The sequence below is a fragment of the Netta rufina genome (genome assembly GCF_964035555.1).
Source record: "Netta rufina genome assembly, chromosome: 1".
Classification (NCBI taxonomy): domain Eukaryota; kingdom Metazoa; phylum Chordata; class Aves; order Anseriformes; family Anatidae; genus Netta; species Netta rufina.
In genome coordinates, this window is record NC_140123.1 from 60,414,438 (window position 1) to 60,486,526 (window position 72,089).

At 38.7% G+C, this 72,089-nt stretch overlaps 3 protein-coding genes across 4 annotated transcripts; 2 read left to right on the plus strand and 1 right to left on the minus strand.

Moving 5' to 3' along the window:
- Positions 1 to 23,530: 23,530 nt before the first annotated feature.
- On the minus strand, positions 23,531 to 27,472 carry LIG4 (DNA ligase 4). Its single transcript, XM_084286446.1, has 2 exons — positions 27,348 to 27,472; positions 23,531 to 27,026 (listed from the first exon to the last, which is right to left on the minus strand). Exon 2 carries the CDS (start codon positions 27,008 to 27,010, stop codon positions 24,281 to 24,283), a length of 2,730 nt encoding a protein of 909 aa, XP_084142572.1. The 5' UTR covers positions 27,011 to 27,026; positions 27,348 to 27,472; the 3' UTR covers positions 23,531 to 24,280.
- Positions 27,473 to 27,666: 194 nt separating this feature from the next.
- ABHD13 (abhydrolase domain containing 13) lies at positions 27,667 to 37,548 on the plus strand. 2 transcript variants are annotated; one of them, XM_084297055.1, is made up of 3 exons: positions 27,667 to 27,757; positions 29,373 to 29,408; positions 35,071 to 37,548. In XM_084297055.1, exon 3 carries the CDS (start codon positions 35,106 to 35,108, stop codon positions 36,117 to 36,119), a length of 1,014 nt encoding a protein of 337 aa, XP_084153181.1. In that variant the 5' UTR covers positions 27,667 to 27,757; positions 29,373 to 29,408; positions 35,071 to 35,105; the 3' UTR covers positions 36,120 to 37,548. The 2 variants fall into 2 exon arrangements, with proteins under 2 accessions (XP_084153181.1, XP_084153182.1); XM_084297056.1 differs by having other exon boundaries at positions 29,377 to 29,408.
- Positions 37,549 to 47,631: 10,083 nt separating this feature from the next.
- On the plus strand, positions 47,632 to 60,173 carry TNFSF13B (TNF superfamily member 13b). The gene is made up of 6 exons (XM_084295141.1): positions 47,632 to 47,973; positions 48,061 to 48,166; positions 56,380 to 56,436; positions 56,789 to 56,901; positions 56,997 to 57,147; positions 58,855 to 60,173. Exons 1-6 carry the CDS (start codon positions 47,647 to 47,649, stop codon positions 58,965 to 58,967), a joined length of 867 nt encoding a protein of 288 aa, XP_084151267.1. The 5' UTR covers positions 47,632 to 47,646; the 3' UTR covers positions 58,968 to 60,173.
- The last annotated feature ends 11,916 nt before the right edge of the window (positions 60,174 to 72,089 follow it).

The window sequence follows — 72,089 nt, forward strand, 5'->3', positions numbered from 1 at the left end:
GATCCTTCCAACCCAAACCATTCTATGATACCTCCCACAACATAGTATACATACCAGAAACATTGGTAGCAAGTATGGGAGAATGTAAATTAATTAAGTAATTAACAAATAAATAAAAAGGCTGAGAACAACAAAGGAAAACTTTATAAAATTTTAATATAAGCCTGAAAGAGAAACATGAAATGCAAGCATGAATGACTGACTAATATAAACATAGTAAAATAATATAAACATAGTAAAAACTAGGCTTCTTTATACAGGGATTCTAAAAAGTGCAGTTTTCTTATGGATTTTTTTTTCCATTTGTTGCTTTCTATACTTATTAAAAAACTGGTGATACTGTCACTCTAAAAACATCTTTGTTACTGATGTCACATAGCAAAGATTTCACGTCTTCAAAAATATCAGGGTCCAATACTCTCTAGCCAGGTTATTTTAGGTACTCCACACAAGGAAGGTTTACTCTTACCATAAAATTTATTTGTAACTATTTGGCATTACAGTGGATTTTGATTTAGCAGAGCGATGCCACAATATACTGAAATCACATCACAAACATAACAAAATTGCAACATACAGTTGAGCCACAATACAAACATGATTCCCACTACTGGTCTCTATGTTTGCCATCGTTGGCTTGCCATCACTGGCTAGGTTGAAGCCAGATAGAGCTACATAGATAGATACAACAGATAGAGCTGCTGTTGCTCTCTTCACAGTTAATTTTGTTGGTTGCTCAGTTTTTATACTCTGTGTTAGGCTAAGTCGCATATAAGTCCGTTTCTCCATGATGGTCTGGCTGGCTCAGGAAGATATTCCCACCTTTTTGATTAATTCAATGAAGGCAATTTATACAACCAGTAGATCCACTCAACTGACATAGCCATTTATCCAGACTTTAAAAGACAGATAAAAAAGTAGCATTGCTCGTATGTGAACTGCATAAATGGGCAACACCATTCCGATACTGAATCTTAAGAGGTTTGGACTGGGCTTGGAGGAAAGAATGTGCAAGTACCATTTCCTTGGGAGTGATCTATGTATGCCTTCCCAGTACAGGAGAGCAGCCTGCAAGACACCTGTGTTATCATCATTACCATCACTCAAGTTTATCTTTGCTCTACTTCAACTTCTGAATCTAAAAGGCTCTTCAGTTCAAGTCTGGAGTGAAAATTCCTCTGTAAGTTGTGGTATTTCTGTGGCTCACTGTCTGTAAAACTACTGGCTACAGTGCATTTTGCTCAGCACCAGGATGCATCTAGGCTCAGTTCATCAGTAACTTTGCCCTATTCAAATATGTTTCAAATGGTTCCAATCTTAACACGCCCAGTCACTGGTGTTATTTTTACAAGACGGGTCTTAACATGGAAAACACACATCATAACAGCAAATCCAAACAAGTAGCTGTGATCTAGAGGTCCTAGATACATCTGCTTGTCTTTAACAGTTTTATGGGCTTAAGTCCTCAGAAGCAAAGGAAGCCTTCTTAATATGCCAAACAGATACTCTGAGATGGAAAACCAGCTTCTTAAATCAACCTTATTAATGTTCACGTGGAATATTGAGTACTGTATCCCATGGGAGCAAGTGAAAGCAATTCCACAGGATTTGTTGCTTATCACTTCCCAAATAGAGTTTAAGATTTGCAGTTGATTTATTAAGACACAACTGTAATGGGAGAACCTGTCCCAAGGCAAAGCTTTTCTATATACCTTATTGATAGAGCTGTGGTCAGCAAAGATATGTAAGCTGAAGCCCTCTGCTGAAAAAATAAATTATTCAGACCCCAGCAAGTTAATTTCCCTTCAGTTTAGTACTTACTTTATTATTATTATTATTATTATTATTATTATTTATTTATTTATTTATTTATTTATGTATTTTAACAAACATATTGAATGAGTGGCACCCAGGACAGGCTGCACTTTACACTTATTAACTGCATTTTCTGGGGTAGAATGGACTGATAAGAATGGTTATTTGGTAGTTTGGTGTGGAATTTGGTATGCACTTCCATGATTATTTGTTTTTCAAGTTGAGGAGAAACTGCTATTGCATTTGTTATAAAATTAATTAAAGATCAAAAATGTGCTAAAACTTGTGGAGATCAGTTCCACCCCCAACTTGTTTTTCTTGTACTGTAGTGCTATATCTTCACCCACTTGATACCCACTGTTGGGAATGCCCTTTTGAAAGTGGGGATCTATTTTGAGTGAACAGCCATGGTTACAAAAGCAGACCCTAAATTTTGCATTCAGCACATCAACATGGTCTTACTTCAATAGAAGAGATGCACAGTGACCCTTCTCCTGGAATACCACACAGTTTTGTGGATTAAATACTTTTGGGAGAAAAAAAAAAAAAAATGAGAGAGAGAGAGAGGGAGAAAAAAAAAAAAAAAAGGACCATAGATATTCAAAAGCTGTCAAACTGAGGAGAGCCTGTATCTTACACTACTCATTTGCATATTCATGCTGCAACTGCATTAATTCTGCCAAAAAAAAGAGTTTTACTCTCCCCATTTAGACAAAGATTCATCTTTATGAAAGGGGGGAGCTTACTGTGAATTTCTGTATCAGGGACCTAATGCTTAGTATAAGAATTACGGAACTGTTTCACAGAAATGCTTGGGTCTTTACATAGTGAAGAAAAAGTGTCTTGCACAGACATCTGAATGCACTTCTCTCTCTCTACCCCAGCTTTGAAAGCCTAGACACGTCACCTTGACTTAGCTTGTTTAAGCCCTATCTTTAGTATATTGTCACACCTATTTTGGGGGCCCAAAATAGATTCTGGTCTTTAACATTTTTCTTTAGACTTTTTTTTTTTTTTCCCCCAGGCAGAAAAAATAAATAAATGAATAAAAAGCAAGTTCTTGTCTCTGTTGGAGTTAAAATCTTCATTACCCATCTGAACTCCTACAATCTCTTTGAGTCTCTACAGGCTATTTTTTTCCTCTTCTGCTTAATATCTCTAACATTTTCTTATACTCCCTGCTTTTAATTTTGAGGCACTTGGTGCTAAGAGATAAGTATGTGGCAAATGTAATTATCCAGCAGGGTATTAGTCACTTGTTACTGCCACCTACCTGCCTTTGTCATACCAGAGTGTTTTGGCTGGGAAAGGAGAGCTTGCAAAGCCTTTCACCTTCCTTACAATTTTATTTTTATTTTTTTCAGAATAAATAGCTGTGTGGAAGCTAGACAGAAAAATCAGAAGTTTAAACCTTAAACCTGAGATTCATCAGTCTTGTAAATCAACAGATCTGATTCTCAGAACCTAATCCATGCATTAGCTCTATTGCTGGCATCACTGTGTTGATTTTTTAAACTGAAAAGAACAAATACAATTCTCTATTTTGTTCTTAAGCTTCTACCATTTCCTTCAGGCGTAATAACCACCTGGAACTAGACACATCTGTCAGAAAGTCATCCAGTTTGATGTCAAAGCTTTTAAAAAAAAAAAAAAAAAAAAGTATATTGGAATATAAGCTTATTTATGTTTGCTGTTTACTTTTAAAATATTTTTGCATGAATTTGCCTCACTTCAGTTTGCAGTCTTTGTAGTTCTTTAGTACACTTGTTATCATACTGTTATAGGTGAAACTCACTTTAAGTGAGCAGGAAATACATCTGAGGACAGCTAGCTCTCTCCATCCAGGATAAAGGAGTGGATTGGGACAGATGTGGAAGCAAGCGGGCGATCTAACCCAGGTGATAAGGATGTTAGGTAACACTGACCAGAGGTGTCCAAACAACTCTGTGAGGACTCAGTTCACAATAATGAGTGAATCATTGGCTCAACTTAAAATTACTCCCACAGAGGCTTCCTTGCATCAGGCTTCTGGTTCAACACAGGTTTGCTAGTTCAGATGCAACACTGGGTCTGTGTTGGCTACATCCATTTTATTCATTTTTCACTAGAAAATCATTTTACCAACACTGCAGGAAAGTGATTTTGAAGAATTTCCCTTGGATCTCTGTGACCCTATCCTCCCTCCTGCTGCCTCAGCCATGCTGAATCTGAGCTGGTTTTGTGCAGAATCATTCTGGTGGCTCCATGTCACTCTCCCCAGAGCTGCCAGTAATGGGAATGAGTGTTGGGAGGTATGGGCATGCAGCAGTTCAGGAGCTCCTGAATGACATTACATTTACTGACTCAGGGTCCAAACTGTGCAAAAATGACTATTTCTGGACACATACAACCACATTCACATGGCACCACACTTGAATTTAGAAGCCCAGCTCACAGAACTTGGCTCTACACAGAGTTAGCTCACTGTCTTTGCAACGATTAATGGAGTGATTAATCAGCAACCGGATAAACCACCCACAGATCATTCACAGATGATTATAGTTTCTTGTATCTAACTGAGCTCCTGGATTGAATTTTTTTTTGTAATGCACAAGCCAAGAGTGTTTCAGCTAAATATCTAGTGGGTATTTGCAATCAAGATGCCACAACACTGCTTGATACAAATGTTAAGTTTTGCTCAAGGGAATATGGGAATGATGGGGTTATTTTAGGTCAATACAAAATGAAATCTATCAGAGTAACAGCCCAGATTCAGACAAAGCTGGTACTGAAATTCTTAAGATGTCACTCAGTGAAGGGAAGTCTTGCTCTTTTTACAAACCCATCTCACTGAGGTTTTCTTTGCCTTGGTTTGTCTTGGTTTTATAAATTAGCCCTTAAGGTAGCAGAAGACAAAAATGCTCCTCCACATGGCAATGGGTATCTAGGCTGCCAGCTGCAGAAACACATTGTCTAAGGAAAAATGTTTCATTTGTACAAAACCAGAGACATAAGGACAGAAATGGCTTTTAAAGAAACTTTGCTCTCAGGTGCTGCTGCAACTCTTAGTATTTGAAACAATGACATTAACTCAGACAAAGGTCCTGTGGGTCCTATCTATGACATGTTTGAGCTGTTAGCAGAACTGGTAGCCAAAATATTACTCTGAGAATAATCAGAATCTTAAATGCTTTTGTGACAAGAAAAATTACCTTCTCAAATTAACTGCTGTTTTGTGTATCTGTAAACGAATACACAGACTTGAAGAAGATGGCTCAGTTAAAGGCCATGCTGAGTTAAATTAATATCATGAGGGGAACAACCTTTAGACATATTGTATTAATGCAGTAAATGAGGGCAAAAGGCCTTTAGAGACTGAAGGCTAACCTACAAAAATTCACAAAAGGACTCAGGTTCCTAGCTGTGTCTTTGAGCTGCTTGACAACTATCTTTATTGCTTTATGACTCTTGTAAGCATTTCAAATGCCATGGTAACTATAATTTTATGGGTAAATGTACCCTAAATATCTGCTGCCAGCTTCACCCTGAACTAGCTGCAGCCTGGAAGCAAGTAAACATCTCACTAATTCCTGTTACTCATTAATCATATGTCCTCTTATCTCACTTCTGGACTTCAAATCCAGAAGATGCTGTCAGAATTCCCCCACCCAACAGAAAATACAGAGGAGCTGGGCCAGGGATGCTGCTTCTGATCACAGCATCTCACTCCACACGTGGGAAACCCATGTAAATATGGGTTCAAAAGTGGGTTCAACAAAAGAAGTGGATATTGCAGTCCCTATTTTTCACATTAGATCCCCATGACAGGAATCCAGTGTCCTCTGGAGATTTACTCAGGGAAAATCAGGGAAAGAAAGATCTGAATCAGACCTCATGCGAAGCAGAGGACTGTCTAAAGTTGTCAGATTCTTAGTGAGATAATGGAGACATGTTGAGTATACCCTGAAACACCGCAGGAACAAATTATTTCTACCAAGGATCCAGGCATTTTCCTTTTCAAGGAGCCTCATCTTGTCAGCAGTATGCATGATGCATACATACATAGTGGTTCAGGGATATAAGTGTAGGAACACCTAGTCCCTAGACCCAATAATTTTTGGATCAGACCCAGCTGAGCTTTGGGCAGGTGTATGCACAGCTCCACATGTGTAGAAAGAGCACCCGTGCATCTGGTGGACTCTGTGTCAGAGATCCCAGAGATTTGGCTCACCCCAGTATCAGGGAGCAACTAAAAGAGGATTATCAGAATTACAGCTTTGGCTTTACCAGACTAAATTTCATTTAAATCTTGTTATAAAGTGTTTTATATGAGTCTTTTATAAAATAATGTGGGATTAATGGATGAAAACCACACTGTAAGAGTTAAGGTATTTGAGTTAATTTTGGTACCATGTTTATGGCTTGTCTATAACTGTCCAAACGTTAGACCTGTGTTCATATAGCACAAGAGCAGGAAGCTTTAAAAATAAAAGTAATAAATACTCAATTTTTGAATCTACAAGTTTCCAACACATTTATAGCATTTTCTTGCCCATTCTACTCATGTTCTTATTAAGTAAGCAACAGTCTTTCTTGGAAGCAAATATTTTATTCTAATAGCACATACCACCACCTGCTGTAAGAAACTGAAATTGCCTTTGCAATTCCAGGGCTTTTAAACCTGAATAAAGCAGCCTGCCTTATGTTTTAAATAGAGCTAGATTGTTGATATCTCTCTCTGATACTAATTGAATTATCTATTCATCCAAATATTTTCTGATATGATTGATATATAGTATATATTTATATGTAATATCAGAAGCTTGTCCCTAAAATGCATGGAAATTTAGGAAATGTTTCTATTCTGGGTACTTTAATACCTTTTCCTCTCACCATCTAGGCAGTCCCACACGGCAGGATTAAGATATTATTTCCCTCCCAACTCCATGCAGCTATCCCATTTGCCAAAAACATCAAAAGGCTTGATCGCCCTAGTGCAACCTACCACTCAGGCCATTGTGCACTTTTCTACCATTTATCCATGCTAAAGATAGGAACACTTTGTTTAATTTAAAGTGCTATTAGTAACAACAGCAATAAGAGTACAAGATTATTCCTTTTCCTTGCTGCTTATGTAGTTTTTATGATCACCTCTCTTGTCCCTCTACTTTTTCTTTGTTTTACCAAATGACCTCACCAAAGTTTCTCTCTAATCCTTTTCTCCCTTCATCCAGGTCTACATTTAAGGCAGCCTCTAGACACTTTTTTCTTGGCACTTTCAGGTGTCACTTCAAAAGCCTCTTCAAAACTGAATCTTTTTTTTTTTTTTTTTTTTTTTTCTTTCCTAGTATGTCTTCTCTGCTTTCCTTTCTTTCCCCCCCAATATATTTATAATCTCCAAATCTTTCACTCATAACCATTATCTCGCTAGACTTGATTGATTTCCTTGCATGTTAACAACTCTCAGAGCTCCCTTTTTCTACCTGTTACAATGTCAAAACATTTTGCCATATGTTCTTGTGTTGCCTTTACAAGCCCTATTGCATCCTTACTCAGAGCAGAGCTTCCTGAATCTTTTCTGAGCATCACCATTAGCAGCAGTAATGCCAGTAGGTGTGTTCCCTGAAAGCAGTGGAACACACTTCAATTGTGACTTGTACATGTGCCTCCTGGGATCCACTGAACCAGGAAATCCAGAGCTCTTTCCTTCCACCTGTTGGTGAAGAGGGGAAAAAAAAAAAAAAAAAAAGGCAATTTCAGTTGGAGTTGGTTTTACTTGAATATCCTCATTATTCATGATCCCTTCAGTGTCACATCATCAGCCATGATAACTACTCCTTGAGTCTGAATTAACTTAGTAAACTGAAGTAAGGTAAGAATCAAGAAAAAAATATTGGGAGGGAGAGAGGAAGGAAGGGAAGGGAAGGGAAGGGAAGGGAAGGGAAGGGAAGGGAAGGGAAGGGAAGGGAAGGGAAGGGAAGGGAAGGGAAGGGAAGGGAAGGGAAGGGAAGGGAAGGGAAGGGAAGGGAAGGGAAGGGAAGGGAAGGGAAGGGAAGGGAAAAAGATTACTGGTCCAGAAATTCAATCAGGTGATGGATGTTAAGTAAACTTCATTTCTGTTTTAGTGATCACCTCTGTCTTACTGTAAAAAATCCCTGCTTCTCTGGAGAGATGCCATGCCTCTTTAAGTATCTAGGCCATTTCCTGTCATCTTGTTGTTGCTTAACAGCTATAATGTTTGTTCAGACATGTCTCATCGTGAAATATTTTCCTTTTCTTTCTGCTTCTTATTGTAGGCAACATAAATTATGAAGCATTTTTATGTAGGTGTCTCATAAATTAAATATTTTAATAATCAGAGCAACCTGCTCTATATATTGGTACATGCATTTGTTACTGCCTCAGTGGCAGTACATCTTTTAGAGCAAGTACACCTTATTTCATTGTCAGACAAATACATTAGTCAAGAGAATCTCTCTTAGTAACATTTTTTTTCTGTCCAAACGTTGTTATTTTTCCTTTTATTTTGCTTTGAGTTAGTCAAAACAGAGTAGAGAAGAGATTACCTATGTCTCAGCTTTAGTGCTGCTGTTTCTGTTCTGCTGAACCCTGCAGGATGTTTCCAGAAATACTATCTGACAAGGAAATTGTTTCCAGACTGCTTTGTGCTTTCACCTGCCAGAATCTCTCAACCAAATCCACCAAAAATTGACTATGCTCTAGACTAAATAAAACAGTTTGATTGCAACTAGTGTAAACTAGTACTGAAGTCAAAGGCTGTATGATGGTTGAGTTTCATGTATTGAAAGCTTGGCCTAAATGTTACTTGTGTGTAAAGATGTCTGGAATAATTTCTGCACATCTTATGAGAAAACTAAATTTTAAATTTAAATCCAAGCCTACACATGCTTAAATACATGCCCTTTAAAAATGAATTTAAGAATACATGAATCAGTAGAACAGCTTCCATGCTTTAAAATTAACTATATGCTTAAGCAGTTGGCAGGATGAAAGCAATAAAAATGTTACAAGCCAAAGCATTGAACTCCTTTGCATTTTTTTGATAGCCTCTGATCTTTCATCTGTTACAAGGATGGCACATGAATGAAATCATTTGCTGTTGCTGCACTAGACTTAGGGTTTTTGCATGTGTTGATTTTACTTAGCATTAATGGCAAATGCATTTTCAACAATGAAACAGCAATGTATCTTCAGGCTCTTTCAAATGCAGGAAAAGAAAAAAAAAAGTCAATTATTATTGTAGATGAAATACTACTTCACTGACAATACCATCAGAATAAAAGAGATGCTCTTCTCAAATGAAGCATTTTGATACAAACTAATTTTCAGCATTTTGATACAAACTAATGTCATTCCTACTTTGAAAGAAATACTTCTGCAGATGTACTAAACCATTGAGAAGATGAGTATCTAGATGTTTGTCTCTCTCTTTTTTTTTCTCCTTTTTTTAAAATGTCATTTCTATAAGCACCATTATTTGGTTTTCTCTATGACAGTAAGGTTAATTTATTTTTTAACTGTTAATTTATACCACAAATATTCTGCAATTCTTTCTACAGATTAGTAGCTCATGTGGCTCATCTCCCTTCTTGAGTACATACAAAAGGAAACTCTGAATAGCTCTAATTCTTCTCTAGGTATGCATAAAGGCATAAGGAAACAAAATTATACACAAGTGCATATAGAAAAAGGTTTACTTTTCCTCTTAGTTTCTAAGGAGGCATGACCAATAAGTAAGAACATGGATACACTTGAAAGCTCACCTGTCTCCAGGGCTTAGACACAAAACTCCAGGCTACTCAGATACATTTTTTTCCATTTAGTTAAAATACACTGCTGAGACCTTTTCTGTAGGAGGACAACTGTTTTATATGTGTGTGTGTGCGTGTATATGCACAAAGTTAATATGAATGTATAAAGCTATACATATATCTGTACAAACCTAATATATTAAACTGTCAATGAAAACATGGCTGTGATGTTTTGGGATGTAAAAGCTGTAAACTTGAATCCATTTGTGAAGGATTGTTTACTCATTCTGTTTTAAGCTCATGCAGGATAAAATCTGTGTACACCTCTTGAAGCAAGGTCAGCAATGCAGCACTCCTCTATAGCTTCCACAGAAAAGGCAGAATGCCCACAGTAACCTGCAGCCTTGAACCTGCTTGCCTGGGTTTCCTGGCACAAGTCAGCCTGTAGCCCCTTCACCACAGGATGTTCAGCATAAGTCACCCACATCCTGCATGAAATGACAACCAGCATCATTTTAAAGAAACGGTGAATTTCAATGCATGTTAGGCTGAATCCACACCAGTAGGCATGCTTTGAAGTGCTGACTGGATTGAGTACCTGCAGAGAGACAGATAGATAAATTGTGGATTATCATCAGCCTTCATCACCAACAACACAGAGTTGCTCAGTGCTGTGGAAACTGAGATGTTGCTCTACATACCCAGTAGCAGGAGAGAAAATGTTTTTTAAGATAAGGTACCAAAGAATGTATAAAGGTTTAGTAGCAATTCAACAGGACTCCCAGGATTTTGGTGCTAATTAGAAGTCCCTGAACTCTGCCTAAGGTGAACGTTTAATGGCTAAATCCCATTTTGCAGCTTTAACAAAATGAGGATAACGATGTGCTCATATGTTAAAGGACTTAGATGGGTGATCTAAGGAGCAAATCATTACATTTTCTGTATTATTAAAACTACTACTAATTACAAGTTAAAGGCCAGCTGGTAAAAGCTGATGGGTGTTTTTCAAACATAGATTTTCTGATTAAATGTTTAATTCCTGTAATATTGTAGTTCATACACTGGCCTTGTTCACTGATGCACTTGGGAATACTGACTGATGACTCAAGAACTGTGGATTCAATACTCCATTCATTCAATATTTACAAACTCCAGGTAATCAATTTCTAAAACATAAAAAGCAGCAGCTTTGTTTTATTCTTTGTGCTCAGGAAGTTAAAGTTACATTGCTCTGGTTGAGTTTACGCAATTATATGTTAGTTGAATTTTTAACCTACACATGTATTCCCTAAACTGATTTATCAGAAGACTTCAAATGTCAACTCAGTATTCATAAGAAACCTTTTGTCTGCATTAAAAGCTGGTTGCTGTCAGTGATATTGGGTTACAGAGAACAAGAACAACCATCCAAAAAAAAAAAAAAACAAAAACCAAAAAAAAACATAGTCATTGCTTGATTTGATTGTTATTCATTTTTAAGTACTTTCATTCCCCTCTGATTGCTTTAGAATTTGTCTGCTTTATAAGTGTCTTTAAAAGGAGACATTGATGTTTTATGCTGTCTTAAGTGCTAACAATCATCACTGTTGATGAACATGGACTCATTAATGTCTAAATCATTTACAACACAAGGATGTTTCTTTGTCTCTTGAGTTTGCTTTTCCTGGGACAATTAATTTTTATATAAGCTACTGCATCTGCTTCCAATATCAAGCATGAATTTTAGTTTATCCTTTGGATCATAAAAAATAAGTTTTTCACAGACGACATTTTTAAATCAGTAGAAGAGTTTTCAGAACTCCCCTTCTATCCACAGAAATACACATATTTATTTTTGTTTTTTATTTCTTAAATTTATGACCTATAAATCTCTTAACTATTCCTTAAGCTGTTGTTATTCATGTAAATAGCATTATACTGTGATCCATGGAGAAAACAGATATACCTCTTCAGCACGGAATTATTAAAACTGACATGACATGAGACCTTACCAAACCATTTTCTTGAGGAAAATGTATGCTCTGAATCTGCATTACCAAAAAAAAAAAAAAAAAAAAAAAAAAAAAACTATAAAATTAACAGTTTTCCTATAGGTTTGGATGGTACAACTTTCCATCATCCAGCAGAATGCCCAGTAACTTCTGTGAAGCACTGAAACACCTCATGATACAAAACAAAATTGAATCACATGATTTTGAAGTGAAAGTCTGTTATTGACCAAACACTTTATATGCTGTAGGAATGGTGATCATTTGGTTTATGGAACTAAAAGCACCAATCTGGAACGGTTTTCAGTCTACCGGTCCATTTACCTTATCTTTGTCTTTCTGTTCTTCTGTTGCTTTCCAAGTTGGAACTACTTTATGATATGAGTACGCTCTCCTTTTATTTTTTGTAGGATTTTGATTCATTGAATACTCATTATAAAAAAAAAAAAAAAAAAAAAAAAAAACCAAAAAAACAACTGTAATAGCATTGCTAGCCAAAGAAACTTGTCTTCTTACTGCTGTGACTTGGGTTGAACGATGTTATGTGATGAGAATACAGTGGGGGACTCATTCCAGTATCTGGAAGGTTTTTATAATTTCTTCTTTCAAAGATGGATTCACACAGCCTCTCCCTCAAAGAGGCCGTTAATGGCTTCTCCCTCTTCTTCTCAGTCACCTACTTCATTAGAGCCAGGGAAGAAGAGTGGGCAGAGAGAGGAATATCCCTGTTCCTTTGGGAAATTTAGTTAGAATAGGCTCTTTGGTTCACAAGTTATTAGATATGAATAAACACAAACACCATCATTTACACTTCGATTGCTCAATGCCCATTCTTTTAGGAAAACATAAATGTGAGGTGAGGCAGAGGGATCAAGCAGATATACTGATTTCTGCATGAAGAGGTCCGACTCTCAAAAAGTTGCATTTCTCTTCAGTTTGGCTCTAATTTTCCCACATTATGATTAACATAGAAGTTTCCAAGTGAGAGAAGAAAGAAAAGATGCAAGACCCTGGGAAGCTGATATCACTATACACAGCACTTGATGCACGTAGCTTTTCTCTGAATCTATTCCAAAAATGAGGACGCCTTTCAAGTTCAATTAAAAATATGTATGTTTTATGAGTGTAGCCCATTTTTAATCTCCCCCTTTCAGCTTTTCCTCCCTCCTTGAAGGGTTCTGTTGTATGCATTTCAAGAATCTACGACATAGCTCCAGTAGGGAAACTTGGCTCACACTTCTGAGCAAATTGCTAATTTGTGAGAAAGAGCTGTAAGAAAGTCTGCAGAATGGAGCCTTGTGAGATAAGAAAGGTGAAAATGTAGATGCAGGTAGGATTGTTGAAACTGAGACTGTTAGCAGCTGGAGGAATCAAGAGGAAAAGCACCAAGATGCAAAAGGAAAAAAAAAAAAATCGTAAAGGATGAATAGAGAGGTGAAATTTAACAGTGCAGGAAGAGCTAAGATCCAGGGAGCAGCAGACGCAACCTCTGTGGCCTGATGAAGCTGGGAATCCTCTTGGCTCGGCCTCATTCCTGGCTCCCCTCTGGTTAGCAAAATCTCTCGGTGTCACATAGGAAAGGGAAAAGACTGAGAGCACTAGCATTTCACCTCTTTCTTTAAGAAAATCCTTCATATGTGCCAATTAACAAATAATTGCTATGCACTTTAAAGGTGTGTATGTGATGCTGATGTAGTCTCCTTGTAAATGGATAAAGTTGTCCAGGACAAAAGCAATTGGTTGTAGAGCTTGGGGGAGAAAGTTTTGAGGTGTGTTTCATGGTTGCCTACAGAAAAGTATATGTGTAAAATGATCTCTGCTATCCATTGTATGGCCCAGACTTTGAAATACGGCTGTATGTGTTCCCCTCTCAAATTGGACTGCAGTACCTTCTAACATTTTGTGTTCAGTCAGAAGCAGTACAGTAGTTGACAAGTAAACTGTTTTCTCAGACAGAATCTCTGAGCTGATGCTTAGGAAATTTATGCATGTCTTCAACCAGAACAAGAGCTGTGATGTCTGAACTCTCTCTTCTCTACCTGAGAACTTCTCTGGAAGTAGTCTTCACTGCATCATCAGCAGACCCCTCACTAGAACCTGTGGGCCAGTGGCTAGGGCATTTATCTGGATTACCGTCTCCATTCCCATCATGATTTCTCATTTTATATACAGACTGGGTTCACATGTAAAATGAATAAATAGATTTGATAGCAGGGACTGAAACTTGCCACAGCAAGTACTTCAGCTCCAAATCCAGTTTATAAAGCCATTTTAAAAGCAAAATCTGGACCTTGACCAGTGCTTTTCAAAGGGTAGTTTAAGTGCACTTAACTTCAGGAAGAATCTATGCTGTGTGAGTCCTATCTGAGATATATAAATTTGGGGGAGGGGTGGGGGGGAAGGGTTAAGATTTCTCTGCACAACAGCATTTTTCTCAGTTCTCAACAGAATTCCACTCAGATTATGGGGTTTCTAGAAAAAGACCTCTTTTGGTACAACAGTACATTTGTCAGAGTACCTACTCAGGCAGTAAGAAGCCACCAGATACCAGACTGTAAACACAGCGGGTAAGTATATAGGAGGGAAGAATATACTGGATGAAAGCTCTCTGAACTGATCTCCCAAAGCTTGGATCCATACTGGGTTGTAGAAGTCATGAAGCGGGAGATGTCAAGAGCCAAAGGGAATTAGATTTCACTTTGCTAGGTTCTTTGGGACAGATCAAAAGTGGGTTTCTGCTTCTGGCTTCCTGGGATCTGAGCATATGTCACAGCAGATGACCATTTTACTAGGAAGCGGCCCTTGGAAGAGGGCCCACCTTAGGAAGTGCTCACAAAGCCTTAAGTTTACAGCTCCAGTAGACAAGCTAGACACCCAAACCAGCAACGGCAAGGCACTGTGGAAATGCTTAAGTTTTCCATACAAATAATGGGAAAAAGGTATAACTGTTTTCTCTCTGCAGCTCCCCAGAGGCTGCTTAGCAACTTTAAGCATTTCTGTTAAGTAGCCTGATCACTGTTTGGAGTTAGATACATATAATGCTGAAAGGTCAACATCTAAGTTAGGAAGCTATGCTAAGGGAAATTATTTCATCCTTGGAAATAATGGTCTTGAAACCACTCAAGGTATATTCATGGCTGTAACACTGACAACCTACCCTGCAATCCTTGTACACAGAAATTATTTCACACCATTATTGCCCATACTGCTAAATGCCAGTGACTGAAGTCCTTTTCTGCATTTAACTAACTTCCAAGCTGCCCTGCCAAATATATGTTAATTAAAATAGCCTGTATCCCTCTTTTATCAGCACTTAAATCCAGACCTAGCACAGGATTCTGCAGGGTTTAACCCCACATAAAATGAGTAAGTAGGAGATAAAAGATAGAGAAAAAAATGTAATGGTTAGGCTGACTAACAAAGCCAAGACTATTTCTGCTCAATACTAATGAGTCAAGTTATCTATGCTGGCCACCTGCCTGACTATTTGGTTCCTGCCTGTTTTATATTGCTTGTGATGATCTTCAGGGAACTATTATTGTATGAACACTGCTGAATGATTTTAATCTCTACTTTTATTCTTGTTAGCTTTTAATATAATTGTAAAAGATAAATTGTGAGTTGCATGCTTTCTGATCACTAAAACCTTTGTGAGATGATAAAAGAATATTAAAATTATTTTCAGGAATTTTGGAATTTAGTCAAAGGGCAGACAGCTGTGGATGAAGGTTATGGAACAGATGAGCCAAGCTCTGCCATTTTTGTCATTCTGCTGGACATTCACACCAGGCTGTTTTTTGTTGGCTCAGCATAGTGGTCTTCATTTCTCCTCAGTCAGTGTAAGTGGTAGTTATGGTCTTTTTTCTCAGCCTCTGGGTGCTCATTCTGTTTCAGTGTTGCCTCTGATGAAAATATTCTCCAACAGTAAATATTTACAAGACTTCCCATGAGCTTAAATTCCCATAGCAGAACTTAGGGACCATGAAACACAGTTCATGGTGCTTCCCATGCTTCCTCTCTGCTCCTGAGCACAATCTGAGATTTAGAATGGATTTTTCATTGTCCCAGGGCTTCTTTCTGCTTTGCTCCTTCATCCCAGGCTTAGTTTTGGTTCTGGCCAGCGAACCTGCACTGAGCAGAGCCAGGACACAGGCCTGTAAGGCCCACAGGACACTATCTTGCTGTTGTTCATAACAGTAAATTGTAGCATAGTCTAATCTCTGGTAGTTTTGGCCTGGACCAAATAGCGTTTTCCACTGACCAAGCACAGGCTAGAAGGATTTGGTCCGAGCCACAGGTGCAGCTGTAAACATAGCCAGCCTATTGCAAGAAATGAAAAAATTAATTATCATGAGAAATGTGGCATCCCTTATCATGTGGTTTGCTGCTTAGTAACCTTCCACCTGGCATTCAGATATGAAAAAAACAGTTTCCCTGTGTTCCAGTCACTTTGTGGTTCTCTGAGGGCAGACCACAATTAGCTGGTGATTGACATTACAAACTAAGGAGCCATAATTGGGAAATACTCATTCTGTTTAGCAGGCTTCAATATGCATGAAGTGATTATACACCTTAAACCAAGTCCTGGCAAGTTTTTCTTTCTGTTAACCAAGCAAAATTGCCATGGTGCCTTTTTCTGTCTGGAAAAGAGGTCCATATGTAAGGCACATCCAGACAGCAACAGCAAGCGTGGTTAGCTTGGGGTATGAGCAAGGTGACTGTGAGGTAGTCTGTGTGCACCAATACTAAGACACCTTAATACAGATTCTTGTCATCTTGCCTTCCCATTCACTTCTGGGATCTCTAAATGTATTCCTCAGTGTTGGCAGTGGAGAGGGAAGAAAAAGAGGTGAAGGCAGAAGGGAGTGGTCAGAAACACCACATAAATCTATATATCTATATATTGGGTGTGTATATATAGAGAGAGAGGGAAGCATGTAGATAGTATGCACATTTACACATACTCTAGCAGGTTGTGGATACTTTATTCCAGGAAATAAAATAGATTTAGTAATCCCTGTCCCTGCCCTGCAGTCCCTGGAGCTCACTGATGCACTGGACCGACCAGTGAGCAGCAGCAGAAATCCTGAGCAGGGCCATGACTGAGCCACGGTCTGGCCCTGGACAGCCTCCAAGGGTTCAGCACCCAACATAACCACAGAACTGTGTAAGCCAGACCAGAATTCATAAACAAAGACAGACCTGCCACATACCATGTTCATTCATGCATTTAAAGACAAATATCATGTAGTTCTAAATGCATTTTACATGAAAAGGTAATGCACTATAAGACAAAACAGAAGTATGATTTTGGAAAGGTTGAGAATTGGCTGTGTCTACCAAAACTATAGGTCAGGAAGGCAGATCATCCAAAACATATGCAACGGAATATTTATCCTATCCCATTATTTTGTTAAGAGCCAGGGCTCTCTTCTTCACAAGGGGAGCAGAGGGGTAGGTGCTGAGCTCTGCTCTCTGGGGACAGCGACAGGACCCGAGGGACCCAGCGACAGGACCCAGCATGGAGCTGGGACAGGGGAGGGTCAGGCTGGGTGCTAGAGAAAGGTTCTGCACCCAGACAGTGGTCAGGCACTGGGACAGACTTCCCAGGGCAGTGGTCATGGCACCGAGCCTGCCGGAGTTCAAGGAGTGTTTGGACAACACTCTCAGACACATGGTCTGACCATGGTCTGTTTTATTATTATTATTTTGGTTGGTTGGTTGGTTGGTTGGTTGGTCGGTCCTTTGGGGACCCAGGAGTTGGACTTGATGATCCTTGTGGGTCCCTTCCAATTTGGATATTCTGTGATTCTTTCCAGTGGAAAGATGTTGCTTTATGTCCTCCATTTACTAAAAAATAAAATATTTGAATGTTCAGGTACTTTAATGTTACCTGTACTACAACTCAGATGTCATACGGAGTGTCTGCCAGGAATTTTCATGAGATCTCTGTACAACAGTTGGTTATAAAACACTTCATCAAACATAAGAATTTATGTATATAAAAATAAATAATAATAATAAAAAAAAAAGTGGAGGCAAAATTATTTTTTTCTTTCTCTTATAACTTTAATTTATGAAATCTGTTAATGCACATGATCTCACTTTTCTGTTCTGGTTGCTCTTACACCGCTGTCACAGTTTTACCAAGTACCTGCTATGCTTCTCTTACAGTTAAATGGAATCAACAAAATAAGCCATCCTGCTTATTTGTATTCTGTTCAAGCAACCCTGTTCAGGGGTTTTACTGTGAGATCTGTCATATTCATACTAATTTTTGCCTTACATAAGCTTTAATTTGTTGGCAGCAGCCACTGTTTAAATCTTTCTTATTACCCCAATAGCACTCAGGGATTTTAACTAAAAAAGTAATAATTCTGAGACACATTTAACTACATCTGGTATTATCATATATGAGCATGTTCGTATGAATAACTGAAGTGTAACACAGGGGTACTCAAGTTAGCTTTAGACTAACTTGATGAACAAACTGATTCTGCTCTGGCAGCACACAAGCCTGGTATTTAAAATCTATAATATGCCAGTTAGAAGAGGCTAAGGCTGGGGAGAAGCTGTGGGAGAGAAGGCAAGAAAAAAGAAACCACAAAATGTAAAATGAAGCACATGTTTGTTACTGTCTGTTTCTTCACTACAGGTATCTATGCAGACACACAATATCTATCCACCTGCCTTTGACCACACTGTTACATGTTTTGGCTTCTCAGTAGTTAACCCTACACCAGAAGATCATTAACTGCAGGTGTGAGAACCGGAGGCTGAAAACACAGGCTTGAAAGAGCAGGCTGCACCTCAATGCTGCTGGAGTAGTGCCTGCAGGGGCAACGTTTAGGACATGGGCTGTGGGAAAAGTTGCCATATGCAAGAACTTGGAGGAAACCTACCTCTTGCCTTGATCCCACCAGCCTGCAGGGTCTGACCCTGGGGTCTAGGGCTGTGCTCATGATTTTGAAGTCTTCCAGCACAAGAAAGCAACTTTTACTTAAGCACCTCTGGATCAAGGCTAGGCAACCAGATGAAAGAAGTTCAGTTACTGAACCTGTTTTCACTTTCAAAACTGATACAGCTGTGAATCACCTCAAAATGAAATAAAGCTCTTCTGTTCTCACACAGTTGGCTGTTATTTAAACATGTATACTTAATTGGCTAGTGAGTTCTTTTCCACTGTTCAGGAGATTTTAAAAAATACTTATAAAACCTTGGTGTTCATGTTCACTGTAACTCACCATCTGACTTTTAGAAACAAACTTTTATATTTTGGGTTTTGTTTTGTTGGTGGTGGGTTTTTTGTTTGTTTGTTTTGTTTCCCAGGGACTTTTTTATTGATTTTACAGTACAGAACTACATAAATTCTATGATTTTATTCTTGCTTAATATGTGGCTGGACCTCATGCTGCTGATCACAACTCTGAGGCTGGCAGTTCAGCCAGTTTTCAGCCCATTTTCCTGTTTATTTCTCTAGCCCATACTTCATCAGCTGTCTATGAGAATGTTATGGAAGACAGTGTCAAGGGCCTTCTTAAGGCTTGTATCTGAATCTATCCCAAAAGGCCAATGTGAACTTTACAAAAAGTAATAGCAATATCATATCTAAAAGAAAATAATTTCAGGATAGATAGCTCTTAATTTTCATACTTCTAGAATGTAACATGGAAAAACATTTTATCTTTACATACAAGCTCCACCTTTACCATCACGTTGGTATTATAATTCAAAATTACAGACTGTTCCCTCATTCCTATCCACTCATAGCAAAAAGCAGTACAATAAAATTTTATAGGCCCATCCACTGTACTGTGGTACAACAGCTGTTACCAGCTGCACAAGTTTTATGCTCAATTTAACCATGTTATCAGGCATTTCCCAAGTCACCTTCAAATGAACATTTTTTTCTCCTTCACAGGAAATTTTATAACTAGCAACTTCAAGTCCCTCTTCTGAAGAATTCAAATGGAAATTACCTATGAATTTGAAAGATTAAATGTCTTGGCTTGTTGGTTTGTTTTTTTTTGTTTGTTTGTTTGTTTGTTTGTTTTTGTTTGTTTGTTTTTTAATTTGTTTGTTTGTTTTCAAAAAGACTGAAACTGAACGTTATAAAAAAAAATGTGTCAATCTCACTAGCAAATTAAAGAGTTTTTTTAAATCTGTCACCATCATTAAATCGGGGTGCCATCAAAGGAATTTTATACCTAATCTGTCATTTGCCATAGCTGACAAAACTAAGAGATTTTGTCTGATCGCTTTTCACCTGAATAAATGGACCTGTGCTTTACAAAGACATTCATGCAGAATCAAGACATGCAGATGTACTATTTTAGTGAAGTGTGAGTGAAAATTGACCAACAGGTGCCACACAGGCAGGTTTTGTTTGGTTTGGTTTTAGTGTTTCTCCAAAAGGATGTATTATGGCAAAATTTTATAAGATTTCCACAATTTTCAGATTTCATCCCAGAAAGCAATCCACATCCAAACTAAATATCGGATGAATATTAGGGAAAGGGGTTCTGTGGGGGGTGAGGTACGCCTAAAGAAGAGAAGCAAGGAATCCTGGTTCCCCTTGTGCAATTCACTGTAAGATCAAGACGTGCAAGCGGACTGCTCCAGGAAGGGCAGAGTGCTGGGAGCCGAGGGGACAGCAAGGGCATGAGGCAGTGTCCTCAACAGCAAACGGCACAGTCCCACTATGTGAGTCCCATGAGAGATGAACAAAGCTGCCCAGTGGCAGTAGCCACGGTCAGCCTGTGATAGGTAAGTGTATGGTGATGAGGTGGGTGCAACATCAAGACAGCAAGTCCACTCAGTAGGTCAGGATTGCTATCAGTGAGGTATATGGTCAAGCACAGCTGGAAGACCGTGACAGCAAAGACTGCAACCAAGGACTTGAACTTAAACACAGCTTCCAAATACATGTAAATTGAGACAGGTTCCTAACAAGGCTTGTTGCACCTCTTTTCACAACTCTCCGAGCAAGGTAACACAGCTACACTACATGAGAGCTAGCCTTTTGCACAGGCAGCCATAGCCCCAGGAGGAGGTGGCTGCTCCTTCCCCTCCTATGAAGTTCTGGTACATCAGAAATCATTCTTCTGTGTGTTTGAAATCATTTTCCTTGGAAGTTATCATTGTGTGCCAAGTACCAAAATAAATTGACAATATAATTTAGCTACACAGGTTAAATACATTAATCATCCTTGTTCTTCAGAAGCAAAGAAAATAAAAATTGATTAACTCAACTAAGAGGGGATGGTTTTCATTAACTGTTTGAATAATAATGATTTTTCGTCATATTTTACGCAAAACACTCTTTATAGCTGCCTGCTTACTTAAAGCATTCATTTAGCTATCTAGTGATCATTTCATGCACTAATGCAAAGTGTATATGAAAATAGTGTCTTGTGTTGATTCACCACAGCTTGCTACCTTTTCTTTCTCCAGCAATTTACCTTCCTAAGAGCAGGAGGGAAATGGAGGAATTTGGTTCTGATATTTACTACACTTAGAGTTGCATAAACAGACCCAAAGCTGCCGCAATACTACAGCCCAGCTGTAGCACAAAGAGAAGTGTTTTTTTCATCCGTGCAGTTGAGCTTCTCCAGTGTTACTACTTCCAGTATTTCAACTGTGAAGTTACTAAGATAATACATCTTCAACAACATACAGCTTGCAATCTATGGCATGCACACTGTTAATTTCAGTGCTATTTGAAACTTTCAGGTCTTCAACAGATAACTAAACAGTTAATAGTTAATAGTATATAGTAACTATACAGTAATATAGTCTTTCACAAGACTATATTCTAAAATTTATCTGCAGATGGAATAATTATATTTCTTAAGCCCCTTAAAATAGCAGGAATGTCATTTAGTTATTTTCAGTGTACACGCACGAGCAGATGAAATGTGAAATAAAGAGGACCGAGAAAAGTTGTGTTGATGTGTAAACATCTAACAACTAGCCAAGGCTTTCTCACTTTGCCATTGGTGCAGAAACTACCCACAGAAAACAGCTTGCCCCTCCCCCCAAAAAATTGAAACAATTTTCTTCATATTTTTCACTTTTAGCTTATTCAAACACTAGTGGTTTGCTTGACAAGTCAGATACGTTCCAAGTATTCATGGAATTAGAATAATTCAGTAAATTATCCTAGGAATAAATAGATGTTGCCAGTACCACATTCCAATGCCTTCTGAATGACACTTACTTAAGATTTTAGCTTCTTACTTTTTCCTGTAATGGTGCAAGAGCTCCTGTGTGAAGGGGAAGCAATTCTATATTGACTTTCAACAGCCATGTTTACTTACATTTGCATGATAGAAGTATACAAAAGAGCAATAACAGTTTTATAGCTGGCATAATCCCTGTCTACAACACTGGCAATCATTGTTACGTCATGGATGTGGAACTGAGGAACATACTCTGAAGTGCAAGCACAGCTGAGATTTCACCAGCACTGTACAATCAATACATGCTGCATTTCCACTGATGAGGCAGAGAAATCATATGAAGGAAAAAAAAAAATAAATAAATAAATAAAAATTCCTCCCAGAGCCCCTGGCAAGATTTCTGGTACTGCGTGTAAGCTGCCCACAAGCTTTTGCTACAAAAATGCACTACACCAGTTATATGTACTGGAAAGTAGGGAAAAAAAAAAAAAAAGTTTGATGTGAGTCTGTTTTATTGAATTGCTTCATAAACTAAGAGAACAGTGGAACCTTCTCCCAGGGATTGTGAAGTTCTGGACTGTGCAGAAGTGCCTAGGCAACTGCTCACTGAAATCAGACCATCATTCATCAACATGCTGCTGCAGACAGGACAGGTACATACCAGATGTTCTGCTCCAGCAAGTCCTAAAAGTTGCTCTCTTCTTTCTCCTTTCTGTGACAGCATTTTCAAAAAGTGACAGAGAATAGGAAATATACCAAACTTTTTCCTGAAAGTGCAAGGTCTATACAGTCCTTTTTTTTCTGCTAACTCACTATTCTTTCTGAAACTCCTACACAAACATCATCATCTTAAAATAAATTTCATACTACAGTGTAAATTAGGTTTGCTTTCAAAACAAGTGGCTATTAAAAAAAATAAAAATAAAAAACAGCTTTACACAAAATGTAAATAAGCCAAGAAATCTTCACCTACAAAATCCCCATTTTTAGACAAATAAATGTTATTAAGAAAACAAGAGTATTTGCTGCAATAAAAAGTACAAGAGTACAATACTCTGTAATCAGAGGTCCTCTGAAAGTTCAAACATCAGGCAAATGTTTCAGCATTTTCACTCCAGCTTTTCCTTTTTGTTGAGTGCTGTTTTTAATGTATGTTGATTACCTAATCAGCTTTATATGCTTAAAAAAAAAATGTATATATACATATACACCTATCCAAATAGATAGAAGACTTTTTGTTACTGAAACCCTTTACTAGTCTACATCAGCTCATACATCTACCTACAAATCTTGTCTTCTATTACTCCTTAGACATTATGCCTGAAATTCTCTGCACACCTCCTGAATTACTTTTTACCTGTTTATAATATTTTGAGTAAGGGACCTCCAAATGCTTACACTAACTATAAGAGATAAGAATAAACTCCCTCTCAATTAGCCTAACATTTCCCAATTCTTTTTACAGCAATTTTGAAATGAACACAACCACAAAAAGCATTGAACAAATAGCTCAGACAGAAACTGGTTCTGTGGGATCAGCCCCAAACCAGTTCTGTTTGATACCTTGCATAACAAGAACAGATGTCTGAACTTCTCTCCCTATGCAAATTTAATTCAGTTATCTAGGTGTAAAATCAGAAACTGTTTCATGCTTTTCAAGAGTTAGTTCTCACAACAACAACAACAAAAAAAACATACCAGGCACATTTGAAAAATATATTTATTTAATAATTTAATATATATATATATATTGAAATAGATATTTGGAAACTCATCTCATTACTGAAATAGCTTATGGAACTAATTTTTGAAAGGTAAACCAAAGAGTAAAAGCCTCACTCTAATGCTTGATGATTTAACTGCAACTATAATGGGTAAAGGACATCGTTACAGTTAAGTAAACAATTTGTAGTTTAGATATATTAGTAAATATTAGTTCATTAGCACCTCAATATAAAGTTTAGGTTTCATTGTATATTTACTTATAAAAAGAAACATGAGATCAATTCAATATCCTAAAACCAATGTGCTACTGAGGCTACATGGAGCTTAAAGCTAAAAATAGTGTAAACAAGTTAAAACACTACAATGAAGGTTTATAAATTACTGACTTATGTAGAATATGTAATATACACAATATCACTTTTACAAAAACATGAAAGTGATTGCAAATCAATAAATAAACATATTAAACAGTAGAATTTCCATAAAATACTGAATCATTGGCTCCATTCTGAACCACGGAGAAAAACACTATCAGTAGTTAGGAATTCTCTTAGAAGAGATTAGATCTCTTCTGAGACCTGTACGTGAAGTAAAAGGCTTACATTATTTATCTTGTGGCTTCTTATTCCCCCTGCAGCACAGCTTAGCATCCTCTTGCTTCCACAACAGTATAACAAATCTTCTTCTAATTTCAAAACAACCATTGTTTAACCACAGGTTTAATAAGACATGAAAACACACAGGAAAATTAAGAAAACACATTATACCCAAGTCCAATCAAGTCAACAAGAATGCTTTTGCTCTAAGATTAAAAACTATTTTAAATCAAGTACTGATTTTCATTCTTTGGGACTCCTTCCTTCACCGACTCTGTTACCCACAGCTCAGATACAATCTTAAATTTTTTCCCAAATGTTCTCCTGAGTGCTTTCATCTCTCCTACCCGAGAATGATCTTCACCTATAATGACATGGGAGACACCTTCTTCAAGGCAAGAGACTACTTTTGCCCCATAAAAACGGAGCTCCAAAGCTCTAATTGATAGTCTTGTTCCGTGGATTTTGGTTCTGGGTTCACTGACAACAGCATAACAGTCCACATAAATAGTGTTTCCTCTGAATATACTGAGTTGACAGCTGTTCCATGAGTAACGTTCTTCTAACTCAGCAATCACGTCCAAGGGCATTATTTTATTATCCTTCATTCTTGAGAATACTTCCTTGAGTTGTGCAACATCTGTATCTGCTGTGTAGCTGTCTCCATAGCAATCATACTCACGAGCAAAATGTTCTTTAGTGTCAGGAGACATGTGAATCATAACGGCTGGCTGCCAAGGCACAAGCATTTTGGACTGAAAACACTGCAAAAGCCACTCTGCCTTCACCACATCGTATTTGTTGGAAGCAATGATGTTTTTCACTCTGACGTTCTCAGCTCCTGCGATGACACAGTAAGTGTCCGGTCCAGGGTTCTGTACCACACTCCCACCACATTCGGCTATTCGGCTTTCCAGTTCAGATTTGGAGTGTTTTCCTGTACCTGTCATAACACAAAATTCTACATCTTCAAACACATTTGAAACCTTGTTTACATTAGAAAGATCAGGAGCTTTGAATTGCTCGGCTATTCCGATTACCTTCTTCACCTTCGATACAGTTTTCCTTTTCTTCTCTTGCGGCTCATCATATTCGTCAATATGAAGGTGCTTGGACGCCAGCTTCCCTTCTGCTCTACTTCTGAGATCTGCGAGCATGTCCAAAGTCATGCATTCATACCATTCTTTGTCCTCTCTTATTTTCTCAATTCGGGGGAATCTCAAGGTACAGTCAGTTTTGTACATATCGCTGTTAACAATCTCAGCTGCCTTGACCTGAACGATGACGGAGTTACAAGGTTCAATGTACACTTCGGGTTTTTCAATGCCACACAAAATGTTACAGGGAGGGTCCCTCCTATGGTAGGGCTTCCAGTGTTTAGCCAGTTTCAAACCCAGATCATGCAATTCCTTCATAGTGTAGCCAGAGCCAATGCGACAAATAGAGTGGAAAACAGTAGGTTTTTCGTTTGGAGCGGGAGTCTCTGCAATCGCACACAGAAAATGAGACATCATTCCACCACGTAAGCCCTTTCCCCAGTAACCACCAACGATCAGAAGGTCGAGCTCGTCCATCAGCCCACTGACGTATTCCGGCTTGATTTTTAACCAGCCTTCCCCACGTTTGTCAGGTTTGTAGGTGGACATGGGATCTTTGACCATAATCCCTTCCTCTCTGTTATCGATTGCTTCATTTAAAGCATCAATTACTTCTTTTCTTGTTCTGGCAGTTTTTTTATGTACGACATGTATCCTGCCTGTTACTGGGGTAAATACATTGCTTAAGATCTCGTACCTTTTGCTCAGTGCTTCATGACCCAACTTCTGATCATTAACCATCAGCACATCAAAAACACAGAAGCAGGTCTGCAGATCAGAGTCCTCCACCATTCGTTTTATGTCAAATTTGTTTCCTTTCTGCATGAAGGTTTGTGTCTCCGGATTGTAAGCCATCATTTCACCATCAAGAATGCAATTTTGTATGTTGTCTTTAAATACACTATGAATAAATGGTGTTAATGAGCCATCAAGGGGGGAAGCACCAAACTGCTGAGTATAGTCAAACCCATTTCTGGAAAAATATTTATACACATCACCATCTTTGTGCATCTGTATACGTTCACCATCCAGTTTAGTTTCTATGTAGAATGTCTGGTTATTCATTTGTTTCTCAATTTGCTGGACATCGGCAATAGCAGCAAGCATCGGCTTAAAGGCAGAAAATAACGTGATAGAAACATCGCTAAGTGAGACAGTGGGATCATGCAGTTGTCTACAAACTTTTTCCAAATCTGTCGTGACATTGTGTAATTCAACAGCATCGGGATGAAAAATGGAAAATATAGTTTGCTGACTGATACCCAGTTTTAGATCCTTTATAATCATCCGGATGAGCCACTTTTGCTCAAGCGCTGTGCTCTGGGTAATTAACTGAAGAAGGCTTTTCTTTAACTGCCCCTTGTTTCTAGCAGCATTATTGTTAGCTATGGCATCTAACAGTTCGTTGACCTGTTCCACTGTCAGCCTGCCTCTTTTGGGGCTCCTAGGTTTTAAGACAAAGTATGCAATCATGGCAAAGTCTCCAGCATCCCCACGCGAACCGGCAGGCGTCCTGTAGTTTAAAAGCTTCGCAGCATCCTTCCCATCTTTGGGCAAATTGAGCAGCTCGATGTACAGCTTGGCGAGCATGGTTTCCTTAATCCCGTACGCCATCCTCTCCCTCTCCAGCTGCGGGAGAATGAGCCGCATGGCCGGATAAAACGAATCGGTGACATCCTTCTCCTTCTGGTGAAGAGCGTGGTGGAACTTTCTCCACGAGTCCAGGAAGTCCTTGAAGTACTTGGTTTTCTCCGGCCGGGTCTTGCAGGCCTGCATCCGCTCCAGAGTGGCGCACAGGTCGGCGAAGGGAACGTGCGAGGCGACCGTCTGGCGAGGGGGCGGCTGCGGGGAAGCCATCCGAGACCCTTCCTCGCTGAAACGGGAAAAAAAAAAATATATATATATATATATAAATATTAAATACAAACATAAATATATCAATATAGTCGTGGAGGAACAGCAATTTAAGGTGTTTTCCGTGAGGATTCTCCGGGTACCTGCGGTTCCTGGTTACGGCGCAACGGCCCCCTCACCTCGACGCCCCCCCCCCCCCCCCCCCCCCCCCGAGTGCCGTTGCTATGGCAACGCAACGGCCCCGCAGCGGAGCGCGGGAAGGCGGCGGCGGCGGCGGGGAGGGGGCCGTGAAATAGGGAAGAGAGAAGGAAAAGGCTCGCCACCCCCGGAGGGGACCTACGTGGGGCCGGTGAAGCGCCGGTGAAACCCGCAGCCGCAGCGGCCGCCCCTCACCCCTTTGCTCCGGAAGGGGAGGAGCGCGGCGGCGGCGGCGGCCGGGCGCTCCCCCCCCCCCCCCTTCCCACACACGCAGTGGTTCGGTCCGACGCGGAGGGGAGGGGGGAGAGGGGAGCGCGGCGGCCGCGCATGCGTAGTGAGCGCTGCCGCGGGGGCGGCGACGGCGGCGGCGGGGCCCCGGGGCGGCCGGGCCCCGTGAGGAGAGGAGAGGAGGAAGCGGAAGCGGGCAAGGCAGAGCCTGAGCCGGAAGCGGAAGCGGCGGCGGGCGGCTTCCTGCCTGGGCAGCGGCGGAGGTCGGAGCTGGGGGCCGCGCTCGCCCGGGGCTGCGGCGGCGGCCGCGGGAGGATGAGGCGGGTGCGTCCCCGGGGCGCCGCGAGCGGGGCGGGGGGGCCCTGGGGAGCCGCCGGGGGATAGGGGGGAGGTTGTGGGCCGGGAGCTGCCGGCCCGCGGTGCGGGGGACCGGGTGAGCGCCGCCCGGGCGAGGCGGGGCGTTCGCTTGGGGTAAGAAGGGGAATGGTTGCGGTAGGGGCCTTGGGGTGCAGCTGGAGGGGCTGGGGGCCGTGCTCGCTGCTCGGCTCCGGAGGTGCCCCTGGGTTGGTCTCGTTAGCGCGGTGCCGCCGGTAACTGAGGATGTGCTCGGGGGAATCGCTGGGGATCCGCGGTAGGGTGAGGGGGAGAAGCATAATGAGAGTTACGTGGGCTGCGTTTTCAGTTATGGGTGTGCACCGCTCGGTGTGGAGCTGTGGGAGTGCGTGTGGTGGGAGAGGTGGCTTCCTGGTTTCAACAAGCGGCCTGCGAGGTTCTGAGGCTGGGTTGTCCATGCTCTGTTTTTTCTGTAGGCATAGATGCTTAATTAGGGATAGCTACTTTGTTGTAACTTTTCTATAAGAGTTTTTTTCGAGATCAACAATTACCTAAAAGGAGGCTTTAGCGATGCGGGGATTGGTCCTAAGCACCAAGTGTTAAGGTGAGAAAGAGTTGGCCTTAAGTTGCATCAGGGGAGGTTTAGGTTGGGTGTCAGGAAGGATTTCTTTACTGAAAGGGTTGTGAAGTACTGGAACAGGCTGCCCCAGGAACTGGTTGAATCACCATCCCCGGAGGACTGGAGGACTTCAGAAAACGCGTAGATGACATGCTCAGTGACATGGTTTAACGGTGGGCTTGGCAGTGTTAGGTTAAAGGTTGGTGAAGATGATCATGGAAGTCTTTTCCAAGCTAAGCGATTCTAGGGTTTTAGTAGTAAGAAAGTGTAGTTTTCCTGTCCTTATTAAATATTTTGTAGGTTTTCTTTAAGACAAGTGTCTCCTGCAAATCTCACTTTTGATGGCTGAGGACTGTTGCTACTTAAGAAATTCTGATGTATGAGTAAATGTAAAATTTGTATAAACCTGATCTATGTCTAGAGAGGGTGGAATGAGGCATGCACAAATCTCTCCATTTTTTTTTTTTTTTTTTCTGTATTCTTAAAACCACCACATTGGTTTCAAAACTGTAATGAAATCTTAAGGGCTGCAGTGACTGCTAAAACTTTCTCAAAGCTATTGAAAGAGAGCAGCCTTAAACATCTGAATGCTTTTCTTAAATGTAACTTTAAGCATGCAAATACATAGACTAAAAGTTAGCTCTAAGGAGGCAGTGTAAATCTAACATAACTCGATTAGTATGTGCTATATATGTTTCATATTATATGTTATATGTGTAGTCCAGGATTCTTCAGCATGGTTCTCGAACTTCATTACCAGCTGGTATTTTCAAGTTTAACAGCTCTTTCAAGGAAGAGTTGAGCTTGACAGGAAGAGCTTGAATATGGTATGCATGGCTTCATCCTTAAAGCAGGTGCATAACTTCTAAGGGTACTGGCTGCTAGCACTTCTTAAGCTTCTGTAAAATAATTGAAGACAAACAGTGATTGCGTGTTTAATTGAAAAAGCAATTTTACTCAAAGTTCCCAAATGGAATTGTCTTTCAGGCAGAAATGAAGCACGGGAAATCATCACGTCCAAAGGTAAATTTTTTATAATGTGATTAGTGTGTGAAATTAACAGTTTTAATATTAAAATGTAGACAAAGGCTAAAAAATTCAACTAGATCTGTGGCAAATACAAGAGTAATTTCAACTGCTGTTCAAAATGAGTGGGTAATTGTTCCCATGCACATAAGTTTGAACTTAAGTTTTTATGGTCTTCAGTTGATAATGACATTTAGAATTAGCATTAGGGCGCAGCAGAATGATACTAAAACATCTTGATTGTGAACGCTTTTTTCTCAGAATTTTTGTTGTCCTGAGTGATTTATATTTAGAGTCATTGCCTTAAGTATGGGATGTGTAGCTCGTCTGACAGAGCACAGAGGTCTGTCTGTGGTGATATATCCTGATCCTGGACTGTGGGTTCAGCAGTGGAGATAGATGCAAGGATGTATGTGTGTACCAGAGATTGAGACTCAAGATTGTCAAATTTCACTTCTGCTTTGAGATGCAGCACAGTTCTGAAGCTTTATAAACAGAATTTGTCCTTAATGATCTTTAAGCAAGGTGGGTTGTTTGAGGCACAGCAGCACTCTGGCAGAGTCTTACTTTCAGTTAATTCTGAACATTGACTTCCATCTAGTTGCTGTTCTTATATGTTCAAGGTTTCTGTCATAGAACTTTATATTTCAATTCTGTCATCTCATAAATTTACAAGCATCATCAATAAACTTGGAGGAATTACTGTCGTTCACGAAGGCTAGCATCCCTAATATAGCTTTACCAAAGGGATAGGAAGAAACATGAAGGAGTTAGATGCTAGACAAAATACTTGTGATTATGCTTGTGGCTAAGAAAGCACCATCTGTGAGGGGAGAGCAGAAGACCTGGGTTTATGTAGTCTGGACAATCTGAAGGTAGGTTATGTGGAGGTTAATAAACACTGAACTAGGAGTAGTGAGTTCGTTACTCAATCTTTCTTGCTGTTAAGTATTGGGAAATATTTTCCAGTAGCTAAGAGCAAGTAGCAGCTTATGTTTAAATTTCCATTTATATAAAAGTTATCTATGGAAACATCTACCAGATAAAACACTGACTTACTGACTTACATGCCAAATTAAATAAAAAAAAAAAAAAAAGGAAAACCACCTTCCTTATACTTTTTTTGTATCCTCTGCCATGAACGGGATTATGCACTTCACTCATAAGAGAGAAGCCGCAATATATTTATTGATGAAAATAGTGATTTAGTGAAGCTAAACGAGGTCACTTCATTATTTCCTGCATACAGGACAGGGTCAGACTACAAGCTTCAGGGAAGCCCTCACGGTGATTCACGAGGTTCAGAACAGAGGCCCTTTTGCTGTCCAAACTCCAAAGAGTCTAGATACAACCAGATCCTATCCCAATCCCAGACTTAATGGTTTCTGCCTAAAGGATTATATGCACAATCAATCCTTTTTATCACTTAGCTAAGGCTGCAAAGTTTCAGCATGCTTAACAAGTTACTTGCAAAGTTTTAACTAGCTCTTAATGAGTATCTGTTGCAGGTAAGGAATCTTGATCTCAAGGAGTAACCTTGAGAACCGTCCCTGTTCAGGGGGAAGATCATGGCATGCAGTCTACTGCAGTACAGGAAGGTCAGCAGGCTCTGGGCTGTTCCCTGTTTATGGGGTAAGACGATTGACTGCTAGCCATATTTGCACACCAGCCATATGTGGTTGGTGCACGCTCCGTTAGCTCTTGGATCTATCTCCTGCAAGGCCACCTTGAGCCCAGACGTGTTCATCACGGCTGCCACCAATGGTTATCCCCCAAGAAGGCTTACAGGTGAAAAGATCAGGTTAAGGGGACAGGGCAGAGTGCACCACCACAGCCCCTAGCTTACTTTAAATAATCAGCAGTACTGTTACTATGCGTGCTGTAAAAGGGGATCATCCTTAAGAAAGAATGCTTTTTGAGGGGTTAATGTTTTATCTGGCAAATCAGAAAAGAAAACTCGTGGAGAAACCTAGTTTCTCCAGCTGAAACAGAAGGCCTGGCATTGGCCAGCTTGCTGACTTCCCTTGGTTTCAGTATCTCCATCTGTAATACAGGGATGATGTTTCATGCCATCTGTCTGCAGAGCTGTGATACTGCTAAACTTCTAATAGTTGAAGGCATTAAAAGTGAGATTATCCTTTTAAACGGTTGGCTGTTCAATATTAACTAGTCATATTTGCAGGTGACATAGAAAATAATTTTAAAAGGTCTTATTTTTGAAGAGGTAAAGGGTACCTGCTTCTTGCTATAGCTGGAACATCTTAAGGATGGCTTATGGACTTCTTCGTGTAGTCTAGGAACAGAACTAGTCATGACTAGAAAAATAAATGTGCTTTTCCAGGTCTCAGGTGCGCTGTTTCTCAGGTTGACTAGCTCAGACATTGAAGTCCAAGTATGTTCTCTTTCCTTCACTTTCTGGCATCCAACTAGTCACAAAATACAGAGATAAAAGAGAATTGCAACATAATTCAATATGGAATTTTTGCATCAGAAGATGTTATTCCATAAAGTGTTTGAAAGATAACCTTACTGAATTAAAACACAGATATCACTCCCTGTATACAAAAAGGATGTGCATATGCTTTAAATGGAAGTCTCTGTATTCTACTATTCAGGTCAGAGAAGGTGTATTTAGAAGGCTTGCTACCTTGGACTCCCCAGAAAGCATAGTTCGTAGCTTTCTTGAGAATGAAATTGTGCTCCCTTAGTCTTTTCCAGGTCTGTGTGCATGTTTGAGAAACCATAATTTTCCATGCTGGTGATCCTTTAATTGCTGTTGGAAGGAGGCAGGCAAGAACCTGGAAGAAACCTGTATCTTTGCTCTCTCACACAAAAAAGCCTTGCATCAAGGTGTGAGGTAGACGTGATTCAGGCCTGGTAGCAGATGAAACTAGTGAAGTTTCACGTAGCTGGGAAGAAAAGCCGAATGGTCAAGCAGTTGTTCATTAGTGCGGGGTAGGCAGCCTTACTGAAATATGTTAGGTGAGCGTGAAACAATTAAGCGTAAACTACACCACCCCATAACATGTTGAACACAAGCTATGTTTCTACTAAAAGCTGACTGAAATACCCTGAGTATGTGTTGGATTTGGGTTTTGTTAGAAAAGAATTGAGTTTGACCTATGAAGTCCTGAGTTTTACTTTCACTACATATTTGTAGTCTGGGTTGAGTTCTAGTTGTAGGATACATTGGCTTTTCTCTCTGGTAGAAAAGCATTTATATATACACACATAGCAGCAGTATGTCAGAGTTGTATAATACTCAGTAGTATTGCCCTAGAAAAATGGGAATCTGTGCACAAGGGAAGCTAACGTGGCTTATAAAGCCATCAGAGGATGTCTCCAAATACAATCCATAGTGTATGTGGGATAGCCATCTGCAAGACTTGTAATCATCTTACGTAAGATTTTTTTACCAGTCATTTTTAATGATGGGTCTATTTCTCTTCTGTGAACTGCTTGTTGAGAGTTTTTTGGACGTTTCATTTTGTGATGAAGTAATCGAAATTGTATAAGGGGGTAAGAGAAGTGTTTTTATTGTGTGGTTATCAATGTTAGCATTCTTAGTCTTCAGTGCGGGAAATGTTTGTCTACCTCATTAGGGAATTCTGTTGGAAGTTGAAATACCTACTTCACATCTGTCCTAAATGGTTCACAAGAATTAAATTTCTATACAGACAATATTTGTGCACACTTGGATTTGGATATTGAACATGAATTCCTCATACAAAAAAAAACAAACTTGGGATAATTGATCCCTAAACTACTTTAAATTTCAATGGTTCTATATTTTGAATAGATACACTGTATAAAAACATAATTTCACATTGATTGCATTTGGTGAATATCTGAGTCTTAAGGTGTAACAGGTTTACTTATATATTTGTAACTGTGTAAAGCAGAGATGGCAGTTTTTCGTGGTATTTTTGCTTAATTGACGTATTTGGGGAGTGCAAAGGCTGTGACTACAGAGGTGGCCTTTTATATCTTGATCCACAGAGATTTAATCTGTTATCATTGAGCACCACTCTCCTCATTTAATGGTGCACGTGTTTGTCATAAGTCTCTTCAGTTTCGGACTACATAGCAGTTGTGCTTTCACTGATCAGAGAATAATGCAGGTAGCTGACTGTTCTCAGTCAGCTGTGTGATGACAGTTTTGTTATTCAGCTTACTGATCTGTTATTCTAAAACTTGTAAGTCAGAACTAATCAAAATATAGCAAAACTTCTGTTATAAATGTAAGTACAGTGTGGGATCTTGGTGTCTCTTCTGAGTGTTTTGCGTGTCGCTCTATAATCACAGTTGATTGAGGTTTTGAAACACAGCTACTGAATGATAGCTGACCCTGTGTGCCTTGTTAGCCTTGAGTGGTTGCAGAGTGAAGTGCATAGGCTTATTGAATGTTCCTCTTGGCCTTAATCGAGCTACTTTTGTTTGTGCTCTCTGAATTATAGATTTACTTTTGAGAAGCTTGCACAAACTCATCTGTATGTTTGTTGCCTAGGTCAGTAGTGTAATAAATGGCTCAGGATTCAAGTTAGGATTAAATGAAAAAATAGGATTTATTAAAAGGATATAAAGGAATAGAGGTAAGCAAACAGAGCTGGGTGCACCGGGAGTCTCCGCTCCACCAGGATGCACACCAGTTACATCAAGCAGCTGATTTTTATGCTCCTAGATTAATACATATTCATTACTACTTCTAAAAAAATAGATTATTATAATTAGCTTCCAGGGTCCAGTCCCTCCTACGGGAGCATGCGCAGTCTCCTCTGGGGGTCTCTTCTGGGGGTCTCTAGGGGTCTTTCATGCTGAAGGCTCGTAGTCTTCCTCTCCCCCTTTGTACTTACTTGGCACCATACCGAGTTTATAGAACATTCTCTGCAGGTCTTGTCTCCCAGCCATCCTTCAGCTTCTTTTTCCTTCCTCTTAACCTCTCGGCCCCCCCTAACCAGATACCAAAGATCCGCATAGTATCCCATAACAGTCACTAGTTGTTATCAGTTGTTCTGAAACTCCCAGACATCAAACACAAACAGCTTTCTTATTTGACGCTTCACGAGTAATTAAAACATTCTTCCCCAGCCATTCACAGACACATCTATAGCAGTGTTAAGTTAATTTCGAAGAAGACAGGAAAAAAGGCTGTAACTGTTAGAAATAGAAGTCTGGAATAACATAAGCAAACAGGTTCATAAATTTAAGGAGTGTTTTCTGAAGACGTGATAAATTGACTAGAATGAGGGGGAGACTGGGACACACTGCAGCTGTGGTTCAAGAATTAAATTGCCAGTGCAGGGCCCAGAGGCAGACAGGATTCAAACAGAATTGTTCTTTATGGACACGAATTGTTAAAACATTCCTCACAGTAGGGATGACTGAGGGAAAACACTTCATGGTTACACTCAACCGATTTTTTGGAGCCACTGTTGGATATTGCCCATTTGAAATAATGCAAATGTGATTTTTGGAAAGTTTCAAAGACTTGTCTTTGCTTTTCTACCTGTTTTACAGAACTGTATGTTTTCCAAATTCCAAAGGAGTTTCACTCCAAGTTTGACGCTTATGCTTTTGTGTAATGTTGACTGTTATGTAATAAAATATCACTTCATTTTTTCCTTCCATATTTATGTCTTCTTTTTTTTTTTTTTAACAGGATTTACTCGGAGTAAAAGATTACTGACTACTACAATGGAAAAGTCATGGATGCTTTGGACCTTTGTTGAAAGATGGCTACTAGCATTGGCTTCCTGGTCTTGGGGTCTCTGCCGTATTTCTCTTTTACCTTTAATAGTAACTTTTCACTTGTATGGAGGCATTATACTACTCATACTAATATTTGTGTCAATAGCAGGTATATTATATAAATTCCAGGATGTGCTGCTTTACTTTCCTGAACAGCCCTCTTCATCACGTCTTTATGTTCCCATGCCTACTGGTATACCACATGAAAATATCTTCATCAAAACCAAAGATGGAGTTCTTCTCAATCTTATTCTGCTGAGATACACAGGGGACAATGCAGCATATTCTCCAACCATCATTTACTTTCACGGCAATGCAGGCAACATTGGCCACAGGTTGCCAAATGCTTTGTTAATGCTGGTGAACCTGAAAGTAAACTTAATCCTTGTTGATTATAGAGGGTACGGAAAAAGTGAAGGAGAAGCAAGTGAAGAAGGTTTGTACTTAGATTCTGAGGCTGTGTTAGACTATGTGATGACTCGGTCCGATCTTGATAAAACAAAAATTTTTCTCTTTGGCCGTTCCTTGGGGGGAGCAGTAGCTATTCATTTAGCTTCTGAAAATTCCCATAGGATTTCTGCCATCATGGTTGAGAACACCTTTCTTAGCATCCCACACATGGCCAGCACTTTATTTTCTTTCTTTCCAATGAGATACCTTCCTTTATGGTGCTACAAAAATAAATTTCTGTCCTACAGAAAAATATCTCAGTGCAGAATGCCTTCACTCTTCATCTCTGGGTTGTCTGACCAGTTAATTCCACCAGTCATGATGAAGCAACTTTATGAATTATCCCCAGCTCGGACTAAGAGATTGGCAATTTTTCCTGACGGAACTCATAATGACACTTGGCAGTGCCAGGGATATTTCACTGCACTTGAACAGTTCATCAAAGAAGTAATAAAGAGTCACTCCCCTGAAGAAATGGCGAAAACATCATCCAATGTAACAATAATATAACTGATACTCTTCTTTGGGGTCAGGGGAGTACCTGCACTGTACCTTGGTTTGTGAAAAGTGGTGAAAGAATGTCAATTTTTACATGTGTGTCATGTCTGTACTTGCCTAAAGAGTGAAATTAAAGTTGGAAAGGTCTGATGCTTTATTAAGAAGTTCCGGATAACTTTTACATTTGCAACATTGTAAATGAACCATTTTGTCTTTCTCATACTTTTTTGATATGTCCATATAATCCATTTGTTTGATATGTACAACAGATGCTATTAAAAGAAAAAAAAAATGCTACAAGAGTAGTACAGAACATATTAGTTTAGAACAGTGGGAGGCTTCAATGCTGTATGTGTGAGCTTTTTGGACAATCATGGTTAGCACAATGATTTGTTGTTTCTCTTAGAGTTTATTTAAAGTGTGCCATGCATGAGATAGTGTTTTATTCCTTGAAACTTTATATTATGCAAGATGGGAAGTCTTTAATGTGCTAAATAATATAAAATAACATTAATGTTAGAGTATACTTACAGGTATACTATCCTCAGTTATTACTTTTTTTAATGGTTATGCATACATATATAGTTCAAACTGCAACTGAGGAGGAAAAGACACTTTCCCTGTTCTCATTTTACTGTTTGCATTTTAGCGTTGCCCATAAAGTTGTATGTGCCTAAACGTGGCTGGTGGATTTTGCCCAGACAATTTCTTCACAGGAAATAGAAGTAACCCTCAAAAAAAAAAAAAAAGGCAGTGTAATTTAACTCTTAAAGCTCTTGTCCACCCCAAGCTCACATCATTAACTTACAGTCAAACTATTTATTGCTGTTTCTAGCCCGTGCACTTGAGGTGAGATTTCCCAGGCAGGATGGTGAGTGTGATAGAGGGAAGTATCACACAAGGTAAAAGTATCCCATTTGTGTTTGGGTTTAGGCTGGTTTAGTTATAAGTCTGTGCCCTTTGATTTATTTATGCTACTAAAAGAAACAAATAATTACCAATGATCACATGATTATAGAGTAACCTACAGAGCTGTTACAGTGAGGATAATATTTGGCAGACATAAGTTTTTTCATACTTTTATCCATCTGCTTACAAATCTTTTACAGTGAAAGTAGCCTATGTGTTAGCAGTAGAACTGAGTTTTCTTATACTGAGACTTTTGAAGGTAGCATCACACCATTTCAAACCAGCAATACTTAAATTGAGAGCTTGATTGTGACTGAATGGTGGTTTTTTTTTTGGCTTCAAAGGGACCTAATTCTGGGTAGTTATATCAAAGTTACATGGTATTAGTTCAGTTTATTGGAATGTGTTGTGTAAATCTCTTCTACAGGTTTAATTGCTTATCTGCTGCAGCTGATAATTTGCCTCTTCAAAATCCTTTTATGGGAAGGAACTGTGGAAAATCTTCCACAAAACCTGTACAATTCCCCTTCAGAATGAAATTTTTAAATTAACCTTTTTTTTTTTTTTTTTTTTTTTTTTTTTTTTTTTCAGTGATGCCCTGATTCAGAAAAGCATCTCAGCACACGCTTAAAATCTGTTTCCTTATGGGGGCAGTGGTATTTTAAGCTTGTGCTTAAGTTCTCTTGTTGAATAAAACTGCTTTCCTGAACTGGTGCTTTAATAGTTATGCCACCAATTCACAGGTTTACTTTCACTTATGTATTGTCAGAGTTGAAGGTAGGGTGATAAATCTTTTACTACAAAAACTTAAATGTGTTTTTTTTATTTTCTTTTCATAAACACAAACACACCAGAAGTTGCTGCTATCTCTGGTAAGTATCTTTCATCATCCTACTACTACGGTTTGTTTACAAACAATTGAAAAAGGTATAGGGGAAAAAAAAAAAAAAACAAAACACTTTTGGACCTGTAGACTTAAACCATGGAAGACAGAGCATAGTTTTGAATCTGAGTGAAACTGAAACCATTTCTGATGTTCAGTGGTGATATTGGGTGGGGGCAAGATATTGGTGTAGTTTGGACTAGGAAGGTTGGAGAGAGGTGTCTATATAGCAAGAAGTTGTTAATAGACATAGCATTTCCTTTCTGTGATGTATCCTAAAACAGTACTAAGTTCTTCCATCATCTCTGATCCATTGTTTCAGCTGTTTCATATTGCTTTAGAATTCAGGTGGAGGGATAAAGGAGAGACAAGGAAGGCTGAGGGCAACCATTGCTTTTTCTGAAAGCAAGTTAACAAAGCCAAAAAGTAATTACTTGTTGGAGGCTGCGTGCAGATAAATAGTTGTTTCAGAAATTGTCATAGTTTGCCATTAAACACCATTGTCTTTCATTAAATGTGGATTTCCAAAATAACAGAGGACGTTTTACCCTGCTCGGCACTAATCAAATACATTCAAGAACCTCACACAAAATCACTGCCAGTACCCTTCCAACCTTCTGTATTATGTGGCACTTCTGTACAAATAAAGTATTCACATTTGGGTCCACAGTTGGCCACACAATGTCAAATGTGTGGCCTTGGATTATGGAAATCAGGAGCTGTTCATAGCGCACTGTATCTAAACACTACTTTTGATTATCAAGCCATATCTTTTCACTATAGTGTCTGCAGGACCTAAAAATGCCTGTTTTTGCAAAGTACCAGGTATGCTCTCATCATATATGCATACTTAATGTGGTTTCTTCCAGCTTCCACGTAAGCACGTTTTTGCTTCTCCCTTAATACATTGGACACACACATTTGTGGCTGAATACCTACTCTATTTTTTCATTGCTTTGGCTGTGGAATCCACTGAAGGAAAAGAGGAAGGAAATAATTATGCAAATTTTCCAATGTTGTAAATATGATCTGAAGGAGGGAGAAGGGGGAAGAAGCTTGTTGCTGACAAGACTTGTTTTTGTTTTGTGGTCTGTGATGGCAACTTACGGTTTGCTGCTGAAAGCCATTTTCAGACTGTACATTACATCAGTAGTAACAGCTTTAAATTGCCAAAACATTATGATTGCATTGCATTTACTCCAATTAATGCTGTTATATATTTTCCCATACCAGTTCTCCATTTGTGTATAAATGTTTCCTAAGTGTTTGTCCTACGTATACATACATTTCTAGTTTGCGAAGAGGAAGTTGACGTATTTTTACAGGTTTGTAAGAAAGCCTCTTGGCTTGAATATATTCTTTAAAGGAATTGTCTCTTTTATAAGAGGAACTTGCTTAAGGATTTTTTTATTTTTTTTTTAAAGTTGGAGGGGAGGGTCAGGAGTTGAACTAGAACAGCTGTAGCTGTAGAGTCCTTGTGAGGAATCATCTAGTATGAGACCTTGTGTGCGTGGTTTTAATTAGTGGAAATACTTGAGGCTTCCTACTGACCCAAGTTTACATTCCCAGTGTTTGCTTCTGAACTGTGAAACGTAGAGCGATTAACTGTTTTCAGATGGGGAAAAAAAAAAAAAAGTTAACTGAAACAACTGCCCTCATGTCCATTTCTCAGGTAAAATTAGAAATATAGCACAAATGCATTTGGTCAGCTATGGACAATCTCTCAGTTGAAGGGCAAATGGATTAACTATTTATATCGGATATGCATATCAGCGAGTCTTAGCTAATCACTTGTGTCACGTTGGATGTTCATAGTGAAGAATGCAAGGCTGAATTGAGATTCCAAGGTATGGTCTACTAATAGCAAAGCAATGCTGGCATACCTCCATTTGTATTTCATAATTTAATTCTTGAGAAGTATATTTTTATTTTTGTTAATGACAGGTGATTTTGCTAAGGGCACTCCTGCCAAATACGAAATCAGTGCCTCCTGCATGTAGTGGGATCAGCCTGGTGTATCCAGACCACTCTGGATCCACTAACCTAATCCACTGTCAATTAAGAATAATTTACAATACCATCCTGCTTGTATAACTTAGAGTAGAATTCACAAGAGTGTAGATAGAGAAAGTATATATTCAAGTTCTAAATGACATATTTTGAATTCAGAAACACTCGCTGAATAAATGATGCAAGCTTTCTATTTGATTTTTCTTTAGTGTATAGTTGAAGGAAAAATGTCTTTTAAAGTATTCTTAAGTTTTGTAGACAAAGCATAAATGTAACTGTAATGTGCTAATTGTGGCAAAGTTTTACATTCCCATTCTAGTCTGGTTTTTACAATAAAATTAATTTTACAAAAAAACACACTTTTCTATTTTTATGTACTGACATATGCAATAAATTGATACATTAAAAGTGCTGTTAATGTCTTATTCTAGTTTGTGGAATGTGTTTGGTATGAGTACAGGGGTATTCTTGTGTGCATGGTATCTTGTCAGCCTCAAGCTATCAATTTCAGTCACTTACAAAACAAACCAGAGCACATGGAATAGACATCTGCATTGTTAGAGGTGGCATTTGTGGAAAGCTATTACAACAGGGGAAAAAAGCTGAATTAGAGCTATCCATCTCTAAGCTTTGTCATACATCCTTGATTTCACCAAGCATTGGTAAGTAAAACCGATGCTCAGTAGCTCTCCATCACTTTCTATCACCTACTGCATTTTAAAACTTTGATCTAGGGGACTGAGAGGTGGTCTGAGCAAGTAGCTTAGGAAATATTTCTAAATGTGCTACTGGTCCTCTATCAGACTTAGTTAACGCACATAGCTGCAGTGGGATACTCAGACTGAGGTGGTTTCTGCTTCCTTAAAGAGAAATGTGCGATTAATCTTACAGCACCTCTGCTGCTATCCCACATTGTTAATGTGACATACCTGGAAAATAAGGACTTACTGCTGCTTTTTCTGAAGCTGCAAAATGTGTCCTCTCCTGGTTTACTGAAAGGCTTCTAGTTCAATTTCAGACTAATACATAGGAGGTAGGGGAATTCTAGATGATCTCTTGAAGCTTCATTCAAAATACTTATTGATTTTGAGTGAAGTCAAGGTATTTCTAATCCTTAAAAAGGAGACAAAACTAGAGTAGCAACTCTACTGGTGGATTTGGGTACTTCATGTGAATAATAGCCTTCCTGAATTAAAAGCAGTTTGATGTCTTGTGAACAATGTCACTAAACATAAGCAGTGCTACTCTGAAGAGTACAAGTCAAGTAATACAAGTCATTTGCTTTTTATTATGTGAAAATTGTAAAGCAGCTGTTCTATGAAAAGCAACATACACTGTGGTCTGAACACCTCGAAAAGTTCCATGTGATGCTATATTCATTTTCTTAGTATATTATGTGTAGGCCCATATTGACGGAAGTATGGCATATGAATTTCTCAGAATTTTTAAGGACTGCCTAAATCACAGTAAAAATTTGTAAATGCATATGAACATCTAAACAAACGCTAGAAATGAAACCTAGACCAAGGGCAGCAGGCCTGCTATCCATGAAAAAGATCATAGGTAAGATCATGGGAAAACACTGAACCACTGGCTAAACAAAAATGGTTTGCCCCCAAGATATTAAATAGGCCTGAACTTTAAATCCTTTGGACCCTTTTCAGGTTCTTAACTTTTGACTTTTTACAGAGTTCTCTCTCTGTAAGTAGATAAGGAAGATAAACTGAGTATTTCTGGAATTGTGCTGAAAACATCAATGTGATTAATTTGTTATGCTTCAGCTTGAGTGGGTACAGAATAACTCTCCTCTGTCTTGAACAACAAATTTCCTTTCTCTGAAAAATAATGCAATGTAAGGGCAAGCATGTTTTTAATGCATTACAGAGCTTGGTTTTACCCATCTACTGACAGATACATCTTTATTAGTCTTCAGCAGTGAGCTGAATAATGCTGTACTGCAAGGGTATAGTTGCTGGCATAAAACCTAATTGTGTTCATTTTCCAAGTTCCAGAGAGATGTTGCTGCTAGTTTTGACAAGCAGCTAGGGAGCAGATTCTGCTGCTTGAAGATTGAAAGAAAGGAAGTTCTACAGCTGTTCTGCATTATGCTTACGTCTGGTGTGGGGTAATTATTTACAAAAATGCAAAGTAAAAGGTCAGTTAGAGTACCGTTCCCTTTCTGCCCTTGAGAAGTCAGGAACAGTGTAGCAAATAGCATTATTTCTACATAGCTGCATCTATGATTTGAAAATAATTTGGATCCCCACCCTGTACCCTCTGTTAGAGATCCACAAACTTTAGCAGTAGAAGAGCAGCCACTCCCACACGAAAGGCCATGGCTTCTTGTTTATTTTGCTGCCATACAAATGCATTTTAAGCCCATCTGTGTAAAATCTGTCAAGTTGCATAGTGTCAAAGAGGTGGAGAAATACTCCGTGTTGCTGGATAGACAAACCAGTGAGGCTGTAAGACAAGTGAGAGCTCCTTTTCCACTGTGCAGTAAGAAGGAATTGCTATAATGTCATGGGAGGGGGGTGGAGGGAGGAGGCTGGCATTAAGGTGCTGTAGTATATAAATCTCGTGTTATCTTGTTTTTTTTTGGTTTATATATTTTATTATATTTCTTGTTGGTTCTGCTGCATACTTTGAGAGACACTCAAAAGAATTGCTTTTCTTTCTTGTGCCATTTCCTATCCTCTTTCAAAGCACTGTAATATCTATGTAAATAGTAATGATGGCTGCAAGGCAGCTGTATGTTTACTTTGTGTAGTATGCATGCCAGATTTGGACTTAAATTGTCTAGATGTGTAGAAAAATAAAATCTTAGGTGAGACATAAATCAAGGATGGCATCTTTAAAAGGCATACAGACACTTGCATTGTCCTAGGCAATTTTGAGTCAAAAGGCAAAGAGAAAAGAGGATCACTTGTTTCAGAAAAATCTCGTGACTTCTTTTTCTTTTAACAAGTTAATATATCAAACAAGATTTAAACTGTATGACACATCCTCTATTTGCACTGCATTCACTAGTTTCCTAAGCTTTAAGATAATAGGTTGTAAATACCCAGCCACTGTACACAGAATCCACAGAGTGATTTTGGATGCATATGTGAGGCAGTAACTTCCCTGGGTTTGTTGCTGTGTAGTCCTGGCTAATGGCTGAAGTAAACTTTTAAGTGTCCTTGAAGGGAATGTGCACTGCTTCAGAAGGCTATCTCTGAATGCTGTGAATGCAGTTATCTGTAATAGCAGAAAACTGTCATATAGGATTTATTCTGACCTCCTCCACAAGAGTTTGTCCAACTTGTCCACCATCAGAAAAGACTTGAAATGTATTTAAGATGGATACTTTGCTTGCTCTGAGCTCCTCTATCTGCTCTGAGTGTTGTTGCATAGTACAGTAAGCTATGATGGCTTCTTTCTTTTTGTAGTAACCACAGGGACCAGTTCCATTTTGTGGCCACTTCAGAAGCATGTGAAGTTGGACTTTTGCCACTGGATATGTACTCTTAATATGACCATTGACGTTGGCCTGAATTTCTGTGTTGCAGAATCTGCAAGATGCTGCAACCTCTGTTTTAAAAACAGAACAGTTTTAAGTAAACTTTTACATTTCTTCAGTAAGCTGGGTTTTTATCCAAGTCTTCTTATTCAAATCATCTGCTTCTCTTTTGTACAATAAACTTTATTATCAGATTTTCCTCCCCCTCAAAGATGATGCTTTTGTGGTTAAAACACTGTGCTGGATTTCAGGAAATCAAGGGTTCATTTTCTGGTTCAACCACAAATTTCCTGTGTGATTGCTTACTACTCTGCTTTGGTTCCCCACAGATGTAGTGATGAAGTTTTATACATTTGCAGGTTATCAGGGCCCATCTTGATTATTTAATCAGATATTCTGCGTAACGAAAATGAAAGAATTTATCTGCTAGCAGAAATTACAAGGTTTGTTTCATCTGTAATAACTTAGAAGACTAATCAGTCTTGATTTTATTCAAGAATCCACCATTTCCCCTAGTGACCATTCTCACCGTTAATAGTTTCCAGTGGTGGTGGGTTTTGTTTGTTTGTTTGTTTGTTTTCTGTTTTTCGTATTCTTATTAGTTTGACTTTTACCTAGCTCATGCTCTTTTTCCCAAAAGTAGAAGTTTGACTCAAGTAGAATTCTTAGACCAGCCAACCCATTTCTTAATAATTTTCCTTGGTAAAATTAAGAAGGTTCCCTATCCAGTCAACCCAAGTGTTTACCATAGCTCACTATCTAGACTAAGGTGGCACTAAATGGTTGGATTTACTGTGTGCACATGGATCAGCTGTACCATGCATGCAGGATAGACCATATTTTCAGAATAACTTTATTATAAAGATTTACTTCTACTTGCTTCTAGTGTTAGATGCCCTAGACTACACTTCGGCAATTTAATGTAGCAGCATTTGATTTTCTAGGAATAGTTTGGAAAAAGCTGCTTTGAACTGAGCTTGAGGTGGTCACTTGTTGCCCTAAGGTTTTGCTGCATGCATCTGTAGCATAGTGTATATAGCCTGAGTCAAACGACTTAATATGGCACAAACTTTTGCAGAAGAGTTTTCAGGAAAGACAGGCACTAGAAACAGAGTGTTAACCACAAACTGAATACATTTTTCATGATGAGTTCTTCATCCCCTGTATAGTCATTCTGGGTTTTTGTTCTGAACCATCTTCACCAGTCCTCTCAAAGTTAAATCATGATTACCAGTGCCTTTTACTTTAGCACAATATTTTTCCCCAGTATATATCTGCAAATGCTACGCTTCTGTTTCAATGAAGAGCTATTCTTCAGTGGGAGTCAACTGCCTCTTGTGTCTCCTAATGGCAGGCCTAACCTGAGCAAGCCTTCCTTAGTCCTCTTTAGTCATACCCTAGTCTAAAGTAGAGAAGAAACTGCGCCTGTGTTAACCTTACTGATACTGCTTTAAGCGGGTTAAGGGCTGCTTTGTCATTTTGCTAATAGGAGGAGTAATAGAGACCTTATATTCTGAAAAGGCGGAGAGTCAAGCATTGAGGCATTGCCTTCACACAAATCCATATAGTAGGCTTTACAACTAGCATGTGTTGTTGTTGTTGTTTGTTTGTTTTTGTTGTTAATCGTCAGCTCTCTTACATGTTACTTTAATGTGGTTAGTAGTCTAATTTATGGAAACTTCACTTGATTGTGATAAAAAGAAATTTGTACAAGTATATTTCTAGGCACTTCATGTTGTTTTTTGTTTGTTTGTTTGTTTCCCCCATGACTGATCTCTCACTGTCATTATTTATTTTCCCACTGTGTTTCTGTTGTTGCAAAATTTGTCCAGATTACATTCTTTCAAATCACTTAAATGTTTATGAAACTAGAACAATATGAGATTGAAACCAGACCAATCCCTTTGATACTTGAATAGAAACACCTGTTGAATTAACAATTTGCCATGTGTGGGTTGTTCTGATTTTCCTCCTCTTTCCTTTGAAGTTCTCATTTGTCAGAATGATAAGCAAGACAAAGCCAGATGTCTTACAGAAGTCCTCTGTGTCACCACAATTATTTTGTCAGGTCATATACAGACCCCATTTAAAGAAGGTGTGGGGGCTGGGAACAACCTATTTCTGTAGAAGTAACTGGAGTGATTCTAATTATATGTCAGCTTTTTTTTTTTTTTTTTTTTTTTTTTAATATGATAATGACCAGAGAGACCTCAGTGGCCAATTGTTTCTCAGTATTGCTGGATAGCTAGTTATAACTTTCATTCTTTGTTTCATTTTCTTATATAGCACTTCTTTTCCGGCTGTCATATTATTTTATTTTTTATCACAGTACTAGGATGATAATGTTCTGATTACTGGTGATACTTCAAGACACCTCTGTGTAGTACTAATAACTGCTTATCACGTTCCAAAAAAAAAAAAAAAATACTTTAATGCATCTTAAATTTCCTTCAAAACACAGTCCCATTTACACCTTAAATTAACCTTGAAAACAGATGCTGCTCTTATTCCTGCATATACTGGTTTCTGTATCACTTTTCATGTAGTATGTAGGTGCCTTCTAGAGGCATGAGTTAAATACACAGTATTAAATACCATGTGTTAAAATACATGCTATATTTTTTTTCTCTCCTTTTAGGAAAAGAATGATTTGTCCATGCAGGATATTGGATAGTTGTTAGAGGTAGCAAAGGAATGAGAAGAATGCCTTGAATTGCAATGAAAGATGATAAAAATTTTAATGACCCCAATTTCTCACAGTCTTAAGAAATAAATGTGGAAGAGGCAACAGAATTGTTTGCGCTCTCTCTGTTCCTTCTTTCTCCTTCCCAATAGTATCGCCTTGTTCTGAACTAACTACTCTGACAGGTATTGTCATGAGCATGCAATTCACATGCCACTACACAGTAATTTGGACAGACCTTTAAAAGTTCTCTCTCTTGTGCAAAGATAAGTTTACTTATGCAGTAAAAATGATTAGTTTGCAGTGGGGGGTTGACCTGTTGGTTTTAGTCCTAGTTGCAATGCTTTTTATCTTTATCTTTTTTTTTTTTTCATCTGGTCCAGATCACTGAAACTCTTAATAAAAGGAGTAAAATGTTATTTTTGTGTGAGAAGACAATACAAAAAGCTTTTGAACATGTTTTGGATATTTGGTTAAAAGAAAGGAATTTCTAATGTGGCTTTTAAAATTAAAGGATTAGTAACAATTTAAAGAGATGAGCTTAGGACAGATATAAAGGATTCACCTCAAAAACTTCAGCATGTATGTTTAAAGTTTCCTTTTTGAAGTTCTCTAAATGTTATTTTCTTTCTTTACCCCTCTGTTCTTTCCCTGTTTTTCTTTCTCCTCTCTTGTCCTTTCCCATCCTCTAGTTTTCCCCTCCCTTCTAGGTTGGCTCTCCCCATTCTGTGGGTCCTCTTGTGCAGCAACACAGGTCCTTGAATTCTACAGAGAAGTTGTATTTATCAAATGAGTCTGATAAAAAGTCATCCCTTGCCAAATTCGTATGACAAATTGAACTGCAGACTCTGCCACTTCATACACTTGAGAGACCAATAATTTTTTACTCATACCTGAGAATACTCTTCACTCTTGTGTTCAGGAAACAACAAAATTTGATATTTGAATAGGCTACCCACTCTGCAGGCATATAGTCACTTTGGATATATATGCATATACATATATATATATATATATATATATATATATATATATATATATATAACATATACACATTGTATACATATATATGTATATACCTACAAGAACACACATTGCTATATGTTTATCTCTTTTAAATGGAACTGGATGATACGCTACCAGGAAACCTTACATTGTTTCTGCAATTCTAGATAAGGCTCTAAATACCAGCGGTACCAGTTGTGCATAAATTTCAAGATAATGGGAAATAGTAAAAGCAAGTTGCCACAAAAATAAATAGCTGAAAGTGAAAGGAGGAAGGCAGGTTGAGCAAGCAGTTCATGAGAAAGTATTCATTGCCAAAATGCAGCACAGAAAGAAGAAAGCTAAACGGAGACTGAATGTTAAACTTTCACTCTGTACATTAAGTTTAATGGTTGTATCAACGGCTTCATATGACAGGAAATGATCTGGGCGTTTTGTTCACTTATTCTGGATGCCCTTAGTTTCACAGAGCAACTGGTAACATGGATTGCACCTCGGAAGGGGACAGCTGAACTCTCCCTCTGGCTTTAGTGAGGAAAGAGCAGCGATGAAATCCGTGGACTGTGTGCACGTCATCCAACAGAAGGATACCGCCTCCTCTCCCTCTGCCCCCCCTGGTGCTGCTTCAGGCACCACGGGACTTTTTTCTGTCACATTCCTGTGGCTTGCAATGCTCCTGTCCTCTTGTCTTGCAGCAGTGTCTCTTTACCATGTTCTCACCCTGAAAACAGAGCTAGAAGCTCTGCGCCACGAGCTGATCTACAGGGTCCAGGCAAGGTCTCCACTAGAGCGGCGAGCCGTCTCCCCTGATGACGAGAAAGCAGGTGCCCCTGTTTCTTCCTTCCTGCAAGCCTCTGCAGCTGGTGCCAGGCAGGTAAGCTGGAGTGGTGGCTGTGGCTCGCAGGGCTCGAGCTTGCAGGGAACGAGGCTGCTCTCACCAACTGCTGCCTGTCCCCGTTAGGAGAACAAGCTTCCTGGCCCTAGCCCAGCTGAAAGTTTCCAAAAGGAAATCTCGAACGGGAGCAGAAACAGGGGGAGAAGGTCTGCCATCCACACGGAAGAAACAGGTAAATAGCACCTCGCAAAGTGGGTTGGGATGCTGCAGGTGGATGCTTTTGGGAGACTAGCAGCAGTTCTTGGCACATATCTCCTCCTGTAGGCTGATGAATGCTCCCAGAGCCTATTATGATTTTTGCAACTGAATACAATTATTATCAAATGAATGTTGTGAACTGCATTTGCTTGATGATTACCGCACTGTTTAAGGTACCAGATGTTTCTGCTATCTGCAGGTTGAATTTTGAATATTAATTCTTTATCTTGTAGCTATGTTACTTCTCAATGATGAGCTGTAGAGCTGAGTAAGGCAACTTGAAATTGTTCAGATTGGAAATTGATCAATTCTAAATCCATCATTCTCAATTCAGGGTAATGTCTAATTTGTTTCTCTCTGATAAATATTAAGGAGGGAAAACCATTATTAAAAAAAAAAAAAAAAAAAATTGTCAAGTCATTTTTCTGGGAAAACATAGTCATCCTAAAAGAGAGAAGTAGCAAGAAAGCTCCCTCACTTTAAGGAAGTAGGAGCTTTCAAAGAGAAAAGCTAGCTTGTACCTGTCTGAAGAAGCAGACTACAAGAAATTCAAAAAATTAGCATTACTTCCACATAAAACAATCTATTAATATAATTATCAAAATTAATAAAGGCATTCCTATGCAGTAAGTTTTTTTTTTACTGTAGCTTTTTAAAAAGATGCTGCAGAAAACACTATTGACTGCTATGTAAAAACACCTCTGATGTGTTTTATAATGTCAATATATTAATGGGATATACTTGTTTCCTTCAGAGATAAAATATTCAATTTCTTTTAGTTATTTTCTTTCCAAATACATTGATGTTTGATAGGATGAAATACAGCATTTAAACATAACAATATGCATGTTATAATTACACTGAGTAACTAGAAATATTCCTAAATTGCTAAATCTATTAAATCCCCTTATAGATAGTTTTAGATTGTTTTGACTGATGGGAGCTGAAATACTGAATTACTGATTAATTTAAAATGTGTTAAGTTAACAACGAGTAGATAAAGTCTAAATCAGAGATCACTTAAAATGTGCTTTTGATTAAATAATTGATGTGAAATGTTTTTCAGTTAAGCTTCAGCAAGCTAAATGAAATTTAAGTTCTATGGTATCATTCTGCTTACTTCCAAGTCTCTAAAAAGAGAATATTCATATAGGACGTGACCCAAAATACATAGGCTTAAATGAGATTTATTGTATTTCGTTAAATTTTTGGTTCAGGGTCTTGGCTAAGAGTGATTTCACAACCAGGATGTAAGACAAAATTACTTAAATTGTATTTCTTGTAGCCTGTTTCCTATAGTGGGAGTCACAGAACTTCACTGCTCTCCCCACCCCAATGTCTTCCAAATAAAATCTAGTGATCCGTTATACCTAAACCACAGCTATCACCAAAATGAGGAGGCATGTCTTTTTTATTTTATTTTTAATGGATATTATAGCATCAGTATTTTGCAAGTTATTCAGTTCCCTTCACTGTAGTTTTCAACTTTATTCTTATTGCTCTTTGAGGGTTCATGGGGCAGAGTAGGGTTTTGAGCTCCTCAGCTTTCTTCTGGCAGACTTAAGACTCTTCTCATCAGGTAGTTACCTCTGATTGTATCTATATGTATTTCTTCACCTGAACTTCTAATTAAGCTGCTTCATATTTTTTAGGCTTTTTTTAATATTTTTTTTTTGTTAAATTGTTTTGAATAGATAACAGAAAGCATAGGATAGGAACATTCATTTGAACAGGAAAACCTATATAGGCTGACCTACTACAAAAAAAAATAAATCTAACACGGCCATTGTATTTTGTATGTATATATTTTTAATATATATATATATATATATATATTATAAATCTTTTCCTTACATAAAAGGTCATCTGTTACACTGAGTTACCTTTCTACCTGCTGTAATAACAGCAAAGTAAGCTCTTTAGAGCTTAATTTTCTCAGACCAGACTTCTCTCCACTGATGACCGTGAACCTGCTAGTCAATGTTAAATTTTGTTATAGTAGAGTGATTGAAAAAAAAATAACATGTTTTTGTGCCTGGTCCTGAATTCTGTCAGTTCATTGGTCATAAACATAAAATTACTACCCCTGTGTTTTTATCTTCCTGCATCCATTGCGGAGTATTGGAATCCTGGCAGCCTCTAAAGTATCCCACAGATTCACTGCATTCAGTCCAGTATGATGGCAGATAAATTAGGGTATTGAGTGAGGTGCTTTGTTCTTGTGCTATTTCTGTTTGCTTCAACAAGCTCTCAAAGCAGAGTCTAGTCTCAGAATTAATTGTTGAGCCATAATTTCAATTCAACACATACCAGTTCCTTAGAAAGTGAATATTTGAGAATGTCACTGATATAGAATTGCTTCTCTTATGTCTCTTCAGAGAACAGAAGTAAAAGAGAACCTTTTGTTGTTGTTCATAAATAAAGTTGTGATTTTTTTTTTAACATTGATAATTAAATTCTGGTAATGGATGCCCTTGATTCTTTTCAGACCTAGCTCAACTCTTCTTGAATGTATGGAATTTTCCTTTTTAATATATTTGTAATATACATTTGCTTGATACTGTGTGCATAAAAGTGGCCACAAATTGTAATTTTAATTAAAATGACAATTGAATGAAAATAGATCTAATACAGTGCTTTCTTTCATATTTTTATAGGCTAGGCATTTTTCTATGTTCATGCGTAAAAGTATTAGTCATCAGAATTTGTACATCTCATGTCCTGAGAAAAGTTTCCAGCACAAGTGGGCTGAAGAGATGGGTTTTGAGCATCAATTGCAGAGAAAGCTGCACAGTTAACAGTCAGAAACAGAGTTCTTGATACAATGAGTAGGAGTTAATGGGTGATTTTGAAAGATGCATATTATTAATATGCAGGCAGATATAGATCATCTAACCACTTCTAGCAGGTGTCATATCAGGACACTTAAGAACAGAAATACTTTTCTTTTAATTTGTCATTCTTTTTATAAATTTTGCCTGTAGAGGAAAACTTGCTACACAACAGAAACACACCCACATGAGCGCACACACACATTACCCTGATCCCAATTATTGACTGTCTTGCCAGCGTGCTTCTCTATAAGATGTATATATCCTTCAGTCCAGGAACAAGATACAGCTTTATTACTTGAGACAGTTCAGAGTACAAATGCCAAGTTTCATTTGCACGCTCTCTAGGTGCCTTGTTCCAATCATCTCTGTGTGATCTGATTCCCATGGTTGGCTAGCAAGGTGAGCATCAGGTCTTCTGTAAGCTCAAATTTGCAAAGTTCTGGTGCGATCAAACTGGGGCACCTGTGGACATTATTTACTTCAGTATACTGAGGTTATCCATTTCAACCAGGTGTGTGTATGAAAGGCACAGAAGAGAAATTCTAAGTCCACAAAGCAGTGAAACAGGCTAACTTAGCCTGGCAATTTCTTACTAGCTGTTTCCAGGTTCTTTTGCCATGTCATTTGCATCCACAGGAAACAACTGGTGTCATGCAAGCACTAAGTAGTGAGAAGGCATCCCCTTTGCCATTACTCTTGATATATTTGATTTTTTGGCAAATTGGTACATTTGCTGATTAGAAGTGTTTTGACTCCATATGCTATTGTTTTAGATATCCATGACAGACAGACAGTATGAACTTTTATGGGTGGAACTTGACTTCAGAGATCTTTAAGTCAAGAAAGCTGACCTTTTCTTACTGGTCTAAGCAAATGCTGCATATAAAATTCCCTCACCAAATACTTCTTATTTTATTGTTTGAAGAGGAGAAATATGAGTGCTAAAAAAAAAAAAAAATCTCAAAAGAGATGTTATTCTTTTTTGTTTCTGCTGACAACAGGCTAACTCTAAAGGAAGTGAACATTTCTATGTGAAGGAGTAGAAAAAGACTTCATCCAGTGCTTACAATTTTACATGAAGAATTCCACCTACTGAACGAACGAATCAGTGTTGCATATTATACAGACCTCTGTGCAATAAAAAATACACAAAATAGGCTCTAATTAAAAAAAAAAATAAAAAATTGCTTTATGCTGCATAATAGAAGTCTATATAAACTATTCTTAATTCTTAGTAAATTATTCCTGATTATACTAATTGTAACACATTACTTCTAATTCCATTAAGATTAAAATGATGCCAGCAATACTTCAAAGATACTTGTTAGATCTGAATCGTATGTGTAACGATGACTAAGCCATTTTAATGCAGTGACTGATTTAATCCATGATTAATGCACCATAAAGACGTCTTAATTAAAAAGTGCCAAATTAGTCAGTCTATAAACCTGCACAAGCAAAAAGTAAAGGAAGATATCTTGTGGCAATAAATTAAAAAGTTAAAAGGAAGAAAAAAAAAAGCTGCAAATTGTTCAAGAACATACATATCATTTATAAATTAAATTACCTTGTGTTTAAGTGTGTTTCAGGAAATCTACAGTGTATACATCAAGACCAAAGAAGGAACCCAAGCAAGCAGGTCTCTTTTTAAGGCTCAGCAAAAGTTTGTTTGTTTCAGCAAAAGTTGAGATAGATGTCTTGGGCCACAGATACTCAGAAACCAAAATTTACCAATTTATGCACAAGTTCATAGATAACAAACTTGCGATTTTCTTTGGATGGATTACAAAGTTAGATTACAAGGTATTAAAATGATTATGCATGTTAAAACAAGGAGAAGGAGGGGGAATTTGATATTACTGATATGCAGAAGAGAACTACATGGATATGCAGAAGACAAAGTTCTTATCCTTCTGCAAAAGCTAGATGTGTTTGTTTTTGAGAGGTGTTTTTTATTGTTTTTTGTTGTTGTTTTGGGAGTTTTTGGTTGTGTTTTTTTTGAAATTGTGGTTACATTTCTCAACTGGTAAAGAACACATTCTTTCAAGTGCTAGCTGTGGTTTGTAAAGACATCTGTAATCATTAACTTCTTCAGAATTGTCTGTTCTCTTCATGGAAGAGTCTGAAATGTTCTTCTCACTCACACCCCACAGCGTGGTTTATATCAGAAGAGTAAAAAAAAAAAAAAAAAAATTCTCATCAAAGCAAAGCTATCATCTGAAGTCAAAAGAAGTCAGGGCACACATTACTGTTCTAGGTACACGTTGTTTTGTACAGCAAGTCCTCATGGTGGTGCACACTTCAGATATTTTTACATGTTTTAGAGAAGTATTTTATCAATCCTGTGTTCTGCTTACATTATTAAATATTCAAAAATCCTTTATACTACAAAGCTGATAGTCAGGTTTGATTTACAGTGAACTTAAGCATACTTGGGTAGTGCTTTTGACTTTTTCTGCTCTGTACTGATAGTAAATAGTCAAGCCGTATTTGGTAATGCATATATTCTTCATATTGCAATTCAGATTTGTGTTCTTCTTGGAATAGAATTGCTAACATTTAACAATGCTACTTAACATCTCTATTACTTTCCCTAGAAAATATACTCTGTATATCCTTTCTTTCTCTTTAATAACTAATTATGTTGTTTGCTTTGAATTTGTTTCAGTGAATTAGTTGATTTTAAGCATATGTGTTTTTCACAGGTCAAAGTGAAGTATTTGTATATAATGGAAATAGTTATTTGATGGTATTGGCTTCTGAACTTTTTTTTTTTTTTTTTTTTTTTAAGTATCTTGTGGTTAAATTCCCCAAGCAGTTTTTAGGAAATTATTTTTCCTTTTTGTGGCTTTAGGTAAAAGGGCCACTGTGCTGGTTTCTGTTCTCTGTATTGTCGTGACACTTCTGTATCCATATTTCTCCCTGAAAGGCAAACTCACTATATTCTGCGCAGCCTTAAAGACTTAATGCCTCATGACTCATGTCTGCATACATGAAAGGAAAAGACAGATTTTTGTAGAGAGTGTGTGTAGATTTGATACCACAGAATCACAGAATATCCAGAGTTGGAAGGGACCTACAGGAATCACTGAGTCCAACTCCTGGCTCCACACAGGACCACCCAAAAACGAAACTCTGTCTGAGAGCGTTGTCCAAACACTCCTTGAACTCCAGCAGCTCGGTGCTGTGACCACTGCCCTGTGGAGCCTGTCCCAGTGCCCGACCACCTTCTGGGTGCAGAACCTTTCCTTAACACCCATCCTGACTCTCCCCTGTCCCAGCTCCATGCCATTCCCTCAGGTCCTGTCGCTGTCCCCAGAGAGAAGAGAGCAGGTATTTGTAAACTGCAGCAGAACTGTGTTTTTAAAGTGTTTTTAAAATATGAAAAAGTTCTCAGATTGTACCTAGCTTGCTGATTTTAATTACTGTGTGGCAGTTCTGATGAATGATGAATAGCTTTTCAGTGCTGCTAAGAATCAAATCACAAATCCAGAGCTACAAACTGTGAATGAGGGCAGTTTCCTCTCTTGTTTGGACAGTGGAAATTTCAATGGCCACACTAGTGAGTTCCTTTAAAAGCAGGAAAAATTATACGTATTTAGATTACTGCCAATTCCATTCACCAGGAAGGTATTTTGTTCCAAATGAAAGTAAATGAATACCTTGTGAAGTAAATTGCCTGACATGCTTTTTGTTGTTGTTGTTGTTGTGCAACTCCAGAAATCACATTTTGATTTTATTTGGAAGTTTCAGAAAATGTTGTCACTTACAAGTGTGATTTTTTTTAAAAGAAATAAAAAAATCACTGTAAAGTAAAACACTGTTTTTGATTTTATGTTGGCTTGGTTTTCTATTACTTATCAAATGGCAGGGAATATAAATGCCTTTAAATTCTTGGTTTGAAAATCCATAGATTTTGGCATGTTAAAGGAAGTGTTGACTGCAGGATAGTGTTCCTGTTAATGTCAGTAGGGCTCATAGGTTCTTAATTCTTGTGACATTGAAGTATTCCCAGACTTGCATGTGAATTTTGTCCACTGTCTGTGAGCGCCACTGATGTGCTATAGAGCATCTAGCCCTCCCCTGACAGCCTCCTTGAAAGCAGAAAGGTACAGACAGGAGACCACTTTCTTCTCCAACCTTGTCAGTCTGTACACTGCACTGTGTTCATCAGGATGCTGATGAACACAGGGGTGTGCACAGGGGTACCACTGACAGGACAGAAATAAGATCTCAGAGTAGGTCACTGCCCTTTGCAGCAAGGGGGGGATCTGAATCTAGCCCATGGCATTTTTATCTGAAAAAAAAACAACAAGGCAAACAAAGAGATTCAGCAGTCCAGAGCAGAATTTTCTTCTCTTAACTTAGTATCAGTTTCTAAGTGCAGTAAATGAAGTTCAATAAATAGTACAACTGTGTTTTCCAGCCTTCAAAATGCCACTACAACCTGATGTTTTCCTGAAAACCTGCTATTTGCAAATGCAACCATCCTCTTGTCTTTTATCCTCTTCACTGACGTATGTGGTTAGCAGATTTTTTTTTTTCTTAATCTCTATTTCTCTTAGGAGCCTTTATTTTATCATATCTCAGAATATATATCACATCATATTATGTCACAGTATTTTTCTCTGATCAACGTCCTATTTTCTCGTGTCTCCAACACCTACAGTTTTGAGTAATGCTTTTTTTTTTTTTTTTTTTTTTTTTGTCAGATACTAAGGTATTTGTTATGTGTGCATTTATTTGCTACCAGTCATCTCTGTACTTTCTCTCTTAGTACAGGGTGATTGACTGCATGCATCTGAAAATATATGGAGGGTACATGCATATGGATGTTGAAAATTTGATTTTACTGTTCTTGAAAGTACCACGTAACCAGTATATATGATTAACATTTTACACAAACCATGACTGGAAACTATTTTTAGCAATATAATAAATACTGTTAGAAAAACTGGTATCTGTCATAGCTGGCAGGGTTGTTGTTTTTTTTTGTTTTTTTTTTTTTTTGGGGTGGGGGGTGTTTGAGCTTTTCGTTAAAAAATTAACAAAGCTAATTGATCTGATTCATAGCTTACTTAACTTACTGCTGCACTTTTTAAACTCAATTAGGACCAAAGATTAAAACAAACAAGTAAAATTTATATGCTGCTTAGCTGTAGCTCTCTGAGAACTATCTAGTGCATGTTGCTGTATGAATTTTGTTTTGGCATGTTTGAGTAAGATAGATTCTGTTTTCAAATAGGTGGTGAGACAAAGAATATAGTTTTGTTTTGTGTTCTTCCATTTTTTTGAAGTAGCTTCAAAAAGCTTACTCTGTTGTACAAATGACATGTATGCTTTCACTTTGCAGTGCTACAGGCCTGCTTGCAACTCATCGCTGACAGCAAAAGTGATATCCAACAGAAAGGTAGGAATATATTCCACATTTTATTGCTCACTGTTCTATGTTTTAGATCTTCTGTCTTATTTTAATTAACTTCAAAGCACTAACTGAGTTATATGGCCCAATTTTAAAATAAATAAATAAATAAAATAATGTGGTCATTGCATCTGGGCAGCTCTTGCAAATATCCTCTTTTTTGGGGGAAATACAGCTAGAGAGACTGGAAGTCTTAACTAGTAGTCAGCTTTATTCAATTTTGGCAGATGATAACTAGGGAAGTACATTTGTGTCTGTTTGTGGTGCTGTTTTTTTGTTGTTGGTGGTGGTGTTTGTTGTATTTTTCTTCTGATTACCCCAACATTCTTGTTTCTTTTAGATGATTCAAGCATTGTCCCTTGGCTTCTGAGCTTTAAACGTGGAACAGCTCTGGAAGAACATGGAAATAAAATAGTGATCAAAGAAACAGGATATTTTTTCATTTATGGCCAGGTAAGAATGCTCAATTCACTTCAGCATCTGACTTTTAAAGGATTTTTAATGTCTGCATACAATATATTTGAAGTCTGTACCTCTTCATTCTGTAGGTTTTATATACAGATACAACATTTGCTATGGGACATCTAATACAGAGGAAGAAGGCCCATGTGTTTGGTGATGATCTGAGCTTGGTGACATTATTTCGCTGCATCCAAAATATGCCACAGTCTTATCCGAATAATTCTTGCTATACTGCTGGTAAACATCTAAATTTTCCTTCTCATTGTTTGCAAATAAACTGTATTAAATGGAATCTCAAATGGTGGGTGATTAAGAATTGTAGCAGTTCTAAGGAAAATGGATTTGGTTAATTGCAAAACTACAAAACACATTCAAAAAGTATAGCTTTATATAAAGCATCAGCAGTTGAACTACATGCATCTCACTTAGATGATCTGACTCCTGTCTCTACATTAACTGTATAAAGTGCTTGGATACTTTGGTGCTTTCACAGTTAGGTGCTTGAGGCAGACAAAAGTAGTATGTACTGTCCCTGCTGAAGAACTGAGTTTAATTTAGGTGTTGGGTTCCACATTTACGTATCCCACTAAAACGTATTTAGGAGCTGTGTTCTGCTTTAATATATCATGCATGAGTTTTAGCCACACAATTTTTGTGCACTTCACTGTGGGCTTTTCAAAGATTCGATCCATTCTAGAATCATTAAGGTTGGTAAAGGTCTCCAAGACCATCTGGTCCAACCATCCAAATAATAGTTGTCATTCTAAAGTCATTTACCAGCTTAAATCTCCACTCCTAATAATGGCTAATGCAATTTTACTATCTGGTTAGATGAAAAAGTTAATTCTATAAAGAGCTCTTTTTGACTGCACAAATTAGAAACACCACAAAAAAAAGACCAATTAAAATATTTAATGCAAGTCCAGCAGGCTTAGTGCTTATATGTGTATATTTTCCTGCAGCAGCATTTAAGGAATTATTGCCCAGGCCTATCAAACCTCATTCAGTAGCTCTTACCTGTCTGTCTTTCTCCTTTGTCAGGGATGTGGGGGTTTTTGATTTTGTTATTCTCTAGCAAAATCTATGTGAATAAAATCTGTCTTTTTTTTTTTCTCTGTCTTCTATAAAAAGTGGGTTACATTCAGTAATAAGACCTGACTGTTGGCAAGTGGTGGTACTAAACAAATGGGGCTGGGAAGGAAGCTTTTCTCTTTTTTTTTTTTTTTTTTTTTTTTTTTTTTTTTTTTAAGTAGAGATTAATTTCATGTATTCCATTTTGCCACATCGTCGTTCCTGCTTCCAAAACTCCCACCCTCTGCTTTCACCTGGAAAACTGAATTTTACTGCAGTATCTCATGTTGTTGAGCACGAGTTGCTGCAGATGTTAGTTTTGTTCTCAGTTCAGTGATTGCAACTGGAAGGCAAGGTGCTTTCTGTTACCACATCAGCTGATGTGTGGCTTGCAGGAAGCAGACTTTTGTGCTCTGCAGTTGCAGTGGATCAGCTGATGTATGGTAACTTCATTTGGTTGGTAAAGCTGATGAGACCTCCTCTAGAAGTGTGGGAACTGAATGGTCTAGGACCAGCAAGGCCCAGTGCTGACCTTGACTGTCTCATCACCATAAGATGGGGGGATCTGATTGCACTGCAGTTAGGTGATTATTTTTTTTTTGCAGCGTTAGCTTAAGTGAACTTTGACACAATGAGCGAAGAATGGAATTGCTAAGGAAAGAAAGTTAGATCCAGCTCCACAGAGGATGCTAAGTGTCAGATTTCGGTAGGCTGAAATCTGTGTGATTGTACCTAAAGATAAAACAAGCACTTATCACAAGTAACAAGCCATGCTTACATTTATAAGATGATGTGTAATAACATTTTGAACACCATTAATAAAAATAATGTTTGTGAAATATTAACTTTAAAATATTCCTTTTTTTTTGCCAGGCATTGCAAAATTAGAAGAAGGGGACGAACTTCAACTTACAATACCACGAAGACGAGCCAAAATATCCTTGGATGGCGATGGTACTTTTTTTGGTGCAGTCAGACTCTTCTGAAATCCTTTGATTCTGTTGTTATGCTTAGTGCAGTTTTCTTCTTTTCCAATGCATTTGTCAGGAAAAAAAATAATGAATTTTAATAAAGCTGCCAATTCAGTCTCTCTCCCACACCACCAGCTTCTGAAACCTTTTCTTCTGTTTAATAAGTGAACCCAAAACAGGAAACACACCAGACGTACTTGTGAGATAAAAAATATCATGTGATTACCAGAAAGCCAATTTATTTTAGACAATGGGAGACTCTAAACAACAGCTGTAAAGATATGGCTTTTGGCTTTGAAGTAATTTCTTGTCCGTGAAACAAATCAAAGAAGAGTTGACCACAAAGTATAGCATGAGCAGGACCATTTTATTATCCAAAAACGGAAAACTAAAACACAAGTGCATTTTAATTTTGTTCCATCAAAAAAAAAAAAAAAAAAAATTGAAGCATAAAGGATAAGGAAGAATCATCAAACACTAGATTGCCTATCATGAAATGGTGGTGTCAGCTGGTTTCTGTTTATTTATTTTTTGTTTGTTTGTTTTTATTTGACATTGAGATTTATTTGGGAAAGAAAGTCTAAATGTACAGGACGATTAAGTAAACTCCTCAGAAGTATATAGAATAGTAGCCACTAGCTTGCTTATCCTCTGTGGACAAAAGATATATACATTACTAAAGTCTATTAGTATTTACTGATTACAATTAATTTTACTGGAAAAAGGACACATAAGATGTTTTGACAGCTTCAAAGTATTGCTACCCATCAAGGAATATGTGCATACATACATGTAAACAAGGCAGGCATAGAAAGAAATGTAATGAAATTAGACACAATATAGTAGGTATAATTGGATTTCTGACTCCATAATTTCTGCAATAATATATATATATGTTGTGTATATACAATAAATATATATATGTGAAAGTATATGCACACTCATTTGAATCTTTGACAATTTTTTTTATAGGATTTTGTCTTCTTTTGAACAGATTAATCTATGGAAATATTGCTGCATACATATTTGTTGTATTTCTCTTGCTTTTGCTATGATCCATTCTCCGCAATACAGTAAAGAAAAATTCAACAACCCTGAACCAACCACAAAAATTAAAAAATACTTTTGTATCCCAGAAATCTGGACCCAATCCCTAGGATAACTATAGGGCTTTTTGTTTGTTTGTTTGTCTTGTGCAATTTTAAATATATTGTACAAATCTGTTTTAAACAAACAAAACAGACCTGTAAAAGGACTAAGTAGATTTTCTTTGCGTCTGTTTGTGTTGTGGTTTTTTTTCAGTCAATGAGATTTCTTTCTTTTCTCACCCAAGAATCCATGTGTATTGCTTCTAATAGGGTGGTCAAGGCTTCTAGCAGATATTGTAATGAAAACATTAAATACTTATTCCATTGATCAACAAAGTATGGAAGTGCTACTGAGGTAGATAAAATATTTAAAGCCACAGTAATGAACTGTGCTTAATTTGAAGAAAAAAAAAAAGTCTGAGAATTGTGTCATATAAGCTCATTCAGTAAAGAAAAGACGCTTTGTATATTGCAGTCTCCTCGTCTCTTTTTATAGTGCTGTTTGATTTGAGTTCTTATGGTGATAGACAATAAATAAAAGTGATATAGGGCTAGGAATTATTGACTATGGTAATTATTGACTATGGTAAACTGATGAAACTGTTCAACTTCTCCATGCTTCAGAAAGACATTTCAGCAATGAGGATACGTGCACTGGATTACCACACTGGGATTTTTGTGAGGCTTAACTAAGGTTTTAGAATGTCTGGAAGTCCTCTTTCTACAAATACTTTAAAATATTTGTTCTTTATTTATGTGTCCTGGAGGCAAAACTGAAACTTGTTATTACTTGTTATCCCCTCGCTACAAGAAGGACATCGAGGTGCTTGAGCGGGTGCAGAGAAGGGCGACGAAGCTGGTGAGGGGCCTGGAGAACAAGTCCTACGAGGAGCGGCTGAGGGAGCTGGGCTTGTTCAGCCTGGAGAAGAGGAGGCTCAGGGGTGACCTTATCGCTCTTTTTAGGTACCTCAAGGGAGGCTGTAGCGAGGTGGGGGTTGGCCTGTTCTCCCACGTGCCTGGTGACAGGACGAGGGGGAATGGGCTTAAGTTGAGCCAGGGGAGTTTTAGGTTAGATGTTAGGAAGAACTTCTTCACTGAAAGGGTTGTGAGGCACTGGAACAGGCTGCCCAGGGAAGTGGTGGAGTCACCATCCCTGGAAGTCTTCAAAAGACGTTTAGATGTAGAGCTTAGGGATATGGTTTAGTGGAGGGCTGTTAGCGTTAGGTTGGAGGTTGGACTCGATGACCTTGAGGTCTCTTCCAACCTAGAAATTCTGTGATTCTGTGATTCTGTGATACTATTATTAGTAGTATTATTTTGTAACTTTGATGTGCTAAGTTTGCCACAAAGATATCTTAAATCCTCTATTGGAGACTTCAGTTTAGCCAAAGTTTGTGTGAGGCCCTGTAGATAAAAGAATTATTGGCACGCAATGAGTTGTCTTCTATTACTGAAGTACATTAAAGAGATGACCAGAATCTCTAATCAGATGCTTGTTGTTTTTAGTGCAGTGTAGGAAGGGAAGGGAAGTTGTTTTTCCTTAAACATAGTGGCTAAACTTGCAAAATTAATTTTTGATATGTAAGTTTTCCAAGTGGATTCAGTAGGCTTGCTTGGCTTAAGCCAATTCTGAACCAAAGTGCTTTACACCTTATAAAACGTAGCTTTGATAATTTACTTTATATTTATATATATATATAATGTATTATAGATGTGTTTTAAGCATTTAGCAAAAGTGCTATGAAGCAAAATCTGTTGTCATCACTGCCCCGTTTCTTAACTGTATTTATTCCTTCCACTTTCAACACACATGGATAGTGCAGAAATTTTGAAAAGTGTTTCTGACGTGTGATGTGGGAAATCTTTTCTGAGAAAATATTTCAAAAGTGTTGCGGTAGGATGGAACAGGACCTCAAGTTTCTACACAAAAATTGTGAACCATGAATACTCCCACAAGTGCAGACAGTGCAAGTCAACAGTCTGCTCAGATATTTCTACTGACAAAGCGGGCAATTTTGTTGTTGTTGGGTTAGTTTTCTGCTGGCTTCATGAGAAAACTTGTCTTCTTAAAATTGATCCACTTCTACACAAAGTTGAATTTTAACAGGCCAGCATTTTCTGACCAAAGCAGGAAGAAAAAGAGGATATATCATTCCTTATGGTTCTGCTAACAAACTGATGATAGATGAGATAGCAAAGTCCATTCTGACCTCAGTCATGCTTATGCTTCAGTTAGTGGTCGTTACTGAAAACTCCTGCACTCAATAAGTGGTATTAAATGTATGATGGGTAATAAGTAGTATCTAGTTGATTGATATCTTATTTTACATTCTTATCAAGGGCATCTAGCATTTAAGATAGGTTTCTGCAAATTCAACAAACTGCAAATACTATGGTTCTTTTACATGCAGTGTGAAGCAGCAGCATGGCAGACATAAGGGAGATGAATATTTTCCTTTCAGTACATTTTCGTTGAATGTGTGAGGTTGTATGTTCTTTCAGGCTCAAAGGGTTATAGCAAATGGGGCTACATCAAGCTTGCAGCCACTCATTAGTGGAGTTTTCTTTAATGTTTTTATGAACGATGTATGGGTTCTGGACTTGAATGCACACTAAGTAAGTTTCCAAATGACAACAGGAGGAGCTGTCAACTTCCTCAAGGGTAGAGAGGCCTTGCACAGAGCTCTTGACGAATAACAGGGCTGGGCAATCACCAACTCCATGAAGCTAAACAAAAACAAGTGCCAGATTCTGTACCTAGGATGGGGCAACCCTGTAAATACATACAGACGCTGGAGAGCTGCCCTGCAGAAAAGAAATCGTGTGTTTTGGTTGACAGCCAGTTGAATATGAGTGAAGAGTGTGCCCTAGCATCCAAAAGGGCCAACCGTACCCTGGGGTGCATCAGGCACAGCGTTGATATCTGGTTGAGGGAAGGGATTGGCCAACTCTGCTCTGCAATAGTGCAGCTTCATCTCAAGTACTGTGTGCAGTTTGGGGCACCATAGTATAAGAAAGGCATAACTCTATTAGAGATTGTCCAAAGGACAGCAACAAAAACAGTAAAGGGTCTAGAGTGGAAGACATATGAGGTGTGGCTAAAGTCATGTACATTGTGCAGCCTGAAGAAGAGCAGGCTGAGGGGAGGCGTCATGGCGGCCTGCAGCTCCCTCACGAGGGAAGCGGAGGGGCAGGTGCTGAGCTCTGCTCTCTGGTGACAGCGACAGGACCCGAGGGAACAGCATGGAGCTGGAACAGACAGGGGAGGGTCAGGCTGGGGGTTAGGGAAAGGTTCTGCACCTAGAAGGTGGTCAGGCACTGGGACAGGCTGCCCAGGGCAGTGGTCACAGCACCGAGCCTGCTGGAGTTCACTAAGTGTTTGGACAGTGCTCACAGACATATGATCTGATTTTGGGGTGGTCCTATGTGGAGCCAGGAGTTGGACTCAGTAATTCTTGTGGATCCCTTGCAACTCTGGATATTCTATGTTTTCTATGTTAATGACGTGCAGTTGGCAGATAACATAGCTGCTTTGAAACATGCAATTTATATATTAAAATGAAAATATGTATGTTACGTAATGTGCAGTCACACACGAGGTCCTTCTGCCTCTGATCATTTCTCAAGTTGCTCAGCTTCTGCCACTCTAGGAACTTAATTTCAGTTGTCCCATAACATTGCCAAGCTTATACTGCTGTATCTGTTTTATGTCAGGATGAATTGTCTTGGACAACTTCAACCCCTAAAGTTCTGATGCTCTAAAGATGAGATTAGGGAAAATGCATTGCTTTAATTGTTCTTTTAATGATTTGAGTATTTTTCTTTGGAAAGGTCAGGAGACTCTGCTTTGAAAGAAGAAATGTGTGTAATGTGGGTTTTTCTTTGTTTTAATCAGATGTGGCTGTTTTTTTTAATTTTTTTTTTTCTTCTTTCTTGTGCATTTGTACTTGGTCAAGATGTATGCTTTTGAAGAATATTTTATGCTTGCTGTTTGAAAGTATATTCTGTCTCCACAGCATTTTCATCAGGGAGAGGGGCAAATACAGCAGCTTTGTGGAAAAGACCCAACAGCTTCTGGGGTAAAGCAAACTAAACGTAAGTCCACAGTGGGCCCTGTCAGAGGTGAAGACTAGCAGCATGCTCAGATGTATTAACAGGAGATTAAACAGTAGATTAAGGGAAGGGCTTTTTTTTTTTTTTTTTTTTTTTTTCTTTCCTTGGCATCTTTCAGAGTGTATTTAGAATCATAGAATCATTTAGGTTGGAAAAGACCTCTAAGATCATCTGGGCCAACCTTTAACAACCTTTAACAAGCACTGCCAAGGCCAACGTTAAAGCATATCACTAAGCACCACATCTACACATTTTCTGAAGACCTCTAGCATGGTGACCCAACTACTTCCCTTGGAAACCTGTTCCAATAAACATTTAGAACAGTCTTGGACACACTACATCCCAAACACATGAAAGACAGTTAGAAACTTGAAGGGCGCTCTTTGAAATGCAAGAGGATGGTCAGGGTGGAGCACACACCTGAGCTACAATTTGGAACTGAGGAAAGAGAATGGGTTTGTCCAGCCTGGAGAAGAGGCAAAGGGGTCCTAATAGCAACCTTCCAATCCTTCCAATACCTATTAAGAGGTTGTCAAGAAAACAGAGTAATACCCTTTCAGAGGTCTACAATCGTGTGAAAGAGACAATGGGCTCAAATCAAACTTGGTATAAGGAAAAAGAAATAATTACCATGGGGACAGTCAACTGCAGTCATTCCTGCCCAGAAAAGCTATGGAATCTCTGTTCCCAAAGATTTCAAAGACCTTAATGGGTAAAGCCCTGAGCAACTTGATCTGAATTCAGTGTTGCTCCTGCTTTGAGCAGGCTGAACTACAGATGTCCCAAATGATCCATTTGGCCTGAGTGATTCTGTGGTAAGAAATCAGAAGAGGGTGAGGGAGGACACTGGAAGAAACAGATCAGAAAGGACCCTGCTGATGAAGGAAGAGTGTTCATTTTCTGAGAACAAATGAGACTTGGATTCCTCAGTGTGAGCTTCAACAGCGTTAGCAAGTCTTTATATAATGCACAGTGCAGGTTCCAGTAAAGCACAGCAAGCTGCTAGCACTCATCAGGTACTGCAAGACCTGAAGCTCAGGAGTGTAAATTGAATCAAAACATTTGGACAACTAATAATCTTCATTCACTCACTTGCCAGGTTCCTTTGGCTTTTTTTTCCTGCCCTGCCTCCCCTATTCACTCAGTGGATAGGAGACACTTTTATCACGTGGAAAATGGGATATTGATGGAAAGTGTTTTAAGTTGGGCCACAGCCTAATTCTCAGAAATATTGGAAGGAAGTAGTAAATGAGGCAGAACATACTGGGGTGGAAACTGTGATATCCTAGTTAAAATCAGAATTGTATTCTCTTTCTCACTGTGAGAGCTGAAAAGACAAGTTTACTTTCCACAGTTTTTGATTCTTGTTTTTATTTTTTAAGTCTGGGGTTAGTTCAAGTCTGACTCAAAACTGTATCTCCCAAAATATTTTTTTTTCTCAAGTTTCATTTCCTCACATCCTTTCTCTAATCCTGATGACTAGTAATCATCCTTATGCCTTCAGGAACTCCTCTATATCTGTATATAGGTGAGTTGTCTTTCCAGACTGAGCTCAGGAAGGGCACTCACCTTCTAGAACTTCTTGTCCAGGTGAATAGTCTTGATGAGCTCCCTTGACACTGATGGTCCCCAGCAACCTGCTTATCCCCCAACACATCTTTCAGATGTCTAAGCTGAGTTCCCTCTAGACCTCACTTTCGACCTGGTGAAATTTCCTTCAGTCTGAAGTACTTTAAACAGAATGTGCTGGACTCCACAAACTGGTGTTTTTCATGTAGCTTGGTTTTGTCTGAAAATTTCCAAGCTGCCCTTGTCCTTACCACAGAGTTCCCTAAACCAAATTTTTCACAGGTGGTCACTAATTGAATGTTCCTCATTTTCTGGCTGACTGACTGATGTCCTTGTGGTCTGTTTTGCAGAAGTGTTGAAATTCATTGTGCTGAAGTGTTGCAATTTCAGTGCAACTGAAATTAGCTGTGCTTTGAATATATGGAGGTTTGTATAATTACGCTTAGAAATTCTACAGCAACAAATATTCTGAAAAAGACATGGGGAAAATAATTTCTGATCTGGAGCAGAGTTAGTTAAAAGTGTGCAGTCAGCCAAGAGCTATGCTTTCAGAAAAGTGAGAGGAAAAATTCTTAAACTATTGGTGGAGTGCTGAACCCTGTGTGCATTCAGTGCAATAGGGATGTTAATGGGAAAGATAATGTGGGGTTCTATAAAGTAACTTCTATAACAGATGCAAGGGAGAAGAACTGAGATTCTGAAGACAAATTTGGCTCATCTTCGTTGTAGGCATTTAAACATTACATTGGAAAATTTGGTGGGGGTGACGACAGAGAATGCCCAGGGATTTGGTTCTATTTCTTGTACTAAAAGAGAGGTTCTGCTCCTCAAAGACCTTAGAAAATACTAAATGTAAGAAGCAGTGATGATTCTACCTGTGCTTAGACAGGGTTTGTCTCCCCGTTATGGGAACTGGAGAGCAATCACTTCATAGTTACTGACACCACTGCAGAGCAACCATAGCAATTTTAAAGCAGGAAGAGTAAAGGGAAAGTTTTGCCAGAGCACAGAAGATAGGCAGTGTCTAGCAGCAGACTGCTGGCTCAAGGTTTCTTAACTAGTTTCATTTGTCCTCTGAAAGAAAAGGTCACAAGGATGACACATCTTAAAGGCTTTATACAACTCTGTTTCACAATAATCATGTTACTGATTTTTTTCTCAAACGGGAGATTTGCAGTCTCCCCCCAGCCCCAAGCAAGTAAGAGTCAAGTGAGGGGAGAGGCATGCCCGGTGCTGTATTGAGTGTGAGGGAGGCAGAAATGCAAGGCAACAACAAGAAGACTGCTGCGCTGCTGCTGCTGCCCGTCTTACCCAACTGTCTCTGTAGCCCCATGCAGTCTTTCAGCTCTGTGCTAGTCCGGCCTATAATCACAACTGATTTTTTTTTATTATGTTTTTGAGACCAAGTTCAGCTCCCTCATGAGGGGAGCAGAGGGGCAGGTGCTGACCTCTGCTCTCTGGCGACAGTGACAAGACCCGAGGGAACGGCATGGAGCTGGGACAGGGAGGGTCAGGCTGCGGGTTAGGGAAAGGTTCTGCACCCAGAGGGTGGTCAGGTACTGAGACAGGCTCCCCAGGGCACTGGTCACAGCACCAAGCCTGCCGGAGTTCAGTAAGTGTTTGGACAGTGCTTACAGACGTAGTGTTTGGTTTTGGGTGGTCCTGTGTGGTGCCAGGAGTTGGGACCCAACCTTGTGGGTCCCTTCCAACTCAGTATGGATCATACTTGTGTCTTTAATCAAATCTCTGTTTCTTCTTTGCCACCAGTGGAAGCAGTGAGCAGTGGAACACATGGTCAGCCACTTCTTCCATCACTTATTTGCTATCTTCACCTGTTCTATCTTTTTTTCCTATCACCACCAAACTCAGAACACACATATACACACATACAAAATAAATAAATAAAATAAAAAGAACAAGCAATGTATTTTACAGCATAAAAATAGCTAATTTAGCTTGCGTCCCTCATTAATTATTGGTGGATAGCCTCACACAACCATAATCTTTTTAGTAATGGTAAATTCAGGGAAATTCCTTCACTCAGATGTACGGACAGCCTGTCGCCCACCAGAGGGCAGCAGTGCCCACAGCAGTCGGGATTTCACATTTCACAGAACTGCAGAACCACGCAGTGCCTGAGGTCGGAAAGACCCTGTGGAGGTCATCTGGTCAAACCCCCCTGCTCAAGAAGGGACACCTAAAGCAGCCTGTCCAGGACCGTTTCTGTCTGTTTTAATATCAGCACAAACCAAACTGGTAGTAAAAATCTTCTCTTTCATCTGAATGTATCACTTCTGATTCTGCAAACAAACAAAAATAAATAAATAGAAAAAGGAATTGTTTATGGAGCACCAATGCCAATGAAGCAATCTTTTTATGCATGCGAAGTAACAGTGAGCCAAAGCCTTCTGTTATGTACTGCATTTGCTTCTGAGGGCAACAAAACAAAACAAAACCATGCTTTCTTGAACTTCCTTTGTTTTACCTAAGAGAAACTTTATTATTATTATTTCTCAGAATACAATATTTGACAAAAAAAATAAGTGGGAAATATTATTTAATTGAGAAACAACTCGCCAACAGACTAGAGAAGCAAGAAACTAAAAGCAAACTGGAAACACCTTCCCCCATCCACCCTCTTCCACCTCCTCCCCCTGAGTGACACAGGGGAACAGGGAATAGGGGCTGCTGTCAGTCCATGACGCTTTGTCCCCACCGCATGCTCCCTCTCTGCCCCTGCTCCACGTGGGGTCCCTCCCACGGGATGCCGTCCTTCCCAAACTGAGCGTGCAGGGGCTGCCCACAGGCAGCAGCTCTTCAAGCACTGCTCCCACATGGCTCCGTACCACGGGGTCCATCCATCCCCCAGGAGCAAACTGCTCCAGCACGGGTCCCCCATGGGCGGCAGCTTCCCCCAGACTGTGCTCCTGTGTGGGCTCCTCTCCACAGATTGCAGCTCCGGCCCGGGGCCTGCTCCTGCGGGGGCTCTCCATGGGCCGCAGCCTCCTCAAGGCCACATCCACCTGCTCCACCGGGGGCTCCTCCACCCATGGGGGGGCTGCAGCGTGGAGATCTGCTCCATGGGGGACCCATGGGCTGCAGGGGGACAGCCTGCTCCACCAGGGGCCTCTCCACAGGCCACAGGGCAACTGCTGCTCTGTGCCTGGAGGACCTCCCGCCCTCCCGCTGCACTGACCTGGAGGTCTGCAGGGCTGCTTCTCACTCCTGCCTCCCAGCTGCTGTTGTGCAGTAAATTTTTCCCTTCCTTAAATCTGCTCTCCCAGAGGTATAAACAACATCACTTACTGGCCTGGCTCTGGGCAGCAATGGGTCCCTTTTAGAACCAGCTGGAGCTGGCTCTGATCTGACATGGGGCAGCTGCTCGGCTTTGCTCACAGAGGCCATTCCTGCCGTCCCCTGCTGCCAAAACCTTGCCACATAAATCCAATATGGTGACTAAAATGGCTTTCTTACCACTCCAGTTCTTACCCCTCCAATTATGAATGCAACAGATCAGATCAGATTGGCTATGTTTAATCACCCAGGATACACCCGATCTTTTTCTGATTCAGTGAAGACATGCAATGAGGATGCATCCATATTCTGAGGCATCCATTAAGTATTCCATTACGGCCCATGGAGAAAAATAGGCAATTCTGTGGCACTGTTCATCTCCTAAAACAAATGATTCATGGGTTGAGGGAATCATACTGCACATGAGCTTTTTAACCTCCATGGCTGTCAGACCCTCCGGTTGCAACCTCACACAATGTAGCTATCAAAATTTAGCTCATAATCTCACCTACTGCAGCAGCCATTGAGCTCAAAAGGGAGCATGGTATTTTATTAATGTAGTTTCACGTACAGGAAAGAAACGTGACTATTGCTGAATGTTTTCCTTGTTGCAGCAAGAAATATGAAGGTTAAGAAAGAAAAAAAAAAAAAAAAAGAAAAAAATGCAACCATTTTGTTATACACCAATGTCAGACTCGTGTCTAATAAGATGATGTTATGCTCAGGAGCAGAGGAAGAAGTGTGATTTAATTGGAATTAACTGGTTAAATCAAAATATTTACTTGGAGATTAATTGGTTTAAGAAGCTTTGTGGAAGGAAAAAGCAGAAAATCCGTAAAATGAGTAACGATGGCATATAAAAACAAATGAAAGAGAATGGTATTTATGGCATCATTTGTAACTTGGCATTAAGTCAAATCTAAAAAGGTGATCTTTTTTTCCCATTATTTAAGATCACTTCAGAAGAGGTTTATTGGGCAATATTTACTAATAAACTGGGTAGCCAAAGTAGCCAAGGAAATTCTGAGTGAGTAATACTGAACTGGAATATAACAACAGTCCTGTTAAGACTGTAAGTGTATTCAGAGTTTGTTTCTAATCCAGTATGCTGTTGGTGGATGGAAAGCTTCGAGAAAAGATCTGGACGTTCTAATGCACTTTCATGTACTTTATATATATATGTGTGTGTGTACATATGTATATATATATACACTGCTATTTAAAAAATGAAGTGGGAAAACATACAGATTCTGATTTAAAATTTATCAAAGACCTTACACGTATTTCTTAACAGGGTCTTGGTCTTGATGTATGTGGAGTTCTAAGGCCTATACAGGAAAGGCAGTACAGATCTATACAGTGACCTTGTTTTCCAGTTAACTCTTCTCACTTCTGGTCTCAGACCCCAACCCAAGCAATTAGCTTGTGAAATAATCCTTCCTCCTGAAGGACTCTGGCTATATGAAAGCTATAGCTTTCAGGTCTCTTCTTGTGCTTTCACCTAATGGCATATTTGCTCTGATGTGTCCCATTCTGCTTATGCTAATTACATAATTTAAGCTATTTGTACTGTATCATATGGAACAACTTGTGTTAGTTCAAGATCATACTCCATGTTTTGAATAAATTATTTCAAATCTTTTTTTTTTTTTTTTTTAATCCCTTCTTTTCCAAAATTTTATCAACCTGAAAATACTTTTGAAGACACAGATTGGCATTTTTTGTATCTCACTTCCAAATACATACACCTAATCCATCTACCTTTTCTTCTACATCAATAGCATTGCTTTGTTGCAATCCTTCACGTTACAGCCCACTGTTATTACTCTGTTCATGTTAATTTAGAGGCCTCACTGCCATCTAGGGGTTTGTGCTTGCCTCTTTGTATACACTTGATGAGAAACCTTTTGCCCCTAACAGCTCTACAATCTCAGAATTGCAGGGGACTGGTCACAAAAAAGAGAGAGTGTCTTTCACCCATTGTATTTAACAAACTGCATCACACACACACAAAGTGCACTGCTCATCTAGGAAAATATGGGGTATAAGCCTTATATTAATTTGTAGTCTCATGGAAAACACTTTTACTGTCTGCTTTGTATAATGAGACAGATACTGTAATTATTTGAATATGAACTTTATATCAAATCTGAAGTACTGATGATTCATTAACATCATTTTTCACAGCCTTTTAAGAGGGCTTACAAAATATTGTAACACTAGAGCAAGCAATTAATGAGAAATAGCTAGTCAGGTGTAGGTACAGATAATATGGAGGGCTGAAAGGAGATCTTTAAGAAGAAGCTGAATAAAACTACACAAGATTGATTCAATTAAGATTTTGATTTCATCAGGTGTTTTTTGCTTGCATAAAATTACTTAATTGTTTTCCGGTCTGACTCTTAAAATTCACATCTAAGTGAACACACCCAACAATGACTGTTGAAGAACCACGAGTAGGATGTTAATTGGATAGATAGAGACTATATATGCATTTACTGTCAAATGGACTAAGAGCAATTACTCTGCTCATGAATCTTGTGCAAATTGATCACAACACTGGGCCATTCAGTGACTACAGAAGTGCAGATCAGGAAACCCAAAGTGCTAAGGTTGAATTCTGGCAGCATGAAAGAACCCCACAGCTGGCTGCCTGTCCTTCTCTGGTGCTGTGGCTGGTGCTCATCACTAACACAAAATAACCTAATTTGCCCTCTTCTTTTTTTCTTTTTCTTTTTTTTTTTTTTTCCTCACTTATCTTGCTGAGGTAGTTTTCCGTCATCCATCTGAGCATAAAGTGACTTTGGCTTGTAAAATCTGATGGGAGAGAGAGGTTTCCCTAGTGGATGATTCAACTGCCTAAACTTGATGCTTAGTATAAATGCAGTGCCTTCGTGTCTACATTTTGTGCCCAGCAATATTTAAGAATCAGATAGCTTCTGCTGTACCTTGCTAAATGTAATTTTATTTTCTATTCTAGATCATGTCATATATGATAAGAGGCTAAGAGCTTCCCTCCATCTCTGTGGCTTTGTTTCATGTTGCAGACAGCTAACTGACTAATGAACATCTG

Coding starts and splice junctions, on each gene's coding strand:
- LIG4 (XM_084286446.1), bottom strand. CDS start 27,010: ATGGCTTCCCCGCAGCCGCCCCCTCGCCAGACGGTCGCCTCGCACGTT.
- ABHD13 (XM_084297055.1), top strand. CDS start 35,106: ATGGAAAAGTCATGGATGCTTTGGACCTTTGTTGAAAGATGGCTACTA.
- TNFSF13B (XM_084295141.1), top strand. CDS start 47,647: ATGAAATCCGTGGACTGTGTGCACGTCATCCAACAGAAGGATACCGCC. Junction 48,167..56,379: donor CATCCACACGGAAGAAACAG/GTAAATAGCACC, acceptor TTCACTTTGCAG/TGCTACAGGCCTGCTTGCAA. Junction 56,902..56,996: donor ATTTTTTCATTTATGGCCAG/GTAAGAATGCTC, acceptor TTCATTCTGTAG/GTTTTATATACAGATACAAC.